Genomic DNA, 72,089 nt, shown 5'->3' with positions numbered 1-72,089 from the left:
TAGAACACATATTGAAGCCAAAGATGTACCACGGTGCTCAAAAGTACCATACAGAAACGTTATCAAAGGATGATATGGGCGTTTACTTGGATTTAAATTTCGTATATATTTTTCCCAGGAAAAAAAAGAAAAACTGTAGATTGGCATCAAAGTTGAAATCCTCTGTTGCGCCTGAAACACGGCCAGCGATGGGTTGAAATTTCCACATGGATGTTGCACAAAATTGTTGATCCGGAAGATATTATTAATTTAATGGGTTCATAATTAAATCCCAATTTAGTCTCCAAATAATGCCAATCATATAGATGTCAGCGGAAATGAGCCTAACCCATTCAAAACACAATTCCACGTATTTCTGAATATATTTTCGTAATTTAGTAAGAGTAAAAACTATGTTACAACTTTGGGTAATTAGAGTAGAATAAGGCCGTTACAGACAGATTATCCAGATCACGCATCGATTCCCACAAATAGCCCCTTGATTTTCAAGACTTCCAAAAGGATTTCGGGACCTGTAGAAGAAACACTTTAACAATCTGCTGACGGAAATCTTTCATTATTGCCCTCCACCTTGAAGCCACTAACCGCAAGAAAAGTAGGGCGAAGGCCATCCATTAGCTCGCCATTACTGAGACTGCACTCTTCTGCGATTGGCCGCAGTGTTTTCTCCAAAGGTTGCCATCTTCCCAAACATACTCTCCGTGGAAGGGCAATTTCTAGCCACTTCTTATCAGTTGTTATAGTCCTCTTCTGAATTTCCATTACCAGACACTCACTTTGTATGGAGAAAACAATTTTGAAACGAAAACCCTAATAATTACCAAGTCCTAAGGACAGCAGCTGGGCAAACTGAAATCTGAGACGAATTATAGTGATTTAGTAAAGTGAAAATCGCTTGCAAGCCAGAGGAGCTAAATCAGATACGAATTCTTGAGCTGAGATTCTTGATGATGAGTGTGTTATTGATGAGCCCCAAAAATGGATAATTATATGGGCTCATTCAACCTCCTAATTCGACTTAATCCACCATTCTCATTAGTTTATTGCATGTTTTTTATTATATTTATGCTAATAGAGTGAATTGGGTTAGTCATTATGCCAACAAGTCTAATGTGTGCTTTGTGTAGTCTTTTTGGTCAATTTGGAGACAAAATCAAAGGTTTTAATGAGCACTTGGCAGCCAAATTCGTGGGAGAACAAGGGAGAGGATTTGTAGGAAGGTGTCCCCTTCATTTATGGGCCCTTACCTCGAATTCTCCACCATCAGCTCAGAGTTCAAGGGCCACCAAATCAATTATCACAAGGGCAACCGAGCAAGTGCTAGTAAAAGTGTTGTTAACTACAAGTTTTGGCAGCCGAGTTCCTAAAGTTTAGGAGGGTTGTTGGGGTCCTCAATTTGCATAAATAAGAAGTCTTAGGGCCTCATTTTGGTTAACCAGTAGTTAGTCACTTTGTAGGCAGAAGTTAGCTAGTTTGTAGTTTGATTTTAGTCAGTAGATTAGCTTTGCATTTCAGCACATTTTCAAGTTTTCCTTGTGGACAGTTTTTGATGTGACTATTATTTCTTGCTCAATAAAGATGAATCCAGCTTTGCACCAGCTCTAAATCTCTCTTAGGAGGCTGTAGCTCTTGGGGTTAGGCCCATCTCAAGTTCCCAGTACCTCCTTTGTTTACTTTCATGTGTCTTTGTTGCATTTTTAGAATAAAATCTGCTATTTTATATTTAAATCTTGCTTTGTTATTTAGATTGTTTTTTATGGTTAAAGTAGCTTTTCGTGCTCATATTTAGTTGATAAGTTAATCACAGGGAAGATCTTTAGAAAAAGGCCATCAAACACCTCTGATTTGACCTCTCCCTCAGTGGGATCAGGAGCTGGGATCAAAGTGACCTTGCTGCCACCAAAAACACTAGTTTGCTTTACCATGAAATCCTTAGTGTACTGTTTTCATTTGCAGAAGTTGGTTATGTGTTCAGATCTCGGAAATGTTTCATTGCATAGTTGATATACATGGTTCTCTTCCAAATAAAGTTGTTGTTCATTCACTTTATTGTTAGATTAGATTAGCTAGGACTTTGATTACTTGCAAGACTTTGTTGATTCAGTTGAATGTATACGGTGCAGAGCATTTCTACCACTCTTTCATCCACCTAAGCTTCAATAGAGCCATCTGCTCCATCTCCTAGCTAGGTTCCTCGTCTCACATCTGTCCTCTTGCCCACATAACCCTACCTTTTTGTGCAATCATTCTTTCAGCCTTCTTTGAGCCAATTTAGCCATCTACACCTTCTCACCACTCCATCCACCAGTCCCTGGGCCACTTCAGACCCCTATCCTACCTCCATATCCATTCATGCATCTTCCCTCACTCACCCATCCTCCAAAATCCAATTTTTAAACATCCTATAGAAATTTCTGAACATCCTGTAGAAATTCCTGAACATCCTGTAGAACCCCTGCAGACTTCCTGTAGAAGCTCACAAATGAGGTTTCTTGATAGCCAAACTTTGTGAAACTCTCTGGAAGGGTGTTAGGGACTCCTTAGACCCTCTCTGAACCTTCCCGACCTCTTCCAAGCATTTCTCCTCCTTGATCCACCCCTGCACAGTCAAAGAACAGTGAAAGCATATGCATGATGAAACTGACGACTTAATAAAAAATACAAAAAGATGTTTTCTTCAGATAGAGGTAGTCTAGACACATGTATTTTACCTTCATAGAAGTAATGGCATCTCTTTCAATAGTTTGCATTCTCTCCTTTGCATAAGTAGGACTAGTTGGTAGAATCAGGGTTTGCTAAGGTTTGTGTTTTCCTTCAGTTTTTCAATCTCTTTTCGCAAATAGATTAGCTTCCTTCGAGTTAGCTTTCATCCATCAATTAAAAAGCTTCTTCTAAGAGCTCATAGAAGTTGGCTTAAGCTCCTAGCGGACTTGTGCCAGCTGACCAAGTGACAGCGGCGGCAAGAGCTAGTACTTGTGCATACAGCACCGTCGCTTCCAAGTTTGTTACGAACTACCAGGTTGATAAAATTAAAGAAGGGAGTTCCAGGAGTTGTAGCATTATTGCTGCGATACTGGGGCCTACCATTCTTTTTGGCGCCATTGCCGGGGAAGCGTCAGAGTATTGATGATTGCTGCTTTTCTTCTATTTTCCACTACAACCTTCTGCTAAGTAGTTTATTTCATTTCCATTATGCAATTTCGTTTCTACAAAAGTAGATTAGCATTTCTCGCTTTCATAGATTAGCATTTCAATTCCGCAATTTCAGTTTTGCAAGCATAGATTAGCATTTCAATTCCGCAAGCGTAGCCTAGCATTTCATTCCTACAATTTCATTTGAGAAAAATAGATTAGTCCTTTCCTGCTAATTCTGCATTTTCATTTCAGCAAGATAGTTAGTTGCAGTTCAATCTATTTTAGTTTTGTAGATACAAGCAAAAAAAAGAAGAAGAAGAAGAAGATTTCATTTCATGCCTTGTAGGAGTAGAGATAATTCAGAAAAATGATTACACAACACCCCCACTGCTTCACACAGCCATCATTCTCTCTTCTTCGATGGCTGTGATTAAAGAACCCTTAGGTGGGCAGAAAGACATATTTGAAGAACCTCAAGGGAAGAAGAGGAAGAAGACATTCATCTGGAGCAAATGGCTACAAGCAGAAATGTTGGGAGCAGTACCTTATCCAAAAATGAATTTGAAAATCAGATGGAAGATTTCAAGAGCGAGGTAAGACAGTTTCTTGCCATGCAACTAGATACCTTGCGGATCCAAAAGAAGCAAGAAGAAGCCAAGAGGGTTTTGGTCATCTTTTTTTCTAGGTGCACTAGAAAGCATCATAGGAACGAATGTCCAATGCACTCCGTGGAAGTGTGTTTCGTTTGTGAAGGATACCATCCTATGAATCAGTGCCCTTCCTTGCCTAGACTTAAAGCTGCATATCAGAGAGCCAAAGGAACCACTGAATCACTCTATTATATGAACCAAAGGAGACCACATGGACCTAGATCTTACTAGCAGGAACTGCAAGGGACATCCGAGACCTATTATGACCCCTATCAAGCCACTTTCATGCCTTCTTGGGGTCCCCCTGCTCATCTTTCCTGGTTCACACCTCCTCCTTGTTCCTTCACAGATCCATATTATGCCCAACCAGTTGCTCATTCGTTTCACTCTTATGCTCAGCTACAGCCTCAGTGGAATGCACCCATAGAAAATTTTATGGGCGAATGTTCGCCCTTTGGCGAAATTAAGGGGTTTTAAATTTTTAGTGGGCAAATATTTTGTATCATAGTACATTTTTACAAATCACCTCACATAGCCCACCTTATTTTAAGGGAGAGGGTAAAAAAGGTAAATTTAGCCCTTGAAATTAGGAGTTACAACCTTCCATTCGCCCATTTTCAAGAATAGGTTTTATTTAAGTGAATCCATCGCCCATTTTCAAGAATAGATTTTATTTAAGTGAATCCTATGGGCCAAAGGCCTAAACACCATATTTATAAAAGAGGTATGGTAAATTAATAAAAATATAAATAAATGAGAGGTATGGTAAATAAATAAAACATTTTTTATATTTACTCCATAAGTCACCTTATATACATGCAAAGGTGTAAAAAAATAAAAATATAAGTAAAGTGGAGGTATGGTAAATAAATAAAACGTTTTTTTATACTTACTCAAAAGGTATGGTAAATAAATAAAAATATAAATAAACTAAACGCATGGTAAATAAATAAAACCTCTTTTTATATTTAGTCCATAACCCTTGTTCTATTTATGAAAGCTCAAAAAAGAGGTTTTATTTAAGTGAATCATATGGGCCAAATGCCATATTTGTAAAAGAGGTATGGTAAATTAATAAAAATATAAATAAACGAGAGGTATGGTAAACAAATAAAACATTTTTTTATATTTACTCCATAAGTCACCTTATATTTACGAACACTCAAACAATGTGTTATATTTAGGTGAAACCTATAGGCAAAATACTATGGGACAAATACCATGGACTAGATTGTTATTAATACCATGAAAAAAACATTATTAACCCTAATATTAGTATTAATAAAAATAAAAATGGCACATGGTATTGACCGAGTCTATCTAAATGGGGGAATTAAACCAGCATAGATCCATCTTTACTCTGGATCTACTAACCCCCGAGAGGTATCAAATATCGTGATATGCAAACTAGCATAGAGTGAAAAAATATTTGATCCGATCAAGAGTAAAAATGGATGTTGTAATTTAATGTATGTTAAACATTTTAGCTTAGTTAAAATAAAAAATAAAAAATAAATCAACTATTAATTTTATTAATTTTTAATTTAAGCTCCAGGTTTATGATAACCCATGGTATTGACCCATGGTAATACCATGGTATTCATGTGAGCATAGACTATTTAAAGGGGAAATTTTATCATCTTAGATCCATCTTAAATCTGGGTCTACCAAGTGCTTAGAGGGATAAATAGATTTCATCCCCCTAAGAGTGGTAGATGTGGAGTTAATATGGAGATAGGTTGATTTTTATGATAATGAAGATATTAAATAGACTTATGAAATTATATTGTAAAAACATCTTAAGGTGAATGGTTAAAGCATAGACATTGGAAAAGTATATTTGTATACTTCTGTTTTAAATTGAAACAAATCCAGGGCTAAAAGGAATGGATTGATTGCACTAGTCATCCTTCTATAACTTTCCAACATATGCTGAGTAAACAGATTGTAATTTGGGTAGTAATTTTTCTAATTGCAAACAGGAACATACTTGTGGTTACGAGGTCCCTAGAAGTGATGAATTTGAATTTTTCTTGGTTTTATATATAGTATTAAGTTTTTTCTCATGCTTTCTGTGAATGGCATGGGTGAATTTTATCCTACACCCACTAGGTTATCGATATGTAATTTCAGTAATTTTGATTTCAAAAGATATTTTAAAGAAATGCAATGATTTTATTTGTGTATTCAATAAACACAAGATTTTATAATTGAGTAAACTATTCGCCATGCCTGGTGAGAGATTCGCCAAAAAATTATATATACATATCATATTATTGATAAAATTGCCTTCCATTTTTCCTATATACCATGGATATTCGCCCATTTATTATACATGTAAATTTAGGGGGGGTCTTAAAATTTTCCCTGAATGCACCTCATCAGGGGTGGAGGCCCCAGTACAACTCTCCTCCCGCTCATTTGCCTCCACCACCTGCCCAACTACAACCCCATCCACATCCATCTCAAATATACACCCCCACTCAGCTACCTGTACCACCATTCCCAAAACCATACAATGGAGTAACTCAATCCAATTACAATGCTGTGGCACAACATGTCCAAATGAATCCTCTTGAGCTCGATGATCTTCACCATAGCTCAGGAAGAGTATTGCAAAACATAGATTATATTGACAACATTGAAGGACCAAAGGCAAAAGAAGATTCAAAAGAAAGGATCAAAGAACCATGGGCTGCTCTTGATGAAGAGAAGAGATCAGAATCAGAGATCAAGAAAGATCCCTCATGGTTACCATCAAATCTTCCATGTACTCAAGATAAAGATCAGCAAAAAGAGGAAAATGAGAAAGTCATGGTAGAAGGTGACATGAAACATGATCCAGATCAGCAAAAGGACCAAGGATATCAGAGCTATATTGAAATATGGTTTCAGACGGTCACTAAGTTGCAACAGTACTCTCTTCTTCAGCTATGTTTGATCCCTTCAAAGTCAAATCATTTGGTCTCTGAAATCCGGATAGCTGTCAAAGCATGCATTTCAAGCCTCCACATCATCTTGTCTCTAATATCGATGTGCACATGGCTCCATTGGAAGTATTCTTATACTTGAAAAGAATTTTGTTTTTCAAGTAGGGTAGGGTAATAAATAAATAAATAAAATAAAATCTAAGGTGAAAACCTCCTCGGAGGCGCCTTAGATTGGCTCATTGATTTAAAACCTCCATGAGGCGGTCAATGGGTTGGAAAGAAGAGGCAATAAAAAGGGAATAAGATCCCTGGGTGAAAACCTCCCTTGGAGGCGCCCAGGGCAGGCAATTAGAGTGAAAACCTCCATGAGGCGCCATGGTTGTTTTTCAAAAAAAAAGAGAAAAATAAAAGAAAAATAAAGCTAATTTCCATTTAATAATTTCAGGTTGCAAGAAGGACATTGCAGGTCAGGAGGATCGCTCAAAAAAAAGGACAAAGGAAGTTCTGTGCCTTCTACAAGAAGTTCTGTGTCTTCTATAGGAATCCTACAAACGAGCCAAAATTGATCTCTAAAGAGGACCTGAAGGCCGAGAATCTGTCCATGAGGCTTGCAAGCATCCATGTTTCCATCCCTCACCCTTCTCCATCATTTTTTCCATCTCATTGTGCTCCTTTCCTCAAAACTGTGTGTTCTACAGGAAGTTCCTGTAGAAATTACAGGATTTCTACAGGAAGCTAGAAATGGATTTGAAAAAGGTATTTTGGCAAACATGAGAGCTTCCTCAAGGGGTCAGAAGTCCTCCTGCAATCTTCAAACTCCTCCTCCATCATCTCCATGCCTGCATCACAGCCCAAGCTCAGTTTTTCTTTCCATGCAAAAACTTGCAGAATGCTTTGAAGAAAAAAATACGTTAAACATAATTTTTTTTCCCTAGCTTGAAAACCATGCATCCATTTGCAAAATTGTTACAGGGGGAGTTGTATAGGGACAATGGCAACATGCCCGAGCAATTTCAACCAATTCCGGTGCGCGGTCTCCAAGAAATCAACCTCCATCACCTTCAGCCATTTTTGCATTTTCTCCATATTCGTGCATCCGTTTCAAAACCTGTTTCATGGGGAGATGCACATGGGTGATAGTAGGCTACCCAAGCAGTTTCACCCGATTCCGATGCATGGTTTTTGAGAAATTGATCTCTGAAATCTTCAACCATTTTCCATTTTTCTCGAAATCTGTGCATCCATTGATCGCAATTTTTCTATGGGAGGTGCATAATGATGATAGGAACATGCTCAGCAAGTTTCAGATTGATCTGGTCTATCATTCGGGAGCAATGGCAAAAATAATTTTCTGTCCTGTGAAAATTCAGCAGCAGCTGCTTGAGGGTGTAGATCTGAACGTGGAAGCCAGCGCCTGCCGTGTGGATCCAACCAGAGGATACCTGCACAAGAAAACAAGCAGGAATCAGCAGGCAAGCCATCATGCAACCAGAGAAACTAGTGCATGCAGCAAATGAAAGGCCACAGCACCTCACAACAACCATTCAACTTCTAGGTATGTGACTGAAACTCGTTCCTCCATTGCATAAATCTAATTTAAAAACTGCATGAACGAATGGAATGGTGGGGTAAGCCATGAATCTAGCAAGGTTAAGCCGATTGCTTTCTCTAGCGCTCAGCTGGAAGTCATGCAGTACATGTAGACAACTGACTCACGTGAAAATTAAAGCAACCGGGAGTGTTGGCCGTTTAAACCTCAGTTCAATTGACGACAGTGATTACATGGGGAAAGCACACAGTTCAAGAACAACACTTCCATCTGCATGTGGCTACGTACACCTGGCCACTTCACTCCCTCACCACAAATCATGCAACAATTACAAAAATGCTCGGCTGACTCTCACCACCCTTTGTTCAACTGTGGTCACAACTGGAGCACGCATCCACCATGTCTAGCTCAGTTAACCAGTGGTCCTCTGCAAGATTCCTGCCTGATTTCTTGAGATTTATGTCGTTAAAAAAAAAAATCCCGCCTATTGGGCTCTACAGGAAGCGCAATTTCGTTCTACAGGAAGTCTTCTACAGGAAACGTAGAAAACAACCATGCAGAAGGAAAACCTGGGATTTTCGGCGAATTTCAAGCTCCAAACGAGGTAGGATTGGGGAAACTTCATTGTGCATGATTTGTTGGTGTAAAATGGTGAATTGAACATGGCATTAAATTGAAAAAATGAGAGTAACAGTCTACCTGTGTATTCAACAAAATATGAAAGATTGCCTGCATATTCCACTGTATTTGCCCAAGTTCTTTCTCTGCACTCTGAAATCTCCTCATCATCTTTAAAAGTAAAGAAGATATATGTTGCAGTAGAGGCCACCCTGTGTGCATGGAAACCTGAATTTACATATGTATCTGTGTGTTGAGAAGAGAATTTGTGCCCTTATGCTCAGTTCTGCAAAAACAACATTGTCCTTTCAATAAACCGACAGTCGAATTCTGGGTGACAGAAACAAGGGAATTATTGCTATCTGGTATTGTGAGGAACACAAGAGAAACTCCTCCCTGGGTTCAGAAAACACCAAATTTAGTTGTCCTCTATTTTAGTGATTGACCGTTGTTTTCCTGAGCATTTCCTTTTCTGATTAAAACATAAAAAGAGCACTCCCACCATGCCATGAGGATTCATAATGGGAGAACACATTGAAGAAGGTGAGAAAACCAATGGTGAAGGAACACAGAACATTCAAGAACAGAAGGAACAGAAAGAAAAAGGGGAAATGGGTAGATTTTTTAGCCTAAAACAGAGGAAGAAACAACAGCACAAACGCCAAGAGAGAAACGGTTGCAAATCAAGGCAGAGATGACTGAAAAAGTACAAACAAGTAAAAACAACACCCAAGGCAACCACAACACAAGTCAAAGAGAAGGCACTCCCAGCCAAGCAAGCCAAATCAGGGAAAACTGGTTCTACAGGAAGCCAGCAGACTGTTTCTACAGGAAGCCAGAAAACTGCCACTACAGGACTTTCTACAGGAAGTCTAGGAAAAGGGCAGCGAAAGGAGAAATTGGCCGAGATTTTAGCTAGGGAGGCAGCAGCTGTGCTGTCCACCCTAAGCACATTCCCCAAGCAGAAGGAGAAGCGAAAGAGGGAGCTTCCACTATATTTTTAAGGCAAGAAGGAGCATGCAGATAAGAACTGGCAGACCCCAACCTTAGTCAAAAGAGCCAATCACAATTGTAGACACCTCAGCTACACAAAAGGAGAGGTCTTCCTCCAAGGCATCCATCACCTATGAACGGAGAAGCCCGAAGACATCCACCTGGAGAGAAAGAATGGAAATGTTGGACACAAAGGCCTCTCTACAGGATGTTGAGACAGTTCTACAGGAAGCTGAGAATTCTCTAGGAAAATGAGCATAGGCAGTGGGAAGAAGCAGAGATAAAATCATGGTGTCATGACCAAGAAGAGGGCATCACTTCAGAAGCTTGGCATGACAAGGAGGCCACCAAGGCCATCAAAGATGAGGAGATATATCAGTTGCTCAGAGGATGAACAACACTTTCAGTAGGGGGTGATGATGAGCCCCAAAAATGGATATTTATATGGGCTCATTCAACCTCCTAATTCGACTTAATCCACGATTCTCATTAGTTTATTGCATGTTTTTTACTATATTTATGCTAATAGAGTGAATTGGGTTAGTCATTATGCCAACAAGTCTAATGTGTGCTTTGTGTAGTCTTTTTGGTCAATTTGGAGACAAAATCAAAGGTTTTAATGAGCACTTGGCAGCCAAATTCGTGGGAGAACGAGGGAGAGGATTTGTAGGGAGGTGTCCCCTTCATTTATGGGCCCTTACCTCGAATTATCCACCATCAGCTCGGAGTTCAAGGGCCACCAAATAAATTATCACAAGGGCAGCTGAGCAAGTGCTAGTAAAAGTGTTGTTAACTACAAGTTTTGGCAGTCGAGTTCCTAAAGTTTAGGAGGGTTGTTGGTGTCCTCAATTTGTATAAATAAGAAGGCTTAGGGCCTCATTTTGGTTAGCCAGTAGTTAGTCACTTTGTAGGCAGAAGTTAGCTAGTTTGTAGTTCGATTTTAGTCAGTAGATTAGCTTTGCATTTCAACACATTTTCAAGTTTTCCTTGTGGACAGTTTTTGATGTGACTATTATTTCTTGCTCAATAAAGATGAATCCAACTTTGCACCAGCTCTAAATCTCTCTTAGGAGGCTGTAGCTCTTGGGGTTGGGCCCATATCAAGTGCCCAGTACCTCCTTTGTTTACTTTCATGTGTCTTTGCTGCATTCTTAGAATAAAATCTGCTATTTTAGATTTAAATCTTGCTTTGTTATTTAGATTGCTTTTGATTGTTAAAGTATCTTTTCATGTTCAGATTTAGTTGATAGGTTAATCACAGGGAAGATCTTCAGAAAAAGGCCATCAAACACCTCTGATTTCACCTCTCCCTTAGTGGGATCAGGAGCTGGGATCAAGGTGACGTTGCTGCCACCAAAAACACTAGTTTGCTTTACCATGCAATCCTTAGTGTACTGTTTTCATTTGCAGAAGTTGGTTATGTGTTCAGATCTCGGAAATGTTTCATTGCACAGTTGATATACATGGTTCTCTTCCAAATAAAGCTATTGTTCATTCACTTTATTGTTAGTTAGATTAGATTAGCTAGGACTTTGATTACTTGCAAGACTTTGTTGATTCAGTTGAATGTATACGGTGCAGAGCATCTCTACCACTCTTTCATCCACCTAAGCTTCAACAGATCCATCTGCTCCATCTCCTAGCTAGGTTCCTCGTCTCACATCTGTCCTTTTGCCCACGTAACCCTACATTTTTGTGCAATCATTGTTTCAGCCTTCTTTGAGCCAATTTAGCCATCTACACCTTCTCACCACTCCATCCACTAGTCCCTGGGCCACTTCAGACCCCTATCCTACCTCCATATCCATTCATGCATCTTCCCTCACTCGCCCATCCTCAAGAATCCAATTTTTAAACATCTTGTAAAAATTTTTGAACATCTTGTAGAAATTCTTGAACATCTTGTAGAACCCCTACAGACTTCCTGTAGAAGCTCACAAATGAGGTTTCTTGATAGCCAAACTTTGTGAAACTCTCTAGAAGGGTGTTAGGGTCTCCTTAGACCCTCTCTGAACCTTCCTGACTTCTTCCAAGCATTTCTCCTCCTTGATCCACCCATGCACAGTCAAAGAACAGTGAAAGCATATGCATGATGAAACTGACGACTTAATCAAAAATACAAAAAGATGTTTTCTTCAGATAGAGGTAGTCTAGACACATGTATTTTACCTTCATAAAAATAATGGCATCTCTTTCAGTAGTTTGCATTCTCTCCTTTGCATCAATAGGACTAGCTGGTAGAATTAGGGTTTGCTAGCGTTTGCGTTTTCCTTCAGTTTTTCAATCTCTTTTCGCAAATAGATTAGCTTCCTTCGAGTTAGCTTTCATCCATCAATTAAAAAGCTTCTTCTAAGAGCTCATAGAAGTTGGCTTAAGCTCCTAGCGGACTTGTGTCAGCTGACCAAGTGACAGCTGCGGCAAGAGCTAGTACTTGTGCATACAGCACCGTCGCTTCCAAGTTTGTTACGAACTACCGGGTTGATAAGTATTAAAGAAGGGAGTTCCAGGAGTTGCAGCATTATTGCTGCAATACTGGAGCTCACCAGTTATGGTGTGCATTTAAAGGGCGGATGGGTTGCTTCCGTTTAACGCGTATCCAAAACTCCTTCCTCCGCAGTTTCGACGGATCTTGGATGCCGCGTGGGAACCTCTAGAAGCTTCTCAGGAATATTCCTGCCAACCGCAAAGATTAGGCACTACGCGTGTTTCGAACATCAAGTGTGTTTTCCTTTTTAGTAGGATATTTTTGATAAATTTGATGTGTTTGCTTCAACAGATTGGTGTCATGTGGACCCAAACCGGATTTGGAACGTGAAAAACGATGCACATCTGTCGTTGTACAGATACACGTTGCTGCATTGTGATGCAAATGCCAATTGTGTGGTAGGTTTTGTTCAACCGTGCAGCTCTAAGGTTGGATTCCTAAAAGCTAAATATGCGTTAGCCAAACAACTAAAGTTATTAGCTATGAGCTATGCTATTTGTTTATTGGAGAGACTGTCGTCATCTATGTGTTTTTGAATTGCCCATGATGCTAATAAGGTAATAGCATTTGATGTCTCTTCTTGGGACATGTAGTTTGGAAAAAACATAAGATTTTCAGGCAAAATTTGGATTGCCCTAGAGATGGCAGCAGGCCGTACTCTGGATGATCTGCTTGAACTTTCTCCTCCTGTGATAAGGCCTAGTTTAGGGTTTCTAAGTGTATTCTTCCACACCCCTTGTCACGCCCCCAAGCCGGCGGTAGTCTTTCAACTGCTCTTAGCGAGGTGCGGCACCACCGAACACTTTCTTTTGACCAATACTTATGTTCGTGGACTACGCCTAACCACTTACTCCTACTTAGTTTGTGTTTCACGACCAAGTATTATTATGTTATCCTTTATACCAATGAACACCCATACACATTCATTATCAACAACAATTATAAATGATGAACACAATTGCACAGTATAAAGGGAGGGGCAACTCCCTGAACAATGAGTCTGCCCGATAATATATTATACAACAGTTTAAAAAGCTTTACAAGTATACTTGGAAACCCCAAGTTTCATACTTAGCCAAATTTACAATCTAAGACAAAGCTCGGTTGCCTAGCTTGTCGGCACCTCTGCATGGTCGCCACACAACTCACCAACGCTTCGTTCACCTTGTCGCACGATCGTGTTGTTTGCCCAACTCGAGCGCGCCTCCAAGTCACCACACACGGGCGCCTCTACCCGAGACACCTCCGTTCACAGTCTCAACACTTCACCAAGTCACCGTGCACACTTGCACACCGGGCGGGCACTCACCCAAGCCACCCAAGAACCCGTGCCAATTCGTCACACAAACCGGGTGCCACACACCCATGCAAGCCTTCACTCAACCACCGGGCGCTCCTGCCTGCACCTTCACCCACAACCGAGATAAACGAGTCACTTCCGTGCAACCGTGCCCAAGAATTGGTGCATCCGTATCTGCGCCTTTCTCCTCTTGGATTTGCGCACTAGAACTGTGCCTATCTCCTTAGCAAAGATGTTAGCGAATGAGTGATGCTCTAAATGAGAGTCAACGCACTGTACTATATACCAAGTGTAGGGCGTAGTCTAGGCTGCCCAGCCGACTCGCCGAAAGCCCCTACGCCATCGCATAAGCTTCCAGTATCATTTCGGTCCCTTCATTGATGTAGGTCGGCCTCCATACAAGCTCCACGCCATATATACACTCGCTCTTCACTTCCTTGTGCGCATAATACATCGCACATCCAAGTCGTGAGCTCATCCTCCAACATAACCGCAGTCACACTTCTCCAAAACGCGCGCCCGAGGGATGAACCGCTCGTCGCACCGAACCGTGAGAACACAGGTCGTTACATCCTCCTCCACCTGAAATCGTTGTCGTCCTCGATAACATACCATCGTGGTAGCCGTCCACCAAGATCATCATCAATGTCTATCTCATCCTCGGTCCATGATGTCAACTCTTCCACATACTGCAAACATCCCTGCAACATATGTAGAACTCCATCTCCACCATGTGTTGTCCTCATCCTGTGAATTGTCCTCCTCGTCTGCCTGATGCCAGCATCTCTTCGTGCATTTCCGGACCCCATGTTTGAACTAATTCGGTAGCTAATCCAACTGTCACGCTCAAGCCATGAGAGTGAACATCCTTATGCCTTCACCAGTCTATCTCGGATTCCTGCCACATCCCGGACTCACCAAGAATCTCATCACCATGTTCAGGTCCATGGAAACTCCATCCCATCTACAATATGTCATGATGCTTGATGCCAAGCCATCCCTGCACCATCTGTCATACCTGCTCAACCTGTTTTAAGGGACTCACTACCATGAGCAGCTAACAAAGAGCCCCATCTTCTTGTCCATCTAAGAAGATGTGGAGGGAGTAGAGCTTGAAGGCTCACCCTCATTAATCATCTCAATCCATCTGTCAGGATCTTCTATCTTCATCCTCTTTAGATAAGTGACCCGATCCCCCCCCCGGACATTCGGCCTCACGTATGTCTCCTCATCATCATCATCATCCTCGACCACTTCTAGCCTTCTTGACAAATCCAAGATACTATATGAAAGTGTCCTGATGACCAATGATTGCTCGGTAAGCTTTGTCTCAACCGTAGACAACCGCTTACTCATATCTTCCATCCGCTTCTCATCCTCCATTTGCATCACTGCCAACTTACAATCAAGCCTTGTCACTCCAATGGTTGGTACACCAATGGGTACATCCTCCCTTCCATCGTAAATGTACAACTTCCTCAAATGTGGAACAATCATAGCATCAAAATGTTTCATGAATTCCATTTGCAGCACAGCTTCGTAGTCATCAATCCACACTATAGTGAAGTCGACCTTCCCTGTCCACTCACCAAGTGTCGTGTCCACCTTTTCAGCTATACCAAGAACATTATCAGGAGGAGAATTGACTGTCTTCATCTGTGCCTTCACCGGTACAAATTTCAGCCCAATTCTTCTCGCAGTATCTTCTCCCATGAAGTTGTGAGAAGCCCCACTATCCACCATAGTGAGTATATCAGCACCTCCAACCTTCATTCGAACATACTCCAACCTGTTCCTCTCAGGATCCCTCCGAGAGACCACCTCTGTAGCAGCACCACCACCAAGTATCTGCATCATCCCCACAGAAGCTTCTTCATTCTTCGCATTAGATTGTGCAATCGCAGCCACTTTCGGTCTAGAAGGACAATTCTTCACCGTATGTGGTCCAGCACATATCCAACACTTCAAGGCTTTCTTCGTCTTCGAATTATCATCTGATTTCGAAGCATCATCCTTCTTCTTATCTTTCGGCTTATCGGACTTCTTCTTCCTATCATCAGAAGTCTCATCATAATGCTCCACCAACCTGTCCACAACAGCAAAAGCTTCCTCAAGTGTTCTAATCCTCTGCCTCTTCACTTCATTGCGTGCCCAAGGCTTCAACCCAATAATGAAATTGAACACCTTGTCCCTCTCCGCCATGTCAGGAAGTTCCAGAACCGCACTTGCAAACTCCCGCTGATATGTCTGAAGGTTCCCAGTCTGCTTTATGAACTTAATTTTCATCCTTGCTTACCATGTTTCATCCTGGGGACTGAAATGGTCTGCAAAGCTTTCTGCATGTCATCCCACGAAGTAATGTCACCAGCACTGCCATTGGCAATCTGATCCATCCTTCTTCGCCACCACATCTTAGCATCGTTTGTTAAGAGTTGAGTAGCTGCCTTGACCTTCATCTCATTATCAGATAGACCCAATCGTTCCAAGTATTTCTCCATGTCCCATAGAAAGTTGCCAAGAGTCTTTGCACTCCTTGTACCATCGTAAGATTCCGGTTCCTTGACTTTCACATGAGGCACTCCTCCACCTGAGTTATGCCTCACGACCTTCTTCAACACCGCGATCTCATCTCTGGCTTCATCAAGAGATTTTCGCAAACCCACGATCTCTGTAAGACCTTGGTCTCTTGCCTCTTCAACCTCCTTGACCCTTACTTCAAGTTGTGTACACATAAGATCAGTGTACTCGTGTTGAGTCCGGAGTTCTTCGAGCTCTTCCTTCATCTTCGAATTGGCCTCTTACTCCTTATTGAACAAATCCATCTTCTTATTCCAGGAAGTTTCCAAGTCCTCCATCTTCACCAACACTTTTTCCATAAGTGCTATAGTAGCATCCTGCACATCGTGACTAGACCCAGCCTGAGATTCAGCTGCCATTGCTAACAGCTTCCTTCTTCTTTGCGATCTAGTTTCGACCATCCAATAGCTTCACCAAGATGCCTGCAACCTGAACCAGCTCTTGTTCCACTTGTATGTGAAACAGCTTCCTTCACCTGCAAGTACCTGCTTCACTGTCACCAACTGTCAAGCTTCTTCAACCCTGAATCAGCTTCAATGTCCAGCTCCAATCGAGCTCTGATACCAACTATCACGATAGTGCAGTGGGATCAACACTTCATCGTCAAATCGGTCATCAGCCAGCTCTGATACCACCTTCACTTCGGTGAAGGTGTGTAGCAGCTTCAACCTTCAATGCCTAAATCAGCTCCTCTGATACCCCCTGTCACGCCCCCAAGCCGGCGGTAGTCTTTCAACCGCTCTTAGCGAGGTGCAGCACCATCGAACACTTTCTTTTCACCAATACTTATGTTCATGGACTACGCATAAACACTTACTCCTACTTAGTTTGTGTTTTGCGACCAAGTATTATTATGTTATCCTTTATACCCATGAACACCCATACACATTCATTATCAACAACAATTATAAATGATGAACACAATTGCACAGTATAAAGGGAGGGGCAACTCCCTGAACAATGAGTCTGCCCGATAATATATTATACAACAGTTTACAAAGCTAAACAAGTATACTTGGGAACCCCAAGTTTCATACTTAGCCAAATTTACAATCCAAGGCAAAACTCGGTTGCCTAGCTCGTCGGCACCTCTACACGGTCGCCGCACGACTCACCAACGCTTCGTTCACCTTGTCGCACGATTGTGTTGTTTGCCCAACTCGGGCGTGCCTCCAAGTCGTCACACACGGGCGCCTCTACCTGAGACACACCTCCGTTCACAATCTCAACACTTCACCAAGTCACCGTGCACACTTGCACACCGGGCGGGCGCTCACCCGAGCCACCCAAGAACCTGTGCCAAGTCGTCACATAAACCAGGTGCCACACACTCGTGCACGCCTTCACTCAACCACCGGGTGCTCCTGCCTGCACCTTCACCCACAACCGAGATAAACGAGTCACTTCCATGCAACCGTGCCCAAGAATGGGCACATTCGTATCTGTGCCTTTCTCCTCTTGGATTTGCACACTAGAACTGTGCCTATCTCCTTGGTGAAGATGTTAGCGAATGAGTGATGCTCCAAATGAGAGTCAACGCACTGTAATATATACCAAGTGTGGGGCATAGTCTAGGCTGCCCAGCCGACTCGCCCAAAGCCCCTACGCCATCGCATAAGCTTCATATATCATGTCGGCCCCTTCATTGATGTAGGTCGACCTCCATACAAGCTCCACGCCATATATACACTCGCTCTTCACTTCCTTGTGCGCATAATACATCGCACATCCAAGTCGTGAGCTCATCCTCCAACATAACCGCAGTCACACTTCTCCAAAACGCGCGCCCGAGGGATGAACCGCTCGTTGCACAAACCGGGAGAACGCAGGTCGTTACAACCCTGCTGTCACGCCCCTAGGCCGGTGGTAGTCTTTCAACCGCTCTTGGCGAGGTGCGGCACCACCGAACACTTTCTTTTCACCAATACTTATGTTCATGGACTACGCTTAACCATTAGTCTACTTAGTTTGTTTTTCGCAACCAAGTATTATTATGTTTTCTTTATACCAATGACCACCCATACACATTCATTATCATCAGCAATTATAAACAAAGAACACAATTGCACAGTATAAATGGAGGGGAAACTCCCTGAACAATGAGTCTGCTCGAATACAATATATTATAATGTTTACAAAGCTTTACAAGTATACTTGTAAACACCAAGTTTCATACTTAGCCAATTTTACAACTTTGTCACGCCACTGTGTGACAACCAAGATTTCCTTGCCCAAGTTGGGCCGGTGCACCTTCACATGAGCTGCCTTTCCGCACTTCACAACCGAACCTTGTTTCGTGCACGACGGGTGGGTGACTCCACCAAGTCACCAAGGCACCCTCTTACTTCGCACCCGGCTTCACCAATGTTCCACCGTTCAACCTTCGCACGGTAGTCTCACCCGAGTCCCACCGTTTACAACTTTGCACAATGGGCGGACCCTCACAACCCGTGACAACTACGGCCGCCCGGCGCCTTCACTCGTGCATCGGCGCCTCTCACCTTCCTGCAAGAATCGTGCTGCCTAAACGAGCTGCCCAAGACTTGGGCGCATACAACCTATGCCTTCTCTTCTTGCTGCAGCCCCTTTACCTCGCACTACTTCGTAGAAGACTTGTAAACGCTTGCCTTCACTCGTTCTCCTTCTGAACAATGGGCGCTCCTACCCACACCTTCACCCGAGACCTATGTGATTATCTTTGTGCGGCCTTGCCCAAGGTTGGGCGCATAGAGCTGCGCCTTCCCTTCCTCGCTACGGCTACACTTTAACTTCGCACTTCCTCCTTGAGTTGCTTGTTCAAAAGCTTGAGCGATTCCAAATGCACCCAACATATATGTGTTGTAGTGTGTCGTGCCATTACCACGGCCGACCCTTGTTTCAAGCTAACCGACGCCCTTGGTTGGTCAGCTCATCGACCAACGCTCCAATTCATAACTTCCACCGTCGGCTCGTTAAGGATGAACGCCCTCACTCGTTCATCGTATAAACCATGTAGCTCACTCCTCCTCTATGCGCATTTTTACTTATCACTTTGCGCATTTGGTCCAAGCTCGCACTTCGCTTATGTTTTCCATCTCGACCCTTGCCAAACGAGTCGCACCTTGTGCCGGAGGTCGCAGTAAGAACCGCAGGTCCTTACATCCTCCCCCACTTAAAATCATTGTCGTCCTCGACGATATCTTGTCCCGGCAACCAACTGTCACCAAGATCACCATACCAAGGTATACACCCCATCGGTATGCCATACACCGAAAACCATCTCAATCCATGACCATCGACCATCTCGTTGCAATCTCCACACGCTGCTCCCCATCGCGGAAGGTTGGTCCCTCCATCTCAAGCTACATTCTTGCTGCAACCTCTCGTGTCGACCTCATCATGTGTCTTCCTTGTGTGAACTGCTGCCATGATACTCCAACACAATGCTAACACATCTCTGTACATTGAGCTCCCTCATGTCTGAACTAGTTGGGTACCTAATCCAACTGTCACGCTCAAACCATGAGAATGCACATCCTCATGCCATCATTAGTCGTTTCTCAGAACATCTCGTCATATCCTCAACTCGATCGAGAATCCATCTCCATACAAGTAAGCCATGCTCAGGTCCATGAAGTAGTCTCCATCTCATCTGCAACATGCTGTCCATGATGTTTGGTGTCAATGTGCTGCATGAAATCAGCTGCATCTATCCCAACATCATCATCCATCTACAAAACATCCATCTCCTCAAGGTGAAGAGATCATCTCCTCAAACTCCGACTCTCGATGTGCCACATCCAGGTCCATGAAGTCACCTCCATCATATCTGTATGTGCCATCCCTCAAGTCTGCCATAGAAACAAGTATACACCTGTCTCATCTATCCATGTGCTGCCCATGATCATAGATCAATCAGCTCCCATGTGTCAAAAGTGGTTGAGTCTTGGCTCAACCCATGCCCAAGTGTTGTCACCAAGGCATCATCATCGTTGTAACTCCATCACTCCAAAGTGTCTCATATCGATCCTCCACATCAAGTCACTCTTCCAAGCCACACCCATACATGTACTTGAAAGTATGCACCCCATCCTACATCAAAGTCTCTGACCTCAGCTCCTCAATGCATCAGATCCTCCAAGTCCACTATATATGAAGTCCCTAAAAGTCACAACCTCATGTCATCATGAGCTCCATAAGGCATCTCCAACCAACACCTCAGCGAGCATACAAGTCTCGGCCCAAAGGTCTTTGCAGGATGCCTCAGCTCTCCATGTAGTAGGAATGCTCCATAGTCTGCTCACAACTCCATCCAAGTCTATGTCATTGTTGTACATAAGTGCACAACCTCTCCATCGGCTCATAAGTAAAACATCTCCATGTCACACCAGCAAATCCACCTGCACAACATCCCTGCCTTGGCACTCCTCATTGGATGTCCATAAATGACACCTCTACAAGTGCTCCTGCATCATGTCCCTGCAGAAGACTGCCAAGCTCCATGTCTCGAGCCTGATGTCCATGACTAACTTTCCCATGTAGTCTAACCAAGTAGACTCATCACAATAATCGGTCATCCTCATCCAAGTCTGCAATCTTCAGTCTAGTGAACTTGGTCAGCCAACCATATCATCACCATCACGAGTCCCTTCCATCATAGCTCCCTTACTAAAGGTTCCACCAAGACTTTTTCTTGGTCTCGACCATGAGAAGTCCACCCAAATATCATCATACCTCAAGCGTGTGCCCTCTTCCAATATGTCCATGAGTCATGCCGGGCACTTAGCCAATTCTCCATGTGGCTAAAGCATGACCCAATCCTTCGCAACAATCATCATGTTCCTCCCTTGTCACGGGCCTTTGCACCTTTTATCAGAAGGTCACAAACAACCCCAACAAGTCTTGCAACAGTCAACAATCCTTGCTTCTCCATACAAGTTCTCATCATAGACATCCATAGTAAGATTCTCACTAGCATCAACAAACTGACTTTGCTCTTCCCTGCATACGGTCCCTCTACCAAATGCTCAAGTGAAACACAAGTATCAACTGTACTTACATCATCATCATGAGGTTCCTCCATGTGAGTATCCTCATCCATCCATGTCTGCAAACTGCACGATCCTGGTCCAACTTGATCAATCTCAAGTTCATCTTCCATCGTTGTCACATCTGCAACATCCTCAATCACCACGGCTTCCTCTTCCTTATCATCACATTCTGCAGCTTCCTCCTTATGAGTCAAAGCTATGAAATGCTTCTTCTCAAGAGTTAGCCATTTCCACTTCTCTCGAATCAAGTCCTACCTTATCTTCAATTCCTTGAGTTCTGCATCAAACAAGTCCACTTCCTTTGCAAGTCGATAGGCTTCGTCCCTATTCCCGTCAGAAATCCCTTCCTTGACCAAAGCACGAAGAGCATCCTTTGCTTTGAACAAGCCTTTGCCCCATTTTGCAAATCATTGTTCAACCTTACATGATTCTTCAAGTAGACTTCCTTCAAATTCCTTGAAGGTTGCAAAACCCATTTCCTGCAAGATAGACATCCTTCTTGATTCTTCACCAAGTTGCCTGCAACCATGAACCAGCCCTTGTTCCACTTGTATGTGAAACCAGCTTCCTTCACCTGCAAGTACCTGCTTCCACTGTCATCAATTGTCAAGTGCTTACACACTTGCTTCACCCAGCTTCCTGCAAGACTTCTCCAAGTCTTCAGACTAGCTCTGATACCTCCTGTCATGCCCCCAGGCTGACGGTAGTCTTTCAACTGCTCTTGGAGAGGTGCGGAACCACCGAACACTTTCTTTTCACCAATACTTATGTTCGTGGACTACGCCTAACCATTAGTCTACTTAGTTTGTTTTTCGCAACCAAGTATTATTATGTTTCCTTTATACCAATGAACACCCATACACATTCATTATCATCAGCAATTATAAACGAAGAACACAATTGCACAGTATAAAGGGAGGGGCAACTCCCTGAACAATGAGTCTGCCTGAATACAATATATTATAATGTTTACAAAGCTTTACAAGTATACTTGGAAACACCAAGTTTCATACTTAGCCAATTTTACAACTTCATCACACCACCGTGTGACAACCAAGATTTCCTTGCCCAAGATGGGCCAGCGCGCCCTCACACGAGCTGCCTTTCTGCACTTCACAACCGAACCTTGTTTCGTGCACGATGGGCGGGTGGCTCCACCAAGTCACGAAGACACCCTCTTCCTTCGCACCCAGCTTCACCAATGTTCCATCGTTCAACCTTCGCACGGTAGTCTCACCCGAGTCCCACTGTTTACAACTTTGCACGACGGGCGGGCACTCACTTGAGCTACCCAAGAACTTGTGACAACTGCAGGCGCCTGGCGCTTTCACCTGTGTTAGTTTGACAACAAATTGTGAAACCTATTAATGTTCCACTATCTTCCCATTTTAAGCTTTCTTCGGTTTTAAGTCCTAGAGTTGATGAAGATAAGCAGTATATGTCTCATGTACCATATGCAAATGCTGTAGGCAACTTAATGTATGCAATGGTATCTACAAGACCTGACATTTCACATGCAGTTGGAGTTGTCAGTAGGTTCATGGCAAATCCAGGTAAAGAACATTGGCTACACTTTAACTTCACACTTCCTCCTTGAGTTGCTTGTTCGAAAGCTTGAGCGATTCCAAATGTGCTCAATATATATGCGTTGTAGTGTGTCGTGCCATTACCACGGCCGACCCTTGTTTCAAGCTAACTAACGCCCTTGGTTGGTCAGCTCATCGACCAATGCTCCAATTCATAATTTCCACCGTTGGCTCGTTAAGGATGAACGCCCTCACTCGTTCATCATATAAACCATGTAACTCGCTCCTCCTCTATGCACATTTTTACTTATCACTTCGTGCATTTGGTCCAAGCTTGCACTTTGCTTATGTTTTCCAACTCGGCCCTTGCTAAATGAGTTGCCCTTGTGCCGAAGGTCGCGGTAAGAACCGCAGGTCCTTACACTTGCTTTATCACAACTTTATTTTTTCTTCGTATTAATTATTTGACCTTAATCTTTTCTCCATTTGTCTTTTATCTTGAATGTCCTCACAACATTAATGTTGTTGTTTTACATCCCCTCTATGGAGGGTTGGGTGAAGATGTAAACAATGAGAGAGGTGGAAAAATATCTCTACTCATTTTTTCTGCGCTGGTGAATTAGGTATTATAATATTTATTTGTTGAAATAGTGGTTACCACTATAATACTTTGATTACAAAGATGCTAACGCCAAACCTAAAAGTACCTAACAGATGCCACAACCAAAACCAGAGTACTTATGACAACTTAGGGATCTTGTTTATCTCGTAATGACAAGCCAGGGGTTTTGTTTGTCTCTCCCTAAGATAGCTCCAATTCTTGGAATCAAAGTGTTTCCCTTGCTCACTGAATTTTGCAATCATGCAATTGCCTCCCCATACTTCCTAACTAATCTAGAAATAGGTAGACTTCTCTAAGAATAGAATGAATGAATTGCCAAAAATTGTTATCTTCAAAATTTCCAGACATACATCTATATTTTTAGTTTTAAAAAATTAAAATTTATCTTAAAAATAATTTTGGTTTTTTACATTTTTAATTAAATAAATGTTAAATCTTATTATTATTATTATTTTTAACTAACATTTAATTTTTTACATTTTTAATTAAATTAAAATCCCCGTAATAAATATATTTCATTAATAATGTAACTTAAAAATTAATATAATTCTCCATCGTTTTTTAAAACACTCCATTAAGATTCCGTTATTTTTTCCACGTGTATTCTTCCCTATGTTAGGGAATAACGTTGTCTCCGGAGTCCCATATATAAGCGGAGAAGTTCTCCAACTCATGACTGAGTAACAAATATTATAATAATAAAATAATTTAGAGATAGTCAATCCATACTTCGGCCATGATTGTAAGGTGCAGTGTGTGACGTTGACCTTTTAGGATCCACTTTCACACTAATTAAAGTCGCGCTTTCACATTTGAGTTTCAAATTGAAGTTGAGCTTCCTCTCTCATTTATGTTGCACGTTACTCACGATAGAGTAGTAATGGAGATCTCTTTAATGTTATTCATCATTGGATTAAAATCAAGGCTAATTCCTTGACATTAACTACATGGATATTTAATCCAAAAGCCAACTTTTTGGGGTCGCGGTGCAGTTAACTTTTTAATGGAAAGTTGGGATAAATAAGTTAATTTTATTATTTTAATTAAATAAAATTAAATTTTAAAAATTAAAACTTTAATTAATTTTATGTTTAAATTTTTTTAAAATTTAAATATGATATAAAAAATAGTAAATTAATATAGCAGTATTTTTTGAAAAAAATTAGTTGATTATATTTTAAGATATTGATTTTTTATTCAATCTCTTTAAAATATTTCAAAAAAATCAAACATTATTTTTAAAAGAATTAGATGAAAAATATCATATGAATTAAAAAATGCCAAACTCATATGCCATTGGATAGAGGATTCTTTTATGAATCCAAAGTGATTAACTCAGTGACCTGAGAACAAATTCAACCCTAAGTCTACTAGGGTACAAAATGGAGTTGCAGAAATTTTGCAGAAAGAGTGTTGAAATTGTTAATTAAAACTTAAACACTTGAAGTGTTTCAAATTTAAACAAAAAATACAATTGTGGATTAAATTATTTACATAGTTAAAAATTACATGATTAATTTTAATAAAAATAAATTAAAATATTTACAAATTACTAGATATTGATGATGATGATGATGATGGTTAACGTCCACTGAGACCAAACTTTGGTCTATCGGACCTAGAGAAACAAATTATTTAGTTTGATTTAAGGTTTTATTTCTATGCTCAAAAAGCTTGGAGAGAAGCCTCCCAAGCTCACTGTAATTTTGACATTGTAAAAGGCCAAACTTTGGTCTATCGGACCTAGAGAAACAAATTATTTAGTTTGATTTAAGGTTTTATTTCTATGCTCAAAAAGCTTGGAGAGAAGCCTCCCAAGCTCACTGTAATTTTGACATTGTAAAAGGCTAGGAAGGTCAGTGTTGCGACAAAGATTATGAAACTGAGATCTAATGTGGTTGTATGCGGGGCACTCTAAGAGGAAGTGGTTTTCATCCTCAATGTTCCTATTATCACAGAGATGGCAGATTCTTTCCGTCCATGGTGTTTTAGGAACTGTCCAACGACCTGTTTCACTATGGAGCTCATGAGAGTTCGCTCTAAGCTTTGCTAAATTAATTTTCTTCTTTGAGCTAGCTAAAACAAAGAGATACTTTTGATGTTCTAGGGTGGGGTTGATGACCTTCTTATAATAACTCAATTTTCTTTTAGCCGCTAAATCTTTCTCACACCACATTTTTTCTTTGAACTTTGAAATAACAATATTTTTAATTTTATTAATGTTTTGCAATGCATCGTTCTTGTTGATCTCCCAATGGTTCATCCATGCCCTCGTGTCTTTATACCAACCCCGTTTGAGCCTTAGATGGTTTTGGCTGGAATTTAAAGCTAGCTTGGGAAGTCTATGATCTCCTATGTTATTGAGCTTGTGCTTGTACAACAGAAGCCTAGTCATAGCTAGGCTTTCGATAGGGGAAAGACCTACTTCTATAAGGAGAATAGGGTAGGGTGTATTGCTTTTAATTTTCAGGTTATATGTTATAAAGCGCTTTTGGATTTTCTCAATCTTTCTCCACGATTCTCTAGAGATGTTGCAACCCCAAACCTCACATCCATATAAGATAACAGGAGTGACTAAACTTTCAAAGAGGAACTTCTTTTTTTCCCACATTACGAGGTTTGCCGTTTTACAATTATTTTCAAGACCAAAGTAAGCTTTCCACCCCCCATTAATCCTTTTCTTAATGCCATAGTTCCAGTTGAGATTTTGATGAATATCAATTCCAAGGTACTTGTAAGAATATACTTCCTCCAAGTTATTATTGTCATATATAAAATTAGCGTAGGTGTCCTTCTTGAATTTGATAATCATAACTTTTGTTTTGTCAGTGTTAATAGTCATGCCCATGGTAGAGCAGAAATGCTTAAGAAGTCTAAGCTGCTTATCAAGTTCAGATGGACACCTTGCGAGGAGAACAATATCGTCAGCATAGAGAAGAAGGATGACGACTAGCCCAGCTAAGAGCGTGCCAACACATCCTGCTTCCTCTAAATAACCTTCGAGCTTGTCAATGTAAATGCCAAATAGGGTAGGGGAGAGGGGGCAACCTTGTTTAACTCCAATATTACACTTAATATTTTTCGACCACCCCTCACTGGCAATTACATTCTCGTATAATCTAATAGTGGCAGCTCTCAACTCGAAAGGAACTTTTAGCTCTTCTAATCTATTCTAAAGGTTGTTTCTAGGAACCATATCGAAAGCCTTTCTAAAGTCCACAAAGCAACAAAAAAGATTGGATTTATCATTGCGACATTCCTCCACAATGATTCTAAGTGTAACGAGGTTGTTGAGTGATGCCTTCTAAAACCTGCTTGACCTTTAACCCGCTTATCTTCACTGTCAAGCCATATGTTCAACTTCTTTTCCAAAATACTACCATATAACTTAACTAAGAGAACACTGACATCTACTTAAAAATATCAAATTTTATAAAAACAATATATGATATATTAAAAAAATCAAATTTTATAAAAAATTATGATATATTTGAGATACATTTTTTTTTTTTTTTCAAAAGGTGGAAAAACCTATCAAACTAATTTTGTCAAACCAACAGTGAGGACAGCCATCTCTGGCTGCTATCGGCGAATGTCAGTTGACACATCATTGTTATCAAGGAAAACCACGCCACCTGAAATAACCCGCTGGTGGTCCGTAAGGGAGCAGGCTTTCACTCCTGCCAGATGCCTCTGGGTCTTGGGCCGTTAACCTGTTTCCTTACGTCCGAGGAAGACGAGCTCTTAGCCAAGCAGAAGCAGTTTTAGGGCATACTCCAGGCCCTATATATTTGAGATACATACAATGAAATCTAATTAATTAATTAATTCATATATATATATTGCAAATTAGATATCGATTAATATTTTAACACACAGTAAAGTTGAAACATAATAAGTTTTAATTTTATTAGAATGAAAGGATACGTTTTATATCATTCATTAATATATACATCGATGCTAGGCCCTGCATAATATAAACGTGTGTCATTGACATTGTAACCCAAGAATAGATATGTATACTGTGTCTTCCTTTTATATATATATAATTCTCCATCAACATTCCATTATTTCCACGTGTATTCTTCGCTATATTAACGGATAAACTTGCCTCTCATATATTAGTGATGTTTTCCAACTCATGACTCGTGAACAAATATGATAATAATTTAGTAGTATTTAGAGATGACATCATCGGAAAAAAATATTTTATAAGCATGAAAATGATGTTTTTTATTGTTTAAAAATAAACAATGTGAGGTTATTTTAGTAAAGTTAGGATACAATGTTTTGATTTAGTAGAATATGAATTTTGAATTAAGATGGTGGTTTGATTTAATTCAAAATGATCCATGGCTGGCAAATGTCATTTTCTTCATGACGTTTTTGAAAGGAAAATTTTTACTTGGGATGTTGTAGCGAAAAAATGGATAAGAAGGTTTTTTATTCTATGTTTCAAGTTGTGAACAGTTAATTTATCAGTTATTTATTTATTTTTTCCTTTCTTGTGAATATTAATTGGAAATAGGTTTTGTCAATTCTAAAATTAAAAAGTTGGTGGTTTGGGAATTGTGTTGAAAAAGTTTGTGGCTTTGGGTTTAGAGATTTAATTTTTCTATTTTAAATTTTTTCCGATATTTATGATGTGTGACATTAGTTCAGGGATAAACACATTTCTTTTTCACAATGATTGGGAAGATTTAATAATAATTTTAAGTGAGATGACTCTGTGGAATAATCCTGAAAAAAAGGTTTTATGTACACCTAAACCAGACTAGACTTATTTAAGAAAGCATCAAAACTAGAAATTAAGAGGTTAATTTCCCAAAAGTGCATTGCAGTTACAGACATTTAAGCCTAAATCCTCTGCTGCGCCAGCCATGAGTCGAAATTTCCAAAATGGATGTTGCACAGAATTGTGGATCTGGAAGATATTAATAATTTTATGGCCTGATAATTAAACCCGAATTTAATCTTCAAATAATGCCAATCATAATGTCAGTGGAAATGAGCCTAACCATTCAGAACACAAATCCATGCATTTCTGAACATATTTTCGTAATTTCGTAAGAGTAAAAAATATATTACAGATTTGGGTAATTACAGAAGAAGCAGTCCGTTACAGCGATTATACAGATCACGCATCGATTCCCATAAACAGCTCCCTGATTTTCAAGACTTTCAATTACAGAGGAATAAGTCCGTTACAGGGATTATCCAGATCACGCATCGATTCCCATAAACAGCTCCCTGATTTTCAAGACTTCCAAAAAGATTACGGGACCTGCAGGGAAAACCTTTAACACTCCGCTGACGCAAATCTTTCATTATCACCCTCCGCCCTGAAGCCACTGACAGCAGGAAAAGTAGGGCAAAGGCCATCCAGGAGCTCGCCATTACTGAGACTGCGCTCTTCTGCAATTGGCCGCAGTGTTTTCTCCAAGGGCCGACGTCTTCCCACACATACTCTCCGAGGAGGGGCGATTTCTAGCCACTTCCTATCAGTTGTTACCGTCGTCTTCGGAATCGCCATTAGAGAAACAAAAACCCTAACGACCACCAAACCCTAAGGACAGCACCTGGGCAAACTGCAATCCGAGACGAATTAGAGTGCTTTAGTAAAGTGAAAAACGGTTGCAAGCCAGAGGAGCTAAATCAGATACGAATTAGAGTGCTTTAGTAAAGTGAAAATCCGAGACGAATTAGAGTGCTTTAGTAAAGTGAAAATCGGTTGCAAGCCAGAGGAGCTAAATCAGATACGAATTCTTCAGCTGTGATTCCTGATGATGATTGTGTTATGGTGTGGATTTAAAGGGCAGATGGGTTGCTTCTGTTTAACGCTTCTCCAAAACTCCTTCCTACGCAGTTTTGCTGGATCTTGGATGCCGTGTGGGCACCTCTAGAAGCTTCTCAGGAATATTCCTACCCACCGCAAAGAACAGGCACCAGGCGTGTTCGCAGTAGGATACATGTGATAAATTTGATGTGTTTGCTTCAACAGATTCGGCTCATGTGGACCCAAAACAGATTGAACGTGAAAAACGATGCCCTTCTGTCGTTCTACATATGCACGTTGCTGCATTGCGATGCAAATGCGAGTAGTGTGGTAGGTTTTGTTCAACCGTGCAGCTGTATGATTGGACCCCTAAAAGGTCAAAAGTGTAAACACCTGCATCAAGTATCCTCTATCTCCAAGTGTATTCTTCCACACCCTTGCTTTAAATCACAGCTTTATTTTCTTTTCATATTAATGATTTGACCTTAATCTTTTGTCCATTTGTCTTTTATGATGAATATCCTCACAACATTAATGTTGTTGTCTTACATCCCCTCTATGGAGGGTTGGGTGATGATGTTAACAAGGAGTGGTGGAAAAATCCCTCCACCCATTGCGAGCACATTAATGTAGAAGGTATTGGTATTAACCTATAATAATATTAGTAGATAATATTTATAGCACATTTTTATTATGCTCTTAAAACTAAAGGGCAAATGAAAGGTTATTATCAACGTGTGCAAGTTAAAGGTGGATGATGTTTAGATTCCTACCTATTAGCAAAAAAATTAGAATACTTTTGCGGTAAAATTATATTAGAATATTTTTGAGGTAAAAATTAGAATACTTTTGCGGTAAAATTATATTAGAATATTTTTGAAGTAAAATTGTATTAGTAATAATATTGTTGAGGTGAAATTGTATTTCTAATTTCTGGATATTTGTTGTAACGTGGTTCAAAGAGATTTTTTCAAAGTTCTACTCATTTCTAATTTTAATTTAGAGATGTTTTTTATAAACTTTATAGAAATTTTAATAAATAAATTTAAAGAAAAATTATATTTAAAATGAAGTATTAATAAAAAAAAAATGTTTTTATTAATTTTTGTGGAATTTTTTCTATTAAGGGATATTATATGTATGTGGTCTTATTATAAGTGATGTAATTAGTACAAATTCTAGCACATTACTATAACATGTGGAAGGATACATGTTAACTATTCAATATATTGATTAGTAATGCTAGCAAGAAATTTTTCAATTGTTTTTTATTCTTTCAAAAAAAATTAGTCCAAAATAACTTGATTGTCTCTTTTGGACTGTCAAACTCTTTAATGGAAAACTTTACTCTAGATATTACATTAAATACATTAGAGTTGAAAGCAGAGTAATCTATTATTGTGAGTGTTGTGCACGATATTTGGATGTTTATGGTAGCAAATGTTATTATTATATATGGATGATTAACTCTTCACTGATCATCTCTAGCCAATGCTTACAAGTATCATCCTCCGTGGATGATTGTTAGGGTTTCCTTTGGTGGCTAATTGTTGATGAATGGCATCTTAGTATGTGTTGTACTCTTTTCTAGCAATTATTAAACCTCTCATTGCATACTAACTACCCTCTTACTAGACTTGGGTGTTTTATATGGTTGGGTGGACTCTTTTTGGAATAGTCATTGATTAGATATTTACTTGGTTTGAGAGGTGTAATCTGATGAATATATCTTTCATAACTTGTCATGAGTAATCTTTAGTTGATATGATGTCAATATAAATAGAAACATTATGATGTGTTGATACTTTAGTCTATTTGATACATTATGATGTGTTGATACTTTAGTCTAGTTGATAGGATATGGTACTCTCCACTTACCATCCCCTTATACTTGTTTTTACTAAGGGTTGAGTATGATGAAGCTAGGCACCGATTCAATTACCTACTTTTTTTATAGGGACTAATATTTTCTAATTAATCAATTATATCATTAAAGCTTTTTCATAATAGTTTGATTATGAAAGCCCCAACGCCAAACCTGAAAGTACCTAACATATCCCACAACAAGAGCACCCATGACGAGCCAAAGATCTTGTTTATACCCCTCTCCATGATAGCCCCAACTCTTGGAATCAAAGTGCTTCTCTTATTCATAGAGTCTCAAGTCATGCAACTGCCATGCCCTCCTGCAACACCATAAACAAAAAGACGAGCCAAAGATCTTGTTTATACCCCTCTCCATGATAGCCCCAACTCTTGGAATCAAAGTGCTTCTCTTATTCATAGAGTCTCAAGTCATGCAACTGCCATGCCCTCCTGCAACACCATAAACAAAAAGACCTCAGAGAGCACCTTCGAAACTTCTATACATACATATGCATTCTTAGCTAAGACGTTTGAGATTTATTTTAAATATATATATCTATATATATATAATATTAAATTAATGTTAAATCTCAAACGTATTTTCTTAATTAACGTTTAATTTTTTAATTAAATTGAGATCCTCCTCATATATATATAATATATTTCCTCAATCGGTTTTTAAAACACTCCGTTAACATTCCGTTATTTTTTCCACGTGTATTCTTCCCTATTTTAGGGAATAACGTTGTCACCCGAGTCCCATATATTAACGGAGAAGTTCTCCAACCACTCATGATCGAGTAACAAATATGATAATAATAAAATAATTTACCACTCATGATCGAGTAACAAATATGATAATAATAAAATAATTTAGAGATGGTCAATCCATACTTCGGCCATGATTGTAAGGTGATGTGTGTAATGTTGACCTTTTAGAACCCACTTTCACACCAATTAAAGTTGTGCTTTCACACTAAAATCATTTGAGTTTGAAATTGAAAGTGAGCTTCCTCTCTCATTTATGTTGCACGTTACGATCGAGTAGTAATGGAGATCTTTTTAATTTCATTCATCATTGGATTAAAAGATTCAAGATGATTCCTTGACACTATAGACATGGATATTTAATCTAAAACCTAATTATTGGGATAGCGGTGCAGTTAGCTTTTTAAGCGAAAATTTTTAATTAAAATTAAGGGATAAATAAATCAATTTTAATATTTTTTAATTTTTAGTTAAAATTAAATATAATTCAAAAATTTTAATGTTATATAATAAAGAAAATAGCAACCATTTATCTTAACTGTGTAAGTTAATATAGTTGAAATAATATTATATTTATATATTTAAATATATTAAGTATAATGATTTAAAAAAAAATTATTTTTTTATAATTTAATTTTATAAAATATGTTTTTGAAAATGAAAAAAATAGTGGATTGCTATTTTTTTTAATTCTTACTCTGTGGACATGTGTGGACATGTGTTCTGCAAATGACCATTGCAAGTTGTTTGTTTCAATATTATGTGATATGATAGCCTTTTGCTAAGACCTATCTCCACACATATTCTAGCAAAAGTGAAGACCTCTTTCTCTAATCTTTCTAGGTATTTTTTTTTTTAGTTTTCCCAAAGTGTTTCCAATATCTTCATGGACTTGCTCATGTTAGAAGGGAAGAGGGAAGTTTGCAAACCTCACCCATATTGGCATGATTGATATGACCATAGATGTGCCATCAAACTATGGGAACCAAGGGGTGATTATGTCGAGGAGCACCTTACAGCCCTATGGTGTGATGTAGAAAGTTTGTCAGCATTTTTACATGTAGGCTCAATATGCTCAATTTATATTAATATGTTCAATTTATAAGGCATAAAAAATTTGTAAACATTTATATGCGACCAAATTAACTAATAGGAAAAGGTTAAAAGTAATATAAAGCCCAATATGGGGCAGATGTTGTAGTGTCTATAAAAGGCTAAAAAAATAAAATTCAATTTGTTAATTGTAATTTTTTTATTAATAAAATTACAAATAACATTTTAAATAAAAGAAAGTCATAATATACATACCAAATTAAAATATATAACATATAAGTAGTAGCTATAAGGTAAAATCCATTTTACTTGATATATTAAAATAATGGTTGTGTAATATATATAAATTTAATTAGTAAGCATATTAAAACTTTAATGCTGACGATAAACTTAAAATATAAAAATAAATTGAACTAAGGATATTCACACCCACTTTACTATAGATATTATTAACTTGTAAATAGACTTTGTTACAAAACCATGGGCATATACCATAGCTCATCAATACCACATGCCAAAGAACCATCTCTCATTTCAAAATCAAAATATTTTATAAATATTTTATTTCAATTTAATTTTATAACATTTTGTTAGTTAAATCTAAAAGAAAAAAAATTATAACTAATTGTGAGATATATCTAAACCCACTATCCCATTAAACCACATAAGATATAAATAGTAGCTATAAATTAAAATCCATTTGGCCATATAAATTAAAATAATAATTTTGTAACCATATTTAAATTTCATTAATAAGCACATAAAAACTTAATACTTACAATATAGCAAACTTTTTAACCATGGATATTCATCCCACTTTACCATGGATATTATTAATTTGTAAATAGACTTTGTTACAAACCATGGGCCAATACCATGGCTCATCAATACCACATGCCCAAAAACCATCTCTTATTTCACAATCCAAATATGTTATAACTATAAGCCTATTTTCCACTCCATTATAGTTAAAGGATTCTTAGTTCAACTTAACTTACTTTCTATCTTGAATGCATTCATTTCCATCCTTTTTGTGCCTGTCTAGACAACCTGTTGCCCCCAACCTTTCGTCTTCATGTATATCATTTCTCCATGCTAGTGTGCATCATGTCGCTCATTATTAAGACTGGATCTTTACATTTGCACCAAACGTTTCTCCTTATATTCCGACAGCAAATAACACTTACAGACTCTAGTCTTTGCGAGTGACTAATACTTTAATTGCACTGAGCATGACACTACAGGCGCAATCTAGCATCACTCTTATGAAGAAGAGGAGAAGAGAATTCCGACTAATTTCTCAAGGACTAGAACAAATTAGATTGAATTTTATGAGGGACGTAGCCACTCATTTATAATATTCATATCCGTCGTCCAGCTATTACATGACCAGTGAGTGCCGGTTAAAAGTAAAGATTCGGGTGCAAGTGGACAACTTGCATTATCTCAACCCTTAAAGTCTTTCGACATATGGGGACAAAATCCGACACATTATTACGGGCCCAGTACTGCTTCTTCTTTAAGCTGAGGGTCCACTGCTTTATGTGCAAGAAGGTCTACCATGCAGTTGAGGTATTCGAGCTTATGTTCAATACCAAATTCATAATCGTCTAACCAGACTACCCATCGCATGATGCGAACGTTAATATCAACAAGTTCACGGTTTGCTTTTATCATGCCCGACATGATTTTGAGATTGGTTCAGACCAAGAATTTAACAAGTTTTAAATAAACCCTGAAATGAGATATACTTTTCTTGACTACAAGTACTTCTTTATCGCTTGAAGGATAATTGAGTTCAGCTCCATGAAAGGTTCTTGTGGTGTAGGCACAAATCTCTTCAGTGCCATTTATGCGTTCAAGAAGAATGCCTCCCCGTGCAGAAATTGATGCATATGTTTCAAGGACATAAAATCCTTCATCTGTCAAGAGCTTGAGAGGAGGAAGGTTCTGGACTTTCTCCTTGATGGATTTCACAGCCTCGGTCATGGCTTGATTCCATGGGATTGGTGCCTTCCTTAATCTTTGTTGCAGGAAAACTATATCTTGGGCTTGTCCTTTATAGAAACATCTGATATAATTCAAACTGCCTAGGAATCGTTGCAGCTGGGTCTTGTCTAGGATTTGCTCTAAAAAAATTTGCAGGTTTAGAAGAACATGATCTTGCAGTGCGATACTACCATTAGCAATCTTCAAACCTAAGAAACTTACATCTGTTACTCCAATCCCAATCTTGGATTTTGAAAAAGCTAATCCATGTTTAACACAATGCTCAAAAAATATTTGGAGATGTTTCTGATGTTCTTGGATATTCTCGGAACAGACAAGATAATCATCTATGTATATAATTAACCAATCTATGCCACAGAAAACATCTTCCATTTTTTTTTAAAATTCACTAGGAGCATTCTTTAAACCGAAAGGCATTACCTTCCATTGATACTGTCCATGTGGGACAACGAAGGCCATTTTATAACGATCTTTAGCAGCTATTCCAATTTGGTAGAAACCTGATTTAAGATCAAACTTGATGAAGATGTTACATCCTTCCAGTTTTTGGAGAAGCGTTGCTTGATTTGGCAGAGGATATGCCATATTTTTTAACATTGCATTTAAGGGCTTGTAGTTGATCACCATGCGAGGTTGGCCTCTTTTGATCTTTGAATGCTTGTTGACATAGAATGCTTGACACGCCCATGGGCTTTTGGTTGCTTCGATTAGGCCCTTGTCTAAGAGATCTATAATCTTTTTCTGGCAGTAATCCAACTTGGTTGGACTCATCAAAGTAGCTGATGCTTTATGTGGTCTGATCTGTATATCATCTGCATATGGTAGATCGATCACATACTTTTCTTGTGCCTAAAAGTCATTGGGGATGTCCGAAGTACATTGTTGGATATTCTTTTCAGAAATTTCTTTCAAATAATATTGATGATGAGTTGTGGCGAAAGAAATGATTCTTGCTTTTTTCTAGACTTATGTAGGCTTTGGATGTTCTAGTTTTTGCTTGTGAGGGACGAAGAATGTACAAGAAGTTTTAAGAGGAATCTATACAGACTTACGAGAAATAGTCATGGAAAATATGAGTTGGTGGTAGTCAATAGAAATGGGAGAACAACGGGTAAATAATTTAGAACCTAACATAATGTTGGTCGAGATGTCATCAAGTTCGAGGAATGTACATTGAACTGGATGGTCTTGGATGGACACAGGGAAATCAATTACCTGATCTGGGAGAGAAAACATTGAACCAGTAATGTTGGCACTGCCTTCCATTGATTTCTCCCAGTAGAAAGGGGGAATATGTAGAAATTTTGAATAATTTAACACATATTCAACAGAGATTATCCTGATCATGTACTATTGCGGAATACATACACAATACATAAGCTCCTCTACGTTGATCATCAATATAGCAGCATCAATAACAATAAAACATCAAGAGCATTCACACATTAACACAGTATGTATCCCGAGGAAAGCATCTCGCTAAAAACCCCACACTATCTATATATTAATGATTGAGTCATGTAACATTACACAGCATAATAATTCTCACAAGTATCTCCACCTCTGTTACACACAATACAGCTCAGATCTGATCTCCAAATCTCTTCCACTGCTTGCCTGCCTCCACTGCTCAATACCTGCTCAAGAACTGATGAGAATGGCTTACCAAACTCGTTTTTCACCTGCAAAATAGTCACTCACTCTTTGTTGGACGTGAGCACAAGCTATAATGTGGGCAAATACGTGAGCAAACTCATTGGCATACTCAATCCCTTTATTGTGCAAGATCTGGTGCACAACTATAGTCACAACTGATAGCAATCTGATTCTCTACCACTTGTCCCTGTTGAACTGAACATGCATTGACATGCAACTGAGTTAACTGATGTATTCATTAGTTGTATTATGAGTTAATAACTTGTGAATTAATTAATAACTAATTCACCCAACTCATCTCTAGTCTATTTGCCAGTTAGACTAAATACAACCAGTTTAACAAAGCTAAACTGAACACAACTCCATCAACTCCACAATCAACTCCACCAAACTCAACTGATTGAGTTCTAACTGAAGTCATGCATGCAACAACTCAACTGACTCATAAGAAAAGCGTATTTCCTTCTGACAGCTGCATGTGCCACCTCTGTAGCTCAAACTGAAGTGCTCCAAGAGAATAAGATTAAGTTTATAGTCCAAATATTATTGTGAGATAATAATATTTGACTTTTCTATTTTTGACAGCCAGTCTAAAAATAGACTTTGATCACTCACACTTTGATAAAAAATAGAAGTCCATCTATTTTTCCCAACTTGACCAATCATCCATAAACAGCAACCTGCAATCCATAGACATGATCCATATGTCTAAAAATAGACTTGCGCCAAAAATAGCCTGCGGGCCCACTTAGTGAAGGCAACTCTTTTCACTAAGCTCCATCATCTTGTTGCAATCTCAACACTCCCTCTCGACAAGATATGGATTATCAGCAACCCCTATCCTGCCTCGGTGGTACTCGAATTTGCTCCTGGTGAGAGCCTTCATTAGAATATCAACATCCTGATCCTTCGTTGGAATGAACGAAAGTAACATGATCCTCCGCTGCACACAATCTCTGATATGATGGTACCTGATGCCAATATGTTTAGATCTATCATGAAATACAGGATTAGCCGAGAGTTTAATGCAACTCCGGTTATCACAGTAAATCACAGTAGGATCCAAATGAGAACCAAACAAACCAACTAGGATCTTCCTCATCCATATAGCCTCGCATGCAGCCAAACTTGCTGCCATATACTCGGCCTCCGCTGAACTGAGTGCCACGGATCTTTGTTTCCTGCTGTACCAAGAAACTGCTGTCGATCCAATACTGAAGACCCCTCCTGATGTGCTCTTTCTGTCGGTTGGGCTCCCTGCCCAACCTGCATCCGTGAAGCCATATAGCCTAACCTCATCCTCCTGTCTGTACCACAAACCATATCCCGATGTGCCTCTCAAGTAGTGCAATACATGCTTGCCCGCCTTCCAGAAGAGCTTGGTAGGCTTAACCATAGCTTGTGAAAGCTGGTTAACTGCATAGCATATATCAGGTCGTGTATTGACCAAATACATCAGCGACCCCACCAACTATCGATAAGCAGTGGCATCCACTTCTTCTCCCGAAGTGGCATCCTCCTTCCTCCAACCTCGAGGAAGAGGAGTATCAACAGGCTTGCAGCCATGCATGTTGAACTTCTCCAGTATCTCCCGAGCATACTTGCCTTGAGAAACAAACAGTCCACCACTGCTCTGCCATATTTCCAATCCCAGGAAATAGTGAAGGAGGCCCAAATCCTTCATCTCAAACTCTGTAGCAAGATCCTTCTTGCATGACAGTATCAACAGCTCATCACCCGTTAGAATCAAATCATCAACATACAGTACAATGATAAGCAACTTACCCTCCACCACAATCTGGTATAGGTTCGGATCCGCCTCGCTCTTGGAGAATCCAAGTCCTGTGAAATAGCTGTCTATCTGTGTGTACCAAGCACGTGGTGCTTGCTTCAACCCATACAACGCTCTCTTGAGCTTGCACACATGCGACTCGCTGCTGAAGACTTCAAAGCCTTCGGGTTGCTCAATGTACACCTCCTCCTCAATGACTTCATTGAGGAACGTAGTTTTCACATCCATCTGATGAATGTGCCATCCCATCTGGGCTGAGAGAGCAAGAATCGTCCGTATTGAAGAATACCTTGCGACAGGTGCAAAGGTCTCCTCATAATCGATCCCCTCAATCTGTGAAAAGCCTCGGGCAACAAATCTTGCCTTGTACTTCTCCACACTCCCGTCAGCTGCCTGCTTAACTTTGTAGATCCATCTTGAACCCACCACTGATTTCCCTTCCGGTCTAGGAACAATCTCCCATGCACTGTTTCTGACAATAGAATCATACTCTTCCACCATGGCGTCTACCCATGCGGGATCCTCCACAACTTCCTCGAAAGAGGATGGCTCAGTCACAACACACTTGCTCATAAGAGCCATGTATCCAGTGTACCGATCAGGTGACTGTCTCTGCCTGCGTTGGGCTGTAGGTGGTCCTACAACTTTCTCTGCATCTTGAGCCAGTCGCTCAGCTTCTGTCAAGCGCTTTCGCCCTCTGATGGTTGGCGCTGCATGAGTGGTCTCTTCCACTCCATGAACCTCGTTCTGTGGCTGATCCACGTCCTGAAGCCAATCCTTAGGAACTAATAGCTCCTCATCTGCATGCAAGTGTAGCTCCCTCTCAAGCAAACACTTCATGGCTTTCTCCTCCTGAAATTTTATATCCCGTCGCACAACAGTTTTACCACTGTCTGGCAAATACACACGATAGTTGTGGGGCGTATCAGTGTACCCCACAAATATCCCAACCTCTGCGGTCGGCTCCAACTTCTTCCTGGCATCCTTCATCACATGCATGTAAATGTTAGCACCAAAAATCCTCAAATGAGAAAAATCAGGCTTCTTACCAGAATAAGCCTCCTCGGGTGTACTCATGCCAAGTATCCTATGAGGACAACAGTTCTGCACAGAAACTGCTGTATTGCATGCTTCCACCCACAAGTGAAGGGGTAGGCCCTGATCATGCAACATTGCCCGTGCAACACCCACAATCGTTTTGTTCTTCCGCTCAGCTACCCCGTTCTGCTGTGGGTTATGGGGAGCTATGAGCTCTCTACGAATCCCTTCTGCCTTGCAGAAATCCTTGAATTCGCCCGAGATGTATTCACCACCATTATCGCTCCTAAGAGCCTTCACCTTCTTCCTCGACTCCTTCTCGACCAGTGCTTTGAATTCACAGAACTTTGAATATGTCTCGCTTTTCTTCTGCATGAAGAAGATCCAGCACTTACGAGAGAAATCATCAACAAAAATCACATAATACCTGTGTTTTGCTGTCGAAGCAACTGAGAAAGGTCCACACACGTCTGTGTGAATTCTCTCAAGGATCGTCGTGGCGCGACTATCCTTCTCGTGAAAGGTGGTTTTCACAAACTTCCCCAAGTACACCCCTTGCACTGATCTGACTGCGCAAGTGTGCCTTTAGGAAGCCCTATAGTGATCTGCTGCAGTATCTTCAAGGCTCCATGGTGAAGGTGACCCAATCTCCTGTGCCACAACTCGCCATCATCCCGGCTCACCAATCCTTCTGCCTTGCCTGCCATTGCTGCACATCCATCTACATGCAACTGATAAAGGTTCCTCACTCGAACCCCTATCTTCCGGGTCTCACCAGTTGTCTTGCTGCGCAGGAAGGCCTTTCTCTCGTTGAAAACAACATCATACCCCATGTCTTCTAACATCGCCACTGAGATGAGATTCTTCTTCAATCCTAGAACATGCATGACTTCCTTCAATACAAAGGGTTTACCAGACTCCCTCTCAAAGGAAATGGTACCGATACCGGTCGCACTGTATCTACCATCATCGCCCATCTCGATGTGCACTCCAAGATCTTTGTCCTCCAGATCAGAGAACAAATCTCTATCTCCCGTCATGTGAAAAGACACACCACTGTCCAAGAACCACACTGATCCCATCACACTTGAAACCAAGCATGCGATCAATGAAAAATCAAGCTCAAATTGAGAAGCTAAGGCCTCTCCCCCTGCAGACCCAGCAACTTGCTTGTTCTTCTTCTTTTGCGGACAATTTGTGGCATAGTGTCCGTGCTGGTGACAGTGAAAGCACTTCACCTTGGACATATCATGCTTCTTGCCTTTCGCACCGGAATGAGAAGATTTCTTGTTCTTCCCCTTCTTTGCTTTGGCAGCCAAAGCACAATTCTCTTCATCAGATACTTTTGATGAAGATCCATTCTCACCTTTATCGTTAGTGAGTTTATCCTTGAGAGCCAGGTCGCTCTTGCTTTGGAATAACATTTGCAATCCGTTGAAAGACATTTCAACAACACTGCTGCAAATTCGATTTCCACCAGCTCCAAACTCAACTGCTTCCGATCTAGAATTCATGAGAACACAATATTTCTCGTACAGAGATTGACTGTATGGGCATTCACCGGATATCTCACCTTCCAAAGGAAGGATGAATCCAGAGGCTACCTCGCCCGATTACAGACTCTGCCTGAAGAAATAGAATGTAAACACTTCCTGAATAGTAGATCTGATGATCAACAGCTCCGATACCATGTAGAAACTTTTTCTACAATTATCTAGCGCTGATACCATGTAGAAATTTTGAATAATTTAACACATTCAATAGAGATTATCCTGATCATGTACTATTGCGGAATACATACACAATACATAAGCTCCTCTACATTGATCATCAATATAGCAGCATCAATAACAATAAAACATCAAGAACATTCACACATTAACACAGTATGTATCCCGGGGAAAGCATCTCGCTAAAAACCCCACACTATCTGTATATTAATGATTGAGTCATGTAACATTACACAGCATAATAATTCTCACAAGTATCTCCACCTCTGTTACACACAATACAGCTCAGATCTGATCTCCAAATCTCTTCCACTGCTTGCCTGCCTCCACTGCTCAATACCTGCTCAAGAACTGATGAGAATGGCTTACCAAACTCATTTTTCACCTGCAAAATAGTCACTCACTCTTTGTTGGACGTGAGCACAAGCTATAATGTGGGCAAATACGTGAGCAAACTCATTGGCATACTCAATTCCTTTATTGTGCAAGATCTGGTGCACAACTATAGTCACAACTGATAGCAATCTGATTCTCTACCACCTGTCCCTGTTGAACTGAACATGCACTGACATGCAACTGAGTTAACTGATGTATTCATTAGTTGTATTATGAGTTAATAACTTGTGAATTAATTAATAACTAATTCACCCAACTCATCTCTAGTCTATTTGCCAGTTAGACTAAATACAACCAGTTTAACAAAGCTAAACTGAACACAACTCCATCAACTCCACAATCAACTCCACCAAACTCAACTGATTGAGTTCTAACTGAAGTCATGCATGCAACAACTCAACTGACTCATAAGAAAAGCGTATTTCCTTCTGACAGCTGCATGTGCCACCTCTGTAGCTCAAACTGAAGTGCTCCAAGAGAATAAGATTAAGTTTATAGTCCAAATATTATTGTGAGATAATAATATTTGACTTTTCTATTTTTGACAGCCAGTCTAAAAATAGACTTTGATCACTCACACTTTGATCAAAAATAGAAAAATAGAAGTCCATCTATTTTTCCCAACTTGACCAATCATCCATAAACAGCAACCTGCAATCCATAGACATAGTCTAAAAATAGACTTGCGCCAAAAATAGCCTGCGGACCCACTTAGAGAAGGCGACTCTTTTCACTAAGCTCCATCATCTTGTTGCAATCTCAACACTCCCTCTCGACAAGATATGGATTATCAGCAACCCCTATCCTGCCTCGGTGGTACTCGAATTTGCTCCTGGTGAGAGCCTTCGTCAGAATATCAGCATCCTAATCCTCCGTTGGAATGTACGAAAGTAACATGATCCTCCGTTGCACACAATATCTGATATGATGGTACCTGATGTCAATATGTTTAGATCTATCATGAAATACAAGATTAGCCGAGAGTTTAATGCAACTCTGATTATCACAGTAAATCACAGTAGGATCCAAATGAGAACCAAACAAACCAACTAGGATCTTCCTCATCCATATAGCCTCGCATGCAGCCAAACTTGCTGCCATATACTCGGCATCCGCTGAACTGAGTGCCACGGATCTCTGTTTCCTGCTGTACCAAGAAACTGCTGTCGATCCAATACTAAAGACCCCTCCTGATGTGCTCTTTCTGTCCGTTGGGCTCCCTGCCCAATCTGCATCCGTGAAGCCATATAGCCTCACCTCATCCTCCTGTCTGTACCACAAACCATATCCCGATGTGCCTCTCAAGTAGCGCAATACATGCTTGCCCGCCTTCCAGAAGAGCTTGGTAGGCTTAACCATAGCTTGTGAAAGCTGGTTAACTGCATAGCATATATCAGGTCGTGTATTGACCAAATACATCAGCGACCCCACCAACTATTGATAAGCAGTGGCATCCACTTCTTCTCCCGAAGTGGCATCCTCCTTCCTCCAACCTCCAGGAAGAGGAGTATCAACAGGCTTGCAGCCATGCATGTTGAACTTCTCCAGTATCTCCCGAGCATACTTGCCCTGAGAAACAAACAGTCCACCACTGCTCTGCCATATTTCCAATCCCAGGAAATAGTGAAGGAGGCCCAAATCCTTCATCTCAAACTCTGTAGCAAGATCCTTTTTGCATGACAGTATCAACAGCTCATCACCCGTTAGAATCAAATCATCAACATACAGTACAATGATAAGCAACTTACCCTCCACCACAATCTGGTATAGGTTCGGATCCGCCTCGCTCTTGGAGAATCCAAGTCCTGTGAAATAGCTGTCTATCCGTGTGTACCAAGCACGTGGTGCTTGCTTCAACCCATACAGCGCTCTCTTGAGCCTGCACACATGCGACTCGCTGCTGAAGACTTCAAAGCCTTCGGGTTGCTCAATGTACACCTCCTCCTCAATGACTCCGTTGAGGAACGCAGTCTTCACATCCATCTGATGAATGTGCCATCCCATCTGCGCTGAGAGAGCAAGAATCGTCCGTATGGAAGAATACCTTGCGACAGGTGCAAAGGTCTCCTCATAATCGATCCCCTCAATCTGTGAAAAGCCTCGGGCAACAAATCTTGCCTTGTACTTCTCCACACTCCCGTCAGCTGCCTGCTTAACTTTGTAGATCCATCTCGAACCCACCACTGATTTCCCTTCCGGTCTAGGAACAATCTCCCATGCACTATTTCTGACAATAGAATCATACTCTTCCACCATGGCGTCTACCCATGCGGGATCCTCCACAGCTTCCTCGAAAGAGAATGGCTCAATCACAACACACTTGCTCATAAGAGCCATGTATCCAGTGTACCGATCAGGTGACTGTCTCTGCCTGCGTTGGGCTGTAGGTGGTCCTACAACTTTCTTTGCATCTTGAGCCAGTCGCTCAGCTTCTGTCAAGCGCTTTCACCCTCTGATGGTTGGCGCTGCATGAGTGGTCTCTTCCACTCCATGAACCTCGTCCTGTGGTTGATCCACGTCCTGAAGCTCATCCTTAGGAACTAATAGCTCCTCATCTGCATGCAAGTGTAGCTCCCTCTCAAGCAAACACTTGATGGCTTTCTCCTCCTGAAATTTTATATCCCGTTGCACAACAGTTTTACCACTGTCTGGCAAATACACACGATAGTTGTGGGGCGTATCAGTGTACCCCACAAATATCCCAACCTCTGCGGCCGGCTCCAACTTCTTCCTGGCATCCTTCATCACATGCATGTAAACGTTAACACCAAAAATCCTCAAATGAGAAAAATCAGGCTTCTTACCAGAATAAGCCTCCTCGGGTGTACTCATGCCAAGTATCCTATGAGGACAACAGTTCTGCACATAAACTGCTGTATTGCATGCTTCCGCCCACAAGTGAAGGGGTAGGCCCTGATCATGCAACATTGCCCGTGCAACACCCACAATCGTTTTGTTCTTCCGCTCAGCTACCCCGTTCTGCTGTGGGTTATGGGGAGCTATGAGCTCTCTACGAATCCCTTCTACCTTGCAGAAATCCTTGAATTCGTCCGAGATGTATTCACCACCATTATCGCTCCTAAGAGCCTTCACCTTCTTCCCCGACTCCTTCTCGACTAGTGCTTTGAATTCACAGAACTTTGAATATGTCTCGCTCTTCTTCTGCATGAAGAAGATCCGGCACTTACGAGAGAAATCATCAACAAAAATCACATAATACCTGTGTTTTTCTGTCGAAGCAACTGAGAAAGGTCCACACACGTCTGTGTGAATTCTCTCAAGGATCGTCGTGGCGCGACTATCCTTCTCGTGAAAGGTGGCTTTCACAAACTTCCCCAAGTACACCCCTTGCACTGATCTGACTGCGTAAGTGTGCCTTTAGGAAGCCCTGTAGTGATCTGCTGCAGTATCTTCAAGGCTCCATGGTGAAGGTGACCCAATCTCCTGTGCCACAACTCGCCATCATCCCGACTCACCAATCCTTCTGCCTTGCCTGCCATTGCTGCGCATCCATCTACATGCAACTGATAAAGGTTCCTCACTCGAACCCCTATCTTCCGGGTCTCACCAGTTATCTTGCTGCGCAGGAAGGCCTTTCCCTCGCTGAAAACAACATCATACCCCTTGTCTTCTAACATCGCCACTGAGATGAGATTCTTCTTCAATCCTGGAACATGCATGACTTCCTTCAATACAAAGGGTTTACCAGACTCCCTCTCAAAGGAAATGGTACCGATACCGGTCGCACTGTATCTACCATCATCGCCCATCTCGATGTGCACTCCAAGATCTTTGTCCTCCAGATCAGAGAACAAATCTCTATCTCCCGTCATGTGAAAAGACGCACCACTGTCCAAGAACCACACTGATCCCATCACACTTGAAACCAAGCATGCGATCAATGAAAAATCAAGCTCAAACTGAGAAGCTAAGGCCTCTCCCCCTGCAGATCCAGCAACTTGCTTGTTCTTCTTCTTTTGCGGACAATTTGTAGCATAGTGTCCGTGCTGGTGACAGTGAAAACACTTCACCTTGGACATATCATGCTTCTTGCCTTTCGCACCGGAATGAGAAGCTTTCTTGTTCTTCCCCTTCTTTGCTTTGGCAGCCAAAGCACAATTCTCTTCATCAGATACCTTTGATGAAGATCCATTCTCACCTTTATTGTTACTGAGTTTATCCTTGAGTGCCAGGTCGCTCTTGCTTTGGAATAACATTTGCAATCCGTTGAAAGACATTTCAACAACACTGCTGCAAATTCGATTTCCACCAGCTCCAAACTCAACTGCTTCCGATCTAGAATTCGTGAGAACACAATATTTCTCGTACAGAGATTGATTGTATGGGCATTCACCGGATATCTCACCTTCCAAAGGAAGGATGAATCCAGAGGCTACCTGGCCCGATTACAGACTCTGCCTGAAGAAATAGAATGTAAACACTTCCTGAATAGTAGATCTGATGATCAACAGCTCCGATACCATGTAGAAACTTTTTCTACAATTATCTAGCTCTGATACCATGTAGAAATTTTGAATAATTTAACACATATTCAACAGAGATTATCTTGATCATGTACTATTGCGGAATACATACACAATACATAAGCTCCTCTACGTTGATCATCAATATAGCAGCATCAATAACAATAAAACATCAAGAGCATTCACACATTAACACAGTATGTATCCCGGGGAAAGCATCTCGCTAAAAACCCCACACTATCTGTATATTAATGATTGAGTCATGTAACATTACACAGCATAATACTTCTCACAAGTATCTCCACCTCTGTTACACACAATACAGCTCAGATCTGATCTCCAAATCTCTTCCACTGCTTGCCTGCCTCCACTGCTCAATACCTGCTCAAGAACTGATGAGAATGGCTTACCAAACTCGTTTTTCACCTGCAAAATAGTCACTCACTCTTTGTTGGACGTGAGCACAAGCTATAATGTAGGCAAATACGTGAGCAAACTCATTGGCATACTCAATCCCTTTATTGTGCAAGATCTGGTGCACAACTATAGTCACAACTGATAGTAATCTGATTCTCTACCACCTGTCCCTGTTGAACTGAACATGCACTGACATGCAACTGAGTTAACTGATGTATTCATTAGTTGTATTATGAGTTAATAACTTGTGAATTAATTAATAACTAATTCACCCAACTCATCTCTAGTCTATTTGCCAGTTAGACTAAATACAACCAGTTTAACAAAGCTAAACTGAACACAACTCCATCAACTCCACAATCAACTCCACCAAACTCAACTGATTGAGTTCTAACTGAAGTCATGCATGCAACAACTCAACTGACTCATAAGAAAAGCGTATTTCCTTCTGACAGCTGCATGTGCCACCTCTGTAGCTCAAACTGAAGTGCTCCAAGAGAATAAGATTAAGTTTATAGTCCAAATATTATTGTGAGATAATAATATTTGACTTTTCTATTTTTGACAGCCAGTCTAAAAATAGACTTTGATCACTCACACTTTGATCAAAAATAGAAAAATAGAAGTCCATCTATTTTTCCCAACTTGACCAATCATCCATAAACAACAACCTGCAATCCATAGACATGATCCATATGTCTAAAAATAGACATAGTCTAAAAATAGACTTGCGCCAAAAATAGCCTGCAGGCCCACTTAATGAAGGCGACTCTTTTCACTAAGCTCCATCATCTTGTTGCAATCTCAACAGAATAGAAATATGGCGAGTTAAATTAAGTTGAGCGCCCGAATAAAGTAAACAATCTAAGGAATATGGTTTACAATTAGGGGGACAAAAGGTAAGAGGAATATATAATTTATGTCGACTGGCGAGAGAGAGATACTTCAGAGGATAAAGTGCAAACAAATCAGGGGAATCAGGCTGTTGGGCATAATCTGGTGCAAGAGAGACAAGGGAAGATTGTTTTGGACTATCTAGAGCCCTAATTGCTAGATGGTCGAAATTATCATCAGAGGATTCAACAACTTCTTTCTCGTGCTAATGCAATTGTGCTTTGAGCACCTGGATTTCTACGGAAAGGGATCTGATCTTTTCGTCCTTGCCATGGATTTGCATACGCATGGATGTGCCTCTGACAAGTTGTCGCTCTGGATGCTTGGCTGGATGGTCAACGTATAACTCAGCCGGATGCCAGTGGGAGGCAACAGAATAGGCTATCTCTTTCTCATTTTGTTTGGTCATCATTTGCTGGATGAATGAAGTTCTGGATGGTTTAAAGTGCTCATGGCGGCATCGATTATTTTGATCTCATCATGAGTGTTCATGCGAAGATTTATGTTCCATGGTAGTGTTTGCTAGTGCTTTTGCCTCAAGTCTGCAAGCTTCTTGTTAGGCATAGAAAACATACAAAAGCGGTAGGACTACAAACTATCTTCATGGTCAAAACTTCCATGGAAACGGGAACGAGGTTTCAATATTCTTCTTCTACCTTGGAATAATCCTCTGGATAATAAATTTCTCCAGTAGGGTCTTCATCATAATCACAGTAGAACGGATCCCACATAGTAGGTTCTAAGGTATCTGTGAATAGAGTTGCTAGCTTTGGCTTCTATGCTTTTTGTGGACATTTGTTTGCCCAATGACCTTCCTTATTGAAAATAAAACATCAAACTGATTTATTTAGAGTCTTTTGGTATCAAAGGAATGGTCGTTTATTCTAGAAAGGATTCTTTCTAGGCTGATATGGCTTCTTGTAAGTTTCTGGCTAAAACTTACTTTGAGGACCAATGTTTCTTGTGCGGATATTTGGATTTACAAGAGCATTTGGGGTCATGATTGAAGGGTCCCTTACCCCAGTTGAGCATCTGGCCAACTATTGTGCAAATCTTATTTGAAAATATTTACTTATACTCCTTGAAGTCAGTCATAACATGTTTAGCTAAACAATGTTCTTGAATGACTTTCTTGATGTGGCCATGGACCATTACTAAGGTCATGCCTAACAGAGAAAGATGTTTGTCTTCAAAATATTTGTTGATAGCGGTGGGAAGAACGCTAGGCATACTCTAGATATACCTCTTGAGGTATGTTGTATTAGCATGGGATTTGGATCGGATGAGCTAATCCTACATTTGACAAAAATAATCTTCCATAAGACCAAGATTGCCTAACTCGTTAGACATATACAATTCACTGTAATGGTCTGGATCTTCCTCAATTGTAAGGTTGACAAACTGTGCACATAGAAAAATGAGCAACTGAACAACATGATTGTTATGGCTAAGGATGGTTTCTTGGGCTTCTGTGGAGGTGTAAAGACACCATGTATGTGATAAGCCACAAAATCCATTGATAATGAGTTTCGCAATGCTGCGGAGAGAAAGGGTGCGGTCATCAATCTTTTTTTTCGTTGCCCAACTATTGAGGAGACTCATTGCATTCTCCATTTCGATCTTAGGCTGGTAATTTGAAAAAACATGTGTTCTTGCAACATAGCTTGGATGGTCGCACTCATAGTTGAAATTCCAGTCGTTGTTACTGATATGGGACGGGATGTTTTGCCAACTTGGGTAATCTGCAAAGGGATACCTGGTTCTTGCTTTACATAAACAAGGCACTGATTTATTTGTTCTTTTGAAAGGGTAGGACCCTTTTCTTGCCCCTCTTGCAAGAAGGATTCTATGACCGAAGTAGCTAACTTGATCTCTTCTTCTTCGGTTGTTTGAATCCCAAACTTCCACATAGGTAGCCTATGACTAGCTACGCTAAAGTTGAAAGTGCGCCTAAGCTTGTTCTTGGGATTATCTGTAAACATAGCCGACTTTGATAGTTTGTCCAAAATAGAATAGTCACGGATCTAAACCTTAGATCCTAACTTCTTGATGATTGGGGTAGTTATGGACAAAACCTGAGATATAGCTGGCAGCCTTTGGTCTAGTTTTGTATTGGTTTCTGTAAGGAGTGATATGCCAGCAATCTTGTGATCTAACAATTCTAATCTTGCTAAAATCTTCTTGCACATTTCATTTTCTTCAGAGACTACTTGTTTAACCTTAAGGACGTCACTGTGCAAATCATTAATGTTCTTTGACTTGAGGTCAAGCTAGAGATTTTCATAATTAAGTTGTGCAGATTTAGTGCTAGACGCAGTTGATACTGGTACTGTGGTGTAAGGGATGAATTCCCTTTTTTTTTACCACCATCATCAAACAGTTAGAAATAATATAAGGCAAGTTCCTTCCTGGAGTGTAGGATTCTTCTCCCATGCTAACTTTGACAGTTTTAGTTGTTTCTTCTCGGGGTACCCAAGTGAGCATGAGAATGTGAGGTCTTTCTAGCTTAGTAGCAGTACTAATATTTTGTATCTGATGATTGCAGGCAGGACACTGCTGGTGCTGACCTTGGTGTTCTATAGTAAGCTCTATTGAAGAGCTTACGGGATGGTTTTGGACCATCTCTGCCACCTTCTCTCGAAAGGGGTTTGAACTTGGGTTGGTAACCAGAAGGATTGGGTAGCAGCATTAAATGGAATCAGACGTGCTTTGGCAATCTTCTCACTGTCTTTCAGTAACGCTGATTGGTGGTACTGTTCATATTTAGCTTCCCAAAGTTCAGGATATTGGATTTTAGTCCATTCAAATGTAATAGGAGTTGTAGATTTACTGGAATTAGATTCCACCTCACTTATAAGTTGTGAAGTATGACGGATATGGGGCTGTAGTGGGGGAATGCTATCATTGTCAAAGAGAACAAAAGTCAGAGTTTTGAGTTGAATTATTTTAGATAGGTGTTTCATGTCAAAACCTTGGGGATGAATATAAGCTTGAAGAAGGTTGTAGATGTAAGGGTCATCTAATGACACATAATACTTGGGATAGACAGTACCAAAGGTAGGGTCGTCAGGCATAGGGCTGACAAAGCCTCCTATTATGGCATCGGCTAATTGGTTATGCTGAGTATCTATCACAACGTAAAGGCTATTGATATTCATGGATGGTCGAACAAGAGCGTCCAAGCCAAAATGGATTTCACGCAAATGTCAATATTTGAAATCTTGGGATTTTCTAGAGTTGATCTGTGACTTTTCAAGCAAGGGGATTTGGGTGGGTTCATCTTGAGATGTAAAACTTATGTCAACAGAATGAAGCCGAATCTAAGAAGAGTCAAAATATTTATAAAAGGGCATGTTATATACGTGAGCAGGTAAAATTGGCGGGATTTGCCAGTTTGGGTCTCGGTTTGTTTCAGAAATAGAAATAATAGAAGCGAAAGTCGAAGCTTCTCTATAAGAACACTTTCGGCCTCGAAGAGAAACTAGAGGAGATGGTGCTTCAATCTCTACCTGGTTTATTTTTGATAAATTTGAATCCATTTTGTTGTACACCTAAATGCCTTGCCTTCCACCTACAACAAATGGTCTATTCTATTTTGGTTGCGACCTAAAACTCAGTGATTCTCGGGGCACGATACGGGTCCGCTACAACAAGAGAAGATGCAAGTATATCCAACTAAACAGATAGAGAAACAAACCAACTTGGCTCTGATACCATTAAGACCGGATAGTTACATTTGCACCAAATGTTGCTCCTTCCCCTAAAAGTACATAGGATGTCTTCTTACAGGAAATGGTGGAGCTCTAAGTTTCTAGAATGAAGCCTTCCCAAGATGATTAGTTTGACCTAGGATGTCATGAGTTGGCTTGGGGTTAATAATTGAGGAAGTTTCCCAACTTCTCTCATCCCTAAGACTTATCCAGATGCATCCTCACAGACCTAGAAATGACATATATAATGAGACTATCTCATAGGTGGAGGGTAGGAAAAAATGATTAAAATACCTTGTTGTTGTAACAATCTTGGGTTGATTTTCAATATAAATTTAGACAAATGTCATTGGCTTAACAAAAAATAGACAAAAATATCTGATTCACTCTTTCAAAAAAACCTATCAACTTAAATATCAATATCATAAAATTTAAAATTAAAATAATAAATATAAATTTATCTTATTTTATAAAAAAAATAAAAACCCTAACATATATGATAAACAAATTCTAATCTCATTAAATTCTAAATTCATTAAATTCTAAATTTATTAAATACAGAACCATCTTAACAATTAATTAAAAAATTGAAATGATTTCATTACAACATTACATTTTAATGAATATACTTTTGTGGAATTCCTCCTAATACTTTCCCCATAACCCCTCTTGGACTTAGAGATGGATCTACCTTAATCCCTCTTGACCTCAACCATGGATCTATTTTGGTTATGAATACAAAAATATACCTTTTATAAAAAATAATCCAATATACTATGAGCAAAGTGGCTCCAAACATTGTGGGCCATGAGATGCGTAAAGAGACGTTGCTGTCGCCAACCTTTATTAGAGATATGCTCTGCACACAATGAAAATTTTATAAAGTTTTTGTCAATGATGTATACCACGGGTGGTTAGAGGATTTAATGATAATTTTTTCACTCAAAATTCAGTTGATTATTGAATAATACTGATAAAAAAAAATTATGTACAGCTAAGCCGGACTTAGACTTCCACTAGGTACAGCTAATCCGGACTTAGACTTCCACTTTTTTTTTTTCAGTACTAGATTTTTTTAGAAAGCTAGCATCAAAGCTGGAAGAGGTTAATTTCCCAAAAGTGCATTGCAGTTACAAACATTTAAGCCTGAATCCTCTGCTGCGCCAGCCATGAGTTGAAATTTCCAAAAGGGATGTTGCACAAAATTGTGGATCTCGAAGATATTAATAATTTTATGGCCTGATAGTTAAACCCGAATTTAATCTTCAAATAATGAGAATCATGTAGATGTTAGCGGAAATGAGCCTAACCATTCAGAACACAAATCCATGCATTTCTGAACATATTTTCGTAATTTCGTAAAAGTAAAAACTATATTACAGATTTGGGTAATCACAGAAGAAGCAGTCCGTTACAGGGATTATACAGATCACGCATCGATTCCCATAAACAGCTCCCTGATTTTCAAGACTTCTAATTACAGAGGAATAAGTCCGTTACAGGGATTATCCAGATCACGCATCGATTCCCATAAACAGCTCCCTAATTTTCAAGACTTCCGAAAAGATTACGGGACCTGCAGAGAAAACCTTTAACACTCCGCTGACGCAAATCTTTCATTATCGCCCTCCGCCCTGAAGCCACTGACAGCAGGAAAAGTAGGGCAAAGGCCATCCAGGAGCTCGCCATTACTGAGACTGCGCTCTTCTGCGATTGGCCGCAGTGTTTTCTCCAAGGGCCACCGTCTTCCCACACATACTCTCCGAGGAGGGGCGATTTCTAGCCACTTCTTATCAGTTGTTACCGTCGTCTTCGGAATCGCCATTACCAGACTCACTTTGCAGGGAGAATACAATCTTGAAACGAAAACCCTAACGACCACCAAATCCTAAGGACAGCAGCTGGGCAAACTGCAATCCGAGACGAATTAGAGTGCTTTAGTAAAGTGAAAATCGGTTGCAAGCCAGAGGAGCTAAATCAGATCCGAATTCTTGAGCTGTGATTCCTGATGATGAGTGTGTTATGGTGTGGATTTAAAGGGCAGATGGGTTGCTTCCGTTTAACGCTTCTCCAAAACTCCTTCCTACGCAGTTTCGCTGGATCTTGGATGCCGCGTGGGCACCTCTAAAAGCTTCTCAGGAATATTCCTACCCACCGCAAGGAGTAGGCACCAGGCGTGTTCGGAACGTCAAGTGTGTTGTCCTTTTCAGTAGGATATTTGATAAATTTGATGTGTTTGCTTCAACAGATTCGGCTCATGTGGACCCAAATCGGATTTGGAACGTGAAAAACGATGCGCATCTGTCGTTCTACATATACACGTTGCTGCATTGTGATGCAAATGCCAATTGTGTGGTACGTTTTGTTCAACGGTGCAGCTTTATGATTGGACTCCCTAAACGTCAAGAACTGTAAACACCTCCATCAACAAATCCTCTATCTCCAATTGTTTTCTTCCACGCCCTTGCTTTATCCCACAACTTTATTTTCTTTTCGGATTAATGATTTGACCTTAATCTTTTCTCCATTTGCCTTTTATGATGAATGTCCTCACAACATTAATGTTGTTGTCTTACATCCCCTCTATGGAGGGTTGGGTGAAGATGTTAACAAGGAGTGGTGGAAAAACCCCTCCACCCATTGCAAGCACATTAATGTAGAAGGTATTGGTATTAACCTATAATAATATTAGGAGATAATATTTATAGCAAAATTGTATTGTTCTCTTAAAACTAAAGGGCAAATGAAAGGTTATTATCAACGTGTCCAAGTTAGAGGTGGATGATGTTTAGATTCCTACCTATTAGCTAAAAAATTAGAATACTTTTGCGGTAAAATTGTATTAGAATATTTTTGAGGTAAAATTGTATTAGTAATAATATTGTTGAGTTGAAATTGTATTAGAATATTTTTGAGGTAAAATTGTATTAGTAATAATATTGTTGAGTTGAAATTGTATTTTTGAGGTAAAATTATATTTCTAATTTGTGGATATTTTTTGTACCGTGGTTCAAGTGGATTTTTTCAAATTTCTACTCATTTCTAATTTTAATTTAGAGATGTTTTTTATAAATTTTATAGAAATTTTAACAAATAAATTTAAAGAAAAATTATATTTAAAATGAAGTATTAATTTTAAAAGAAAATGTTTTTATTAATTTTTGTGGAATTTTTTTCTATTAAGGGATATTATATGTATGTGGTCTTATTATAAGTGATGCAATTAGTACAAATTCTAGCATATTACTGTAACATGTGGGAGGATACATGCTAACTATTCAATATAGTGTTTAGTAATGCTAGCAAGAAATTTTCCTGTTGTTTTTTATTCTTTTAAAAAAATTAGTCCAAAATAACTTGATTGTCTCCTTTAGATTATCATACTCTTTAATGGAGAACTTTACTCTAGATATTACATTAAATATATTAGAGTTGAAAGCGGAGTAATCTATTATTGTGAGTGTTGTGCACGATATTTGGATGTTTATGGTAGCAAATGTTATTATTATATATGGATGATTAACTCTTCACTGATCATCCCTAGCCAATGCTTACAAGTATCATCCTCCGTGGATGATTGTTAGGGTTTCCCTTGGTGGCTAATTGTTGATGAATTACACCTTAGTATGTGTTGTACTCTTTTCTAGCAATTAGTAAACTTTGCATTGCATACTAACTACCCTCTTACTAGACTTGGGTGTTTTATATGTTTGGGTGGACTCTTTTTGGAATAGTCATTGATTAGATATTTACTAGGTTTGAGAGGTGTAATCTTATGAATATATCTTTCATGACTTGTTATGAGTAATCTTTAGTTGATATGATGTCAATATAATTAGAAACATTATGATTTGTTGATACTTTAGTCTAGTTGACACATTATGATGTGTTGATACTTTAGTCTAGTTGACCGGATATGGTACTCTCCACTTACCATCTCCTTATAATTTCTTCTACTAAGGGTTGAGTATGATGAAACTAGGCATTCAATTACCTATTTTTTTTATAGGGACTAATATTTTCTAATTAATCAATGATATCATTAAAGGTTTTTTGTAAAAGTTTGATTATAAAGGCGCAAACGCCAAACCTGAAAGTACCTAACATATGCCACAACAAGAGCACCCATGACGAGCGAGAGATCTTGTTTATGCCCCCTCCCCACAATAGCCCCAACTCTTGGAATCAAAGTGCTTCTCTTGCTCACAGAGTCTCACAATCATGCAACTTTCGTGCCTTCCTGCAACACCATGAACACAAAGACCTCACCTTCTAAACTTCTATACATACATATGCATTCTTAGCTAAAACGTTTAAGATTTATTTTAAAAATAATTATATATATTTTATTTTTAATTAAATTAATGTTAAATCTCAAACGTATTTTCTTAGTTAACCTTTAATTTTTTACATTTTTAATTAAATTGAGATCCTACTAATACATATATATAATTAATAATGTAACTTAAAATTAATATATATCCTCAATCGTTTTTTAAAACATTCCGTTATTTTTTCCACGTGTATTCTTCCAGGGAATAACGTTGTCTCCCGAGTCCCATATATTAACGGAGAAGTTCTCCTAACAACTCATGACCGAGTAACAAATATGATAATAATAAAATAATTTAGAGATGATCAATCCATACTTGGGCCATGATTGTAAGGTGATGTGTGTAATGTTGACCTTTTAGAACCCATTTTCACACCAATTAAAGTTGTGCTTTCACGCTAAAATCATTTGAGTTTCAAATTGAAAGTGAGCTTCCTCTCTCATTTATGTTGCACGTTACGATCGAGTAGTAATGGAGATCTTTTTAATTTCATTCATCATTGGATTAAAAGATTCAAGATGATTTCTTGAGAGTATAGACATGGATATTTAATCTAAAATCTAAATTTTGGGATAGCGGTGCAGTTAGCTTTTTAAGCGAAATTTTTTAATTAACATTAAGGGATAAATAAATAAATTTTTTATTTTTATTTTTTATTTTATTTTTAATTAAATAAAAATATAATTCAAAAATTTTAATTTTATATAATAAAGAAAATAGCAACCATTTATCTTAAATGTGTAAGTTAATATAGTTGAAATAATATTATATTTATATATTTAAATATATTAAATATAATGATTATATATATAATTTTTTATAATTTAATTTTATAAAATATGTTTTTAAGATGAAAAGAATATTATTTAACCTAGGTTAAATATATAAATTATTAGTTAATATAAGAAGGTTAATGTTCCAAAAAAAATTATACGCAATGTGACACTAATGCATATTATATTTTTATATACATAAATTGATATTTATGTATATTGAATACAATGTGCATGGTATTAGTATAAAAAGAATTCCGCTGGCACTTTTCAACCTAAATATTAATTATAATTAATGCACCATGAATTACTTTAAAAATATTATGGAATACATCATAAATATATAGTCATGTTTAAAACTTTTTTAACAATTAAATAAAAATTATACATTTTATGATGATGATGATTATTACTATAAACTAAGTTCTATATGGTAGGCAAGAGATTAATATGAATTCTTTAACATTTTATTTCTATGCTCAAAGAAAAGTGAGAGAAGTATTCTCATATTATTATAGTTTTATTGAAGTAAATGGTCAAGAAGGTTGGTAATGTGACTAGTATTTGGAAAATTAGATTAAATGTAGGTATAAGAAGGACAATCTAAAAGAAAGTGTTTTTCATCTTCAACTTTCTCAAGCTCGCATAGGTAACAAACTATTTCATCCCATGGCATTTTGGGAATTGACCATTGCCGAGTTTCATTACCAAGCTCATGGAAGTTACTTCTAATCTTGGAAATGTTCATTTTCTTCTTAATACTAATCAATACAGAGAAATAATTTTGGTTTTCAAGATTGGGGTTGATCACCTTCTCATAATATCATAATTTCCTATTTCTCTCTAGTTCTTTATTTACGGACGAATTCTCCTTAAATTTCGAAGTAATAATATTTTTAATATGATCCATATTCTACAATATGTGTTAAAAAATGTAGCAAGAAAGTCTCAATTTGACTTTAGCCTTACTCAAATTGAATAAATGAAATTTCCACATCAAGACAACCTTGAGGTAGTTAACTAGTGTGACATGGATCTTTTTACTTAGTTAGCTTAGTAAATTCGAGTTAGAGGGCTTGGAATTCACTTATGCATGTGTGATTTCTAAATTTTAGTAATCTAGTTCAATTATTTTCAGTTGTATTCAGGACCTCTAACTTTGATCAATTGAAGGTCACTGGTGTAGTGGGACAACAATCTAAGTCATAGGTCTATTGGTTAACTAATCAATCAACCCAAAATAGCTAGTGCACGCAAGGAATTCAAATTCCTCAGCTGAAGTGGAGATGACAAGGTAGTGTAACATCAATAGTAAACTAGTTTTGAGTGTACAGGTGTTGCATGTCGTAAGTGATCAATCCTTGGGAATTGCGCAATCAATTTACAGGAAATTCTTATCTTTTAGGAGCCAATTTCCTTAGGATTTGTGCAAGGAAATAAGAGGCTTGGTGCGAAAATAATTGGCTAAGTGTTGGCTAGAGTTTTTCATTGAGTAGATAGAACAATTATTCTTTTACAGGTTGAGCTCAGAGCTGGAGCTAGCAATTGTGATAGTTTCTTTATCCAACTAATTAATGCAAAAAGGCTTGAGGGGTTCTTCTCCCAGTTGGGTTCCCTTAGAAATCATTGTGTAATTGTGGTTTTTCTTGTTGCATGTCTCTGCATGTTGTTCTAAATTGTGATTTTCATTTCGTGGATCAATAGAGTGGAATTGTGTCTTTTGTTTCAAATTTCATAAAGTGGAAGGATCAATTGGAAGCAATGCTCGATGACAATGGTGTGTTAAAATATGTGAAATTTGATATTATAAAACCTCCAAAGTCGAATGCACATCAACTAACCCAATGGAAGCAAGATGTTGCAAAGGCCAGAAGAAATATTTTGGAAGGCGTGAGAGACCATGGTTGAAAGCATGAAGATGGGTTACACTTTTGAGCCAAATGTGGCAATTAAATTTCAAGTTTTTCTTCTTTTATCGAATTGAAGCCCTAAATTCATATAAGCACTAGGAATTTTGATTCGAAGTAAAAAGACAAATTGTGGAGAAATTTTTGTTGTCCTAATAATATTTTTTGCAAAAGTATTTAGTATCATTAAATTATGTGCTTGTCCCTGCAAATTTTCACACATCTTAAGAGGTATGAGTGTGTTCACCTAGTATAACTTAGTCTAAAATGTGTAATATATATATATATATATATATATATATATATATATATATATATATATATATATATATATATATATATATATATGAGCATGATATACACCGCGAGAGCTAAGTTTTTCCTATTAAAATTTATTTTTTTATGTAAAACTATATTTTTTATTATTTTTCGAAGTTGCCTAAATAATATTTCAATTGCATTTTGTAGAGACATCTGTTCATGAAAGGGTTTTTTCAACTATTTAAATAAATTGAAAAACGAAAATTACCCTTTTGAAGAGGACTTGTAAACCAAGATAGTAATAGTTTTTGAAAAAATTTCATTGTCTATATTTTAGGATATTGATTTTTTATTCAACCGCTTTAAAATAGTTCAAAAAGATTTCAAGCATTATGTTTAAAAGAAATTAGATGAAAAATATCACATGAATTCGAAAATGTCAAACTCATATACCATTGGATAGAGGATTTCTTCATGAATCCAACGTAATCAACTCCACTATCTCGGGACAAATTCAGCCCTACGTAGGCTAGGGTACAAAATGGAATTGCAAAAAATTTGACAGAAAAAATACTGAAATTGTTGATTTTAAGACTTACAAGGCTCCATCGAGCCATTTACATGATTAATGAGATCTCGATCGAACTGGTTAAATAGTTAACTTCAATAAAAATAAATCAAAATATTTACTAATTACTATATATTACACTACTTTAAAAGATATCAAATTTTATTAAAAAAAAAAATATTATATATATATATATATATATATATATATATATTTATATTTATATTTATATTTTCAAAAGTAAATAGTTCAATATATATTATTTATTATTCTATTGCAAATTAGATATCGATAGAGTTGAAACATAATAAATTATAATATTATTATTATATCCAAGGATATTTTATATCATTCATTAATACATACATCGATGCTATGTCAGGGGTAACATAAGCGTGTGTCATTCACATTGTAACCAGGAATGGATATGTATCCTCTGTTTTATTTAATATGTATATATATAATTCTCCATCAACATTCCATTATTTCCACGTGTATTCTTCCCTATATTAACGGATAAACTTGCTAGCCATATATTAGTGATGTTTTCCAACTCATTACTCATGAACAAATATGATAATAATGAAATATTTTAGAGATCGCCAATGCATAGCAGTTTTTAGATATCAAAATCATTGGGAAGATGAAGAGGATATTTTTTTATGCTTTAAAAATAAGCAACGTGAGGTTTACAAAGTAGGGATACAATGTTTTGATTAAGGAAAATATGATTTTTGAATTAAAATAGTGGTTTAATTTAATTTTTTTTATAGTTTTTAAAGAAAATTTTCTTTTTGGATGTTTTAGCAAAAAAATGGATGGAAAGATTTTCGATTATGTGTTTTATGTTGTGAATAGTTAATCTATTGATCATTTATTTATTTATTCTTTTTTTGTGAAGACTATTTGGAATAGGTTTTGTAAATTCTAAAAATAAAAGGTTGGTGGTTTGGGAACTTTGTGGAAGAAAGTTTGTGGCTTTGGGTTTAGAGATTTAATTAGTCTCGTTCTAAATTTTTCCCCATATTTGAGATGCCCGACATTCATTTAGGGATAAACACATTTCTTTTTCAAAATGATATTGTATGCTCAACAATGATTGTACATAATTCTAGAGTTTCTTTTCTAGAACAAATTAAGTCCTTGAAATTGAAGAAGACAAAAAGTATAGGGGAACTAGTGCTATCTAAAAGAAATATATGGGTTTCTTTGATGTTGCCTCTCAAAAGGAAAATTGTGGGGTTGGTGTTGTCATTCTATTCCCTCATAATGTGGTTCTAAAATGTAAGATGAGAATTGGAAGTGGTACAAACTTTGTTGCTGAGTTGATTGCTCTGTTGTGTGCTTAGAGGTTAGATTTGTGGAAGCAACTAAAGGTTTTTAAATTGACTGGTGACCCCAAAATAATACTGGACTAGTTCAATGAAAAGGTGGATCATATAATCCTTCAGTTGGAATTATGGAAAAGGAGGATATGACAATCACAATAATAGTTTGATGATCTTGAGATCCTTCACTATTACAGGAGCACAATGTTCTAATAGATTTACCCTCAAAGGAAGCTTTACTTTTGAATGTTGGCACTTGTAGTGATTCACAATTCCATAGTGATGTTTTATCATCAGTCATTTCCTTTAATCTCTTTAATCTTTATTTTCTAGTGACAAGTTAATGGTTCTTTTTTATGTATAACTGAAGCATATTTTGAATAATAAGCTACAATACATTCAATATATTATAGTTTTTACTTTCTATTCTAGAAATATCAAAAATATGTTTGTTTAAAAAAAATGAAAAATCCATAAAAGAGCCATGATTGTAAGATCATGCATGCAAAATTCGCCTTTTAGAACACACTTTCACACTAATTAATCATATATCTTCAAATTAAAGTTGAGCTTCCTTTCTCCTTTATGTTGCAATTTACAATACAGTAGCGGTAGTAGTAATGGAGACACCTTTAATTTCATTCATTAATGAATAAATATTCAAAGATGATTGGTTGACATTATGCACATAGACATTCTAATGATGATTCCTGGACATTATGGGCATGGACATTTAATCCACAAGACAATCCACAAGACTTTTTGGGTGCTTTAGGTGAATTTTTTTTAATTTAAATTAATGAAAAATATATTATTTTTATTAATTTTACCATTAGTTTAAATTGAAATAAATTTAAAATATTAATCATTTTAATTAGTTATATTATGTTTAAAAATTATATTAATATTTAAACATAAATTTAGAGAATAAAAATCATTTATCTTAATCATATAAATTAAATTTAACTGGTACAATATTAAATTTAATTAATACAAAAAAAAATCTCATATAAAAATTTAGTGTCTATCTTAACTATGATTTTAAAATTATATATATATATATATAGAAAGAAAAAATATTTTTTTAATATAATATAAATGAATCAACTCTTAACATATATATAAACATTAATACTTTATAAAACATACTATATTAAATTAAATTAATTTATATCAGTTAAAAAATATTTTACAACTAAAAACTCTATAATACCACATAAAGAGAAAGTAACATTAATACACATTATATTATTATATACATAAAGTAACACTATTACATACAATGTACATCATATTAATATTAATGTTAACAAATTAAAAATACATAGGTGAGAAAAAAAGAGTATAATATAGCATGGAATTAGTATTATTATATAAATAAAATAACACTAATACACATTAAATACATTATGTATAATAATAAAATATTTTAAAATTTAAAAAAAATAGTAAATATATGTTAAATACATCACTAAACAATTGAATAAAAAATTCTATATTCCACACTATTCGTTTATGGTTGCGATGTAAATGGTTTAATTGTTAGTCAATTGTTGTGAATATACAACCATTTAAATGTGTCAAAGTACAATAGACTGAAAAAAAATTATTCAATGAAAAAATTTATTCAATTAAATTTTTATTTTTATTATTTAACATGACATTTAATATGTTTAAACACTACTAATTTTTCATTTCCATATAATTATCAAAACACTAATATTCTTTGTTAGGATATAATTGTCAAAATATCATGACATCCAACATCTTTAAACACGAATATGGTTTTATTTTCATATAATTGTCAAAACACCAATACTCTTTGTTTTTTCTTTTTCAGAGAGAAAAATCTTCATAGAATTATATTGAGGCAATATAAAGAGTACATAAGATATGACAAGGATCAGAAACCTTGCAAGCATATAAATCAAAATCTTGCAGCCATAGGATATCCCAGAGGGGATCAACACTACATCATACCAAAATCAGTGCAAAAAGGTCTTATCAAAGGCAAGATCAGCAGCTGTCTTATACATATATAGCAAAAGGAGACTATCTGAAATACAGGTAAACAGATGGATGAAAAGAAAAAAGGATCATATTCCCGGGATGAAAAAGTCCTCGATGAGACAGGAACGATCACCAACAGAAACCATCATAGACCAAGAACCCGGCGCCATAGACAGACCCTTCTTCGACAAACGGTCAGCTTGATCATTTTGGGAGCGAGGGATGTGGTGAATTGAGCGTTGTTTCATATTTGTCCAGAAATACATGATCCTGTTTAACCACCCAGACAAATGAGGACAACTGATGTGGCAAGCTCCCCTTACATGGTCAATCATTGATTTTGAATCACCAAAAATTGAAATGCTCTGAATGTCAAAAAATACATAGAAGGCAAGCAGTCCTGCAAGAGACCTCGCCTCGGCCAAGCTGTTTGAGCCAATCCCACCATTCCAGGATAGAAAGTATTGCAGCTTCTCGTCCATAATAATGTGGACCCCACATCCACAAATATTATTTTGCTCGGCCTCATCGAAAAAAGCACAGGGAGTAGCAAAGGAAGTATCATCAACCTCTTTTTTGCAATCCTTTTTCATCTTGGCCTTTTTCACAGGCACCATATCATGAAAGGCCACTATGTGATGCAGGGATGACTTTAGAGGCTCTTTGGAATCTTGGAAGATCTTGGCATTCCTCCATTTCCATAAGCACCACAAGGCAATAATAAACAGAGATCGCCAAGAGTGCTTTTGCTCGCTCCACCATTGAAAAGCAACCTGAACTGAAACAAAGACAACGTAAGGAAAACCATAAAACAGAGATAGTTCATACCAGATCTGAAGAGAGGAGTTGCATTGGAAGAACATATGGAGATTAGATTCCTCCGCAGCTTCGCACATAGAACATCTGCTCAGGCCATGCCAGCTTCTCTTCCTCAAATTTTCCTAAGGCAGATTCCTGTTGTTGAATACCAGCCACGAGAACAGAATCATTTTGAGAGGGCATCCCGATTTCCATAAGCACGGGGGATATAGAGAACTGGAGCTTGGACCCTTTGAAGAGATCATATCTGCATAGATGTCTTTAACACGAGCAAGCAACTTTGCATTTGGAACGATCCATATAATATGGTCGTCAGTCCCAGAGCGATGGAGACCCAAACTACATAAGGCTTCTTTTACCGATTTCCAGACCGGAAGCAGCGGGCCTGGCAGATGAAGATCGAGGCCATCTTTCCATAAAGGGATGGGACCGCTCCAGGATGAAATTAATTTATCCCATGTAAAGCAACCGTTCCTGTGAAGAAAAAATAATAGGTTTTCAGGGAAAACACACATTCCCGACCACCCACAAAGGAGTCGATACCAATTAAGATTCGGGAGCGAGAGAAGAGATTGTTGCCATATAAGTTATCTTCTGCTTTTGTTTTAGGTAATTAAATTTATTTCTTCTTGAGCAATTTTACATCGTGCATTCTTTTTACTCATTAAAAATTAACAATTTATGAATGGAAATTTTAATTTTGATAAAATAAAATAAAATGAAATGAATTATATTTCATTTACGTTTATATAATTATAATTACAGTTTTCAATTAAATTGTATTATATACTTTTTTTTATTTTGAGAAATATGGTTTTTAGAATTTTAATTTCATTATAACTATTAAACAAAAAATTATAAGAATTTAACCATTGTAGAATATCCACAATATTTTTAATAGTATTTAAAATATAGAGTTGAGATTTATTTCAAAAGTAATTATATCTTATTTTCTTTTCAATTTAATTAAAAAATATATCACCAATTCTTATTGTTATACTATATTTTCTCTTTGGATGTGTTTTCAAAAATATATGTGTTTGACTCATATCTTAATTCTTTTTATAATTAATGATAATAATAAATTTTTTAAATGAATTTATAATTTAGTTATTTTTTAAATCTTGATAATGCTAGATGTTTGAACCTTAGTATCTACTATAGAATGTTATCCATTATTATTTACTAATCATTTAATAACAATAAATTTAAATATATTGAATTTAATAAAAAAATGTTATGTAACATTAATAATAACCCATTAATTTTAACTTAAATAATATTTAAATATATTAAATTTAATAAAAAATGTTATAGAATATTAATAATAACCAATTAATTCTAAATTAAATAATAATATGTAACTCCATAAATTAAAGTATGAAATCCAAATATTTAAAATTAAATATAATAAATATCAATATCATTAAATTTTAAAAACTGAAATAATAAATATAAATATTATTCTATAAATAAATTTATTTAAGACACAAACCACTAAACTATCAATTAAAAAAAATGAAATATTTTCATTACATCATAATATTTTAAAAAATTTATTTAAAACACAAACCACTAAAGTATCAATTAAAAAAAGTGAAATAATTTCATTACATCATAACGTTTTATAATAAAAAATATACTTTTGTAAAGTTCCTATGAATCCTTTCCCCATAATCCCTCTTGACCTGAAACATGGATCTCCCTTTGTTAGGGATATAAGTATACATTTTATAAAAAATAATCCATAATACATTTATTTCAGTTGTTTAAAAGATAATCCATAATTAAGTCAAATAGCTTTTTACACGTTATAGGAAAAGTGGCTCCAAACATTGTGGGCCATGTTGAGATAGAGAGACATTACTGTTGCATGCCCTCGACACAACAAAAATTTAGATTATAATATCTGTTACAAATATCAGAAGACAACCAATAGACCATAAAAGAAATTGTTGTAAAGTTTGCCTCTAATTTGTGTATTAGAACACATATTGAAGCCAGAGATGTAACCACGGTGCTCAAAAATACCATACAGAAACGTTATCAAAGGATGATATGGGCGTTTACTTGGATTTAAATTTCGTATATATTTTTCCCAGGAAAAAAAGAAAAACTGTAAATTGGCATCAAAGTTCAAATCCTCTGTTGCGCCTGAAACACAGCCAGCGATGGGTTGAAATTTCCACCATGGATGTTGCACAAAATTGTCGATCCTGAAGATCTTAGTAATTTAATGGCTTCATAATTAAACCCCAATTTAGTCTCCAAATAATGCCAATCATATAGATGTCAGCGGAAATGAGCCTAACCCATTCAGAACACAATACCACGTATTTCTGAATATATTTTCTAATTTCGTAAGAGTAAAAAATATGTTACAACTTTGGGTAATTACAGCAGAATAAGGCCGTTACAGACGGATTATCCAGATCACGCATCGATTCCTACAAACAGCTCCCTGATTTTCAAGACTTCCAAAAGGATTTCGGGACCTGTAGAAGAAAAACTTTAACACTCTGCTGACCGAAATCTTTCATTATCGCCCTCCGCCTTGAAACCACTGACCGCAGGAAAAGTAGGGCGAAGGCCATCCATCAGCTCGCCATTACTGAGACTGCACTCTTCTGCGATTGGCCGCAGTGTTTTCTCCAAAGGCCGCCGTCTTCCCACACATACTCTCCGCGGAGGGGCAATTTCTAGCCACTTCTTATCAGTTGTTACAGTCGTCTTCTGAATCGCCATTACCAGACACTCACTTTGTATGGAGAAAACAATTTTGAAACGAAAACCCTAATAACTACCAAGCCCTAAGGACAGCAGCTGGGCAAACTGCAATCCGAGACGAATTATAGTGCTTTAGTAAAGTGAAAATCGGTTGCAAGCCAGAGGAGCTAAATCAGATACGAATTCTTGAGCTGAGATTCCTGATGATGAGTGTGTTATGGTGTGGATTTAAAGGGCGGATGGGTTGCTTCCGTTTAACGGGTATCCAAAACTCCTTCCTCCGCAGTTTCGCCGGATCTTGGATGCCGCGTGGGCACCTCTAGAAGCTTCTCAGGAATATTCCTACCAACCGCAAAGATTAGGCACTACGCGTGTTTCGAACGTGAAGTGTATCGTCCTTTTCAGTAGGATATTTTTGATAAATTTGATGTGTTTGCTTCAACAGATTGGTGTCATATGGACCCAAACCGGATTTGGAACGTGAAAAACGATGCGCATCTGTCGTTCTACATATACACGTTGCTGCATTGTGATGCAAATGCCAATTGTGTGGTTGGTTTTGTTCAACCGTGTTATCTCTGATTGGATTCCTAAAAGCTAAATATGTGTTAGCCAAACAACTAAAGTTATTAGATATGAGCTGTGCTATTTGTTTATTGGAGAGACTGTCGTCATCTATGTGTTACTGAATTGCCCATGATGCTAATAAGGTAATAGCTTTTGCTGTCTCTTTTGCTGTCTCTTCTTGGGACATGCAGTTTGGAAAAAACATAAGATTTTCACGCAAAGTTTGGATTGCCCTAGAGATGGCAGCAGGTCGTACTCTGGATGAGCTGCTGGAACTTTCTCCTCCTGTGATAAGGCCTGGTTCAGGGTTTCCAAGCGTATTCTTCCACACACCTGCTTTATCACAACTTTATTTTTTCTTCGTATTAATGATTTGACCTTAATCTTTTCTTCATTTGTCTTTTATGTTGAATGTCCTCACAACATTAATGTTGTTGTTTTACATCCCCTCTATGGAGGGTTGGGTGAAGATGTAAACAACACCAGAGGTGGAAAAATATCTCTACTCATTTTTTCTACTATGGTGAATTAGGTATTATAATATTTATTTTAATTCTAGTGAATTAGGTATTATAATATTTATTTGTTGAAATAGTGGTTACCACTATAATACTTTGATTACAAAGATGCCAACGCCAAATCTAAAAGTACCTAACAGATGCCACAACTAAAACCAGAGTATTTATGACAAGTAAGGGATCTTGTTTATGTTGTACTATGACAAGCCAGGGATTTTGTTTATGTCCCTCCCTAAGGTAGCTCCAAAACGAGAGTACTTATGACAAGTCAGGGATCTTGTTTATGTCGTACTATGACAAGCCAGGGATTTTGTTTATGTCCCTCCCTAAGGTAGCTCCAAAACCAGAGTACTTATGACAAGTCAGGGATCTTGTTTATGTAGTACTATGACAAGCCAGGGATTTTGTTTATGTCCCTCCCTAAGGTAGCTCCAATTCTTGGAATCAAAGTGTTTCCCTTGCTCACTGAATTTTGCAATCATGCAATTGCCTCCCCATACTTCTTATTTAATCTAGAAATAAGTAGACTTCTTCTCTAAGAATAGAATGAATGAATTGCCAAGAAGATAGATACCCTTTTGACAGGTTCGAAATTTCCAGACATACATCTGTATTTTTAGTTAAAAAAAAATTAAAATTTATCTTAAAAATAATTATACTTTTTACATTTTTAATTAAATAAATGTTAAATCTTAATTTTTCTTTTCTTAACTAACATTTAATTTTTTAAATTTTTAATTAAATTAAAATCCCGTTAATAGATATATATCATTAATAATGTGACTTAAAAATTAATATATATCCTCCATCGTTTTTTAAAACACTCCATTAACATTCCGTTATATTAGGGAATAACGTTGTCTCCGGAGTCCCATATATAAGCGGAGAAGTTCTCCAACTCATGACTGAGTAACAAATATTATAATAATAAAATAATTTAGAGATAGTAAATCCATACTTCGGCCATGATTGTAGGGTGATGCATGTGAGGCTGACCTTTTAGGACCCACTTTCACACTAATTAAAGTCGCGCTTTCATATTTGAGTTTCAAATTGAAGTTGAGCTTCCTCTCTCATTTCTGTTGCACGTTACGATAGAGTAGTAATGGAGATCTCTTTAATTTTATTCATCATTGGATTAAAACCAAGGCTAATTCCTTGACATTAATTACATGCATATTTAATCCAAAAGCCAACTTTTTGGGGTCGCGGTGCACTTAATTTTTTAAGTGAAAGTTTTTAAGACTAGTCTTTTGTCATCTAGGACTAATCTTCTTCTATCAAAAGCTAAAGATCTCAAAATTTTGCAGCTTCACTATGTGTTGTATTGTGTGTATTGTAACCAAAAAGGGTAAGAGGAATTGGTTTATATAGGGAGAGGAGGATAATAATGAGATCCACTCATGTGGGAAGAAGGTCATATCTCCTTGGGAAGGTCCACTTTTAAGGGGGAAAGAACCTTATATGGAGTTCTCATCCCTTATCCGACCAAATGAACATCTAGCACATCGCCACTAGAAGTTTCTAGACGTGAAACTTCGTTTCCTTTGATAGAAACTTTCCAGAAGTAGATCGGCATGGGTCACAGTGTTAGACTCTACAAATCTATGCGGGTGAGACACTAGGAAAGAGCGTTGATCTTAAAAACTAGGTTTTAAGAAGGATTCTCTGGAAATGTTATGAAGGGAGTGGGGACTACTTTATTCAAACTTCAAAGGATGCAAGAGCATAGGTTTCATGGTGAAAGTATAACACAGTAGTCACTACTAGGGTTCTCTGGGATCAGGAACAGGGAGTGATAGGAGAGTGAAAAATTACTGTGTAACAGATGCCTCCTAAAGCATGAAGTCAGAGCTGAGAGCGATGGTTGAAATGCTATAAGATGGAGCGAGGACATGGAATACTAGCATCGGAAGACCTGCAACTCAAACATACATGTACATATCTGAAATCTGATAGTCATGCCTGATAAACATGAGAGGCATATAACAATACATGAATCCATGGTATAGGGGTAGCTATCCATCACAAAAAGGATCATGTGCATGGATCCTCAGCATGGATGCAACCATCCGACTGAAGGGATCATGTATATAATCATAAATGGCTCATCACTCCTCGCAACCTGGAATTTTGTGATCAAAGTACAAATTCTAACATGTGAATAAACGTGCTGAAGTTGAACATGCTATAAAATCACTTGATTATTAGCCAATGATGTGAACCGTTAACAAGCACGAGAGAAACCACCCATAATTTCAATGGCTCTCAAGATACTATCAGTACAATTCACGGAGTGTGAATAAGGAACTAAAGTCGAACACCTGTGAAATCACTCGATTGAGGACCAATGATGAGAACCTATCGTCGAGTGCAAAGAACTTGCCATTGAGGCATGCAAGCTCTAACGTACTGGAAGGGAGTTTCTAGATCAACTTCCTAGATAATGAGCTGAAGTCGAAAGGAAGTGATTTGTCGAAGGAAGGTCATAATGAATGCTTCATCGTCGACACGAAATTGGAAACACAATGAGTGAGAGTAATCTGATGGTGACATATGATCAGACAATGTATAGGTAGGAGGACTTCTCTTGAACATGTGGATAACATGACTCAGGATTTTGGTAGCATTTGACATCATATGATCAAAGGTCATGGTGACGTAGAAGAGATTATATGAGAGGTTTAAAATTGATAACCCAAAACCCAGGGAGGTAAGTGATAGAGTGAGGATGTCCCAAAACCCCACACGAATAGCAGATGAGTGTCAATGTTCAAGACCGACATGCTGCCTCAAGTGAAGAATACAACTGATGAAATACTTCCAATTTTCCCCCACCATTTCTGGCAAGTACCCTAGTTAATTTTACACAAGCTTGACGGGGATAGCATATGCTTGTAATATAAGTCCATCCTTCAAATGGATCCATCCTAGTAAGCTTTTAGAAGCCCTAGGAAGGAGTGGCTCGGTCTCGTCATGATGACAAGTCCTATGTCATTTAATATTTTAACGAGTTCGACAAAGGTGAAACTCAAAATCTTTTTCATGTTTAGAGAGTTTGAAAAAGACATGGAAAATAAAAATCTAAAAGGTCCCTTTTCGTAAAGTTGTCTCTCGAGCCCGAAAAGGTAGAAAACAATACTCGAGAGAACCTCCTAGTCATGTTCGACTAAGGTGTACCTTTCTCGTAAATAGTCAACCTCAACCCAAAAAAGGGGTAAACGTATACTGAGGTGACAATGTTTCGCAACCTTTAATGAGTTCAAAATGACAAGAGCTCGATAATCTTTTCATATTTTGAGAGTCAGAAAATAGCTCACAGATGACTCCTTTTATTTGCTTTAACGAGTCTAAAAGGGAAAAATACTTGGCAATATTTTCATTTTTTACGAGTCAGAAAAGAGCTTAAAGGTGACTCGTCCTAGAGGAACAAGTGGTATAAAGGGTAGCAACTGGTTCTGGTTATGGTGGAACTGCTAAAAAACTAAGAGGTTAAGAGGCTAGCTAGTAAAACCACTCATCGATGTGGTTCCTCAAGAAAGGGTAAAATAACCAAGTGAAAACGAATGATCAGCCAAAGATATGGTGGCGATGGAATGGAGAAAAAACCAAGGCTTATCTGGCAGGAGAGGCTGATAAAAATGGAAATCACGAGGGTTAAAATGGACATGGGTTCATTTTTATACAAGCTTGAACCATGGGGAACTCTGCTTGAATTCGGTTTCATGTTTACACAAGCTTGAAAATGAAAAACTATGCTTGAGATTGGTTTCATTTTTACACAAGCTTGAAACAAAGACAAACTATGCTTGAGTTAAGTTTGCATGCCCCCAACATAACGACTCAATTTGAGGTACATGCCCCCCAAGCTTCATTTCATTCAGCTAGGTGGATGGAATGAAGGTTCACTTTCGAGATCTAGGAAAGACTCGACTGGGATTTTACGAGATCTTAATCAAATACTCGATTTGGAAAAGGGAGTTGTTTCATTTTTTTAACGAGGTTGACACAGTAAAAAGGCTCTCGTTAAGACTCCTTGTTTCATTTTTTGAGCTTGACACAAGACCAGGAACCATGCTCCGACACTTCGCTTTCATTTTTTAACGAGCTTGACACAAGACAAGGAACTATGCTCGTGACATTTGTTCATGGACCATCCGACAACATGGCGCCCAAGAGGTCCTCACTAGATGGGAGAACTATGCTCTGGGAGGAATACATGTCAATTGGTACCAATGACAGATCGGGTTCCAATGCCCCCAATACATAATGTACTATACCATTTGTGTGATCATCAGCAGATGTGGAGACAGAATGAGTAACCACATAATTGACCTGTGGCGAGGAGGTTATTGCTTTCAAACAAGAACCAATAGGGGACGATGGTTTCATAGGAGGCACCTGGTGACCAATGAACGATAATTGATCAATGGTCAATGTTCTCCCTTCCTGTGGAAAACAAACCACATGAAAAAGCGAAGAAACAAGAGCTCCCATGACATAAACATAGTCGCGTCAAAGGAGAAGATTGAAATCTAAGGGACCTTGGACTACCATCACGTCTATATAGACGGTCTTTCCTCCCAAAGTAATAGGGAGCTTCAGAAGGATCCCTAAGGTTTGATTAGCTCCTCTGTTGAAAGCCAATAGATTCTGGGTGACAGGCATAAGCTGTGGGAAACCCAAATCTTGCGAAGTGGTAGAAGGCATGATGCTAACAAACGCACCTTCATATAATATAGTGCCATGCACTACCATATTATAGGCTTCTATTGTGATCTGGAAAGGCACATAAGATGGAAGGAAAAAAGTAGTCAATGGACTCTAATCAAAAGAAACATCATAACTACTTGGTGGGGGTATCATAGGATTTCCCCCATGCTTTACAGGAATAGGAGGACTCTCCTGAATAACCGATATGGGAGGGTCACTCTTTAATTCATGGGAATATGTGGAGACATGAAGAAAATGAGCAACATGATCACCACTCTCTTCGGGAATAGAGTGAATAGCTGAAGACAGAGCCAAGTTGACACTCTTTTCCACGAATGGTTGGTCAACAGCTAAAGACGGAGCCAAGTTGACACTCTTTTCCACAAATGGTTGGTCAGGAACGAACATAAGAGATTCATGCTCAGGAAGAGTAGGATGGGCAAGAGATGAATCCAAGTCAGTCTCTTTACCAACTAGGAGAGGGTTAGAAGAAAACCTCTGATAACCAACAGGAAGTTGGGGTTGAGGAGCTGTAACATTTTCCAAAAGTTTGGAAGCT

The 72,089-nt window shown here is 38.2% G+C and overlaps 3 protein-coding genes across 3 annotated transcripts; all 3 read right to left on the bottom strand.

Moving 5' to 3' along the window:
• Positions 1-28,433: 28,433 nt before the first annotated feature.
• LOC149254756 (uncharacterized) lies at positions 28,434-29,370 on the bottom strand. Its single transcript, XM_089457088.1, has one exon. The coding sequence runs from the start codon at positions 28,946-28,948 to the stop codon at positions 28,715-28,717; it is 234 nt and encodes a 77-aa protein (XP_089313214.1). The 5' UTR covers positions 28,949-29,370; the 3' UTR covers positions 28,434-28,714.
• A 22,964-nt stretch (positions 29,371-52,334) lies between these two features.
• Positions 52,335-53,085, bottom strand: LOC149254755 (uncharacterized). Its single transcript, XM_089457086.1, has one exon. It carries the CDS (start codon positions 52,828-52,830, stop codon positions 52,597-52,599), a length of 234 nt encoding a protein of 77 aa, XP_089313212.1. The 5' UTR covers positions 52,831-53,085; the 3' UTR covers positions 52,335-52,596.
• Positions 53,086-65,341: 12,256 nt separating this feature from the next.
• LOC149254754 (uncharacterized) lies at positions 65,342-65,949 on the bottom strand. Its single transcript, XM_089457085.1, has one exon. It carries the CDS (start codon positions 65,748-65,750, stop codon positions 65,517-65,519), a length of 234 nt encoding a protein of 77 aa, XP_089313211.1. The 5' UTR covers positions 65,751-65,949; the 3' UTR covers positions 65,342-65,516.
• Positions 65,950-72,089: the final 6,140 nt, after the last annotated feature.

This window comes from Pinus tabuliformis, chromosome 7, assembly GCF_031772625.1.
Source record: "Pinus tabuliformis cultivar Carrire ecotype Pingquan chromosome 7, CPIR1, whole genome shotgun sequence".
In the NCBI taxonomy this organism is placed as follows: Eukaryota; Viridiplantae; Streptophyta; class Pinopsida; order Pinales; family Pinaceae; genus Pinus; species Pinus tabuliformis.
The sequence above is the reverse complement of the archived record's forward strand: the minus strand, read 5'-3'. Positions and strand labels throughout refer to the sequence as shown.

Coding starts and splice junctions, on each gene's coding strand:
- LOC149254756 (XM_089457088.1), bottom strand. CDS start 28,948: ATGGCGATTCCGAAGACGACGGTAACAACTGATAGGAAGTGGCTAGAA.
- LOC149254755 (XM_089457086.1), bottom strand. CDS start 52,830: ATGGCGATTCCGAAGACGACGGTAACAACTGATAAGAAGTGGCTAGAA.
- LOC149254754 (XM_089457085.1), bottom strand. CDS start 65,750: ATGGCGATTCAGAAGACGACTGTAACAACTGATAAGAAGTGGCTAGAA.